The following is a 72,089-nucleotide window of genomic DNA, read 5'->3' as shown; positions in this document are numbered from 1 at the left end:
CCCAGGCTCCCACACGCAGAGGGAAATCTGAGCGGTGCTTATCCGGCTTGCAGCTTTTGGGAGTCTTTAGCCTGTTGTAAAGGCAGTCTGGACCATTTTCCACCCCTCGGCCAGAGATGAAATCCCACTGCTGAAACTCCGGAGGATCCAAAGCATCCGCAGGTAGTTGCGCAACGGCGGGAAGGAGCGACCGGACACCATTTCGAAGGGGTTTTTTTTGTACTGCTATGAACCGCATTATTATAGGCGTATTCTGCAAACGGAATTAGCTCGCGCCAATTGTCTTGGTGGTAGTTGGTGTAACAACGTAAATACTGCTCTAGGGTTCTGTTCGTTCTCTCTGTCTCAACGTCACTTTCAACGTGGTAGGGCGGCAACCGCCGGGCCCCCCCAACAACCCTAGAAAAGCTTTCCAGAACTTTGAAATGAATTGGGGGCCGCGGTCGGAGACCACCTTAACGGGGGCGGAGTGTAGGCGGTAAACATGCTGAATGAACAGACGCGCTAACTTAGGAGGCGGAGGGGATGGAAGCGCATGGGATGAAATGGGCTTGTTTAGAAAATAAGTCCACCACCACCCACAAGACCGTGTTGCCATGACTTTCTGGTAAATCTGTAATAATATCCATGGAGATGACTTCCCAGGGGCGGGAGGTCACCGGGCGAGGTATCAACAGACCATGGGGTTTTCCCTGAACGTTCTTTGCTTCAGGACAAACAGAGCAACCTTTAATATCACGTCTCAATGTCCTTGCATCGCGCGCCACCAGAACTGGACGGCGGGCCAAATGCAGAGTTTTTAGAAAGCCAAAATGTCCAGCCCGAAGCGGGCATCATGACAGGCCTCGAGAACCTGCTTACGGAGGGGAGGCACGTACCAACAATCCCCCCTGGCCAAACGCCATTCTCCAAACGCATGGTGGGAGTCACCTTCCTCCGTCGGAGACTCGGCAGCCGCCTCCTCGAGTTCCCGTGAGGAAAGGAGAGACCAGGCTGGGAATGGGCGGAGGAGGAGGAGCGGATGTCTGAGATCGGGTGACAGCCAGCCCCAATTGGGAGGGAGAACAGTGCGGCCAGCGGAATGTCCCGTAAGGCAGCTCCACCTCCTCGGTAGGCTGGAAAGCGCATCAGCCAGTTTATTGGTTTTCGGGGGAAAAATGGACCGTGAAAGAGAACGAGAAAAGAAATCCCCAACTTGAAGTTGCTTCGCGGACATCTTGAGGGGTGGAGAGGGCGGCCAAGTTCTTGTGATCCCACCAAACTTGAAAGGGGTGTTTAGCCTTCCAGCCAGTGGCGCCAAGTGGAGAGTGCTACTTTGATGGCCGCAGTTTCTTTATCCCCTACAGTCCAGTTAAGTTCAGCACCGGAGAATTTCTTTTGATAAATAAGCACACGGAACCAGCCTACCATCTTTATTTCTCTGCAACAGGGCTGCCCCAAGCGCTTGTCCGAGGCATCCACGTGAACCACAAACGGGAGATCTGGGTCAGGGTGCTTCAGGATAGGTTCGTTAGTAAAAGAAGATTTTAAAGGCTGAAAGGCTGTCTGACATTCTTCAGACCAGGAAAGGGGGGGGGGGCCCCGGGCTTGGCAGTCAGTGGATCTTTACCCTTAGTGAGTAAGAGGTCTGTGAGTGGGAGAGTCAGTTCAGCCAATTGGGGTATAAAGTCACGATAGAAATTAGCAAAACCTAGAAAGATTGGAGTTCTTTTCGGCTGGTAGGCAGAGCCATTGGAGGGACTGCATCAATTTTAGCAGGATCCATTTTTAGGCCCTCGGGCGAGATCCGTAACCCAAATAGTCAATAGAGGTTTGGTGGAAACAGCATTTGGAAAGTTTGGCAAAGAGGGAGTTGTTGAGCAAACGTTTCAATACTTCGAACCAATGCTTCATGCTCCTCCATGGTTTGTGAATAAATTAAAGCGTCATCTAAAGACACCACTACTCCCTTCTACAATAAATCATGGAGAACTTCATTGATAAGGGCCATAAAAGCTCCGGGGGCCCCACTTAACCCGAATGGCATTATTAAGTATTCAAACTGTCCAAACTTTGTGTTAAATGCAGTCAAGTGTTCATAGCCTTCAGCAATTCTGACCCTGTAGTAAGCTTCTCTCAAGTCCAACTTAGTAAAGATGCGTCCCTTGCCCAATGCGTCTAAAAGATCCTTGATTAATGGCAAAGGGTATTGGACAGGGAGACTGCATTTAGTCCTCGGTAATCTGTGCAGAGCCGTGGGACCCATCTTTCTTTTACAAACAATACAGGAGCAGCATCGTGTGTTTGGTAGCGCGCCGTATGAACCCGCTGGCGAGGTTCTTGTCTAAGAAGGCACGAAGTTCCTTCTCCTCATTGGGACTCATGCGGTAGATTCTCCCTTTGGGCAGTTGCGCCCCTGGCTGTATTACAATTTTGCAGTCAGTGTCTCTATGGGGTGGCAACTGATCGCATTCTTGCTCCTGAAATACTCTGGCTAAATCTTGGTAAGCCGGTGGAATGCCGGTAGAATCGGGAGCAATCGCTGATGAAGCCAGGGGTGTGTGTGTGTCAGGAGAAGCCGAGTTTTCCCCCCAATTCATGTGTTCACCGCAAGGAGGGTCAGTGAATTCTAAGATCCTTTCTTTCCAAATGAATTTTGGTTCATGTAACAACAACCATGGCATGCCCAGAACTATGGAGTGTTTGGCCACTGGCGCCAGAATAAAACTAATTTTCTCCCAATGGTCGGCGCAGCGGAGGAGAACCGGTTGCGTTTTGAACTGGGCCGGTCCTTCGCTCCCGAGAGGACTGCCGTCCATTTGGGTGAATGGTATGGGCTTAGCCAGGGGAACTTGGTCTAGACCTAGCTCCTCCGCCACCTGGGGCCGCATTAAGCAATGGGAGCAGCCCGAATCCACAAGGGCTGAGGCTATAATACGAGTATGCTTAGCGGGGTTGGCCAGAAACGCTTGGATTGTAATGGGAGCGCTGCCTTCACTCACCGCGTCTGGAGTCGAACCCATGTCCATGGGGGCTGAAGAAAGGCAAACAGCTGCTTCCCCCTTTCCCAGGCAGCGCTCTGGGTCGCCTTCGACAACTGCCTTAGACGAGCCTGTTGGGGGCAGCCCGGATTTGCGTGGTGGCTTGGCAGATGGGGTGCGCGCGGCCGGAGCGGTTGGCTTCTGCTTTTTCGGGCAGTTGGCGGCCAGATGACCTGGTCCTCCGCAGTAAAGACACAATCCCAGTCGGCGACGGCGCTCGGAGGTGGTCTCGGTAGGGGCGGCTGGGCTTGGCGTGGTGGGCAGTGGTGGTCGTGAGTGGCGGGTTTGGGGCGTGGGCGGCCTCCGGCACGAGCGTACTCCAAACGAGACGCCACCTGGGATCCCAATGTGATCCAATCAGCAATAGTGCGGGGGATCCGAATTAAAAACACTGTTTCACGCAGCTTGCCGTCAACAGCATCCGAGAAGTATTCACATTTCATGCGCTCAGGCCACTCAGGAGGGAGTCAGGCAGCCGCCGCACGAAATTCACGGGCAAATTCTGCAAATGAGCAGTTGCCTTGCTGAATAGATTTGATGGTGCGGATAGCTTCATTTTCAGCACTTGGATCTTGGAAGCGAGCTCTTAAGGCTTGGAGGAATGCGGGCACCGTGCGAGTATCTTCATCTTGCAGGTTCAAAAGAGTCACAAACCAGTCGGCTGCTGCCCCATCCAGGACTGAGCCGATGTCCCGTATTTTTTCGCGCTCAGACCGGTATAAATTGTCATAGTCCTCCATGTGGGCATCGAGTTGCAAGATGAAGTAGGGAAGTTTGGAAGTGGTCCCATCGAAATGGGCAGGTATTGGAGGTCTGTAATATCCCCTCTCCACGGCCCTTGGCGCCACACTCGCCTGCGGTTGCGCCGGTTGCGCAGGTTGAGGCAGTGGTTGCGCAGGGGGGGCCGGAATCGGTGGAGGTGGAGGTACCAACGCTGGTGCCGCTGGCGTTCTGGTGGGATCTGGTCCTTGGAAGGTGGCAGGACCCAGCAGCGTCGCCCCTCTGGCGCCGGCTGTACCAGTGACAGCGTAGACTCCAACTTGGGTTGTCCTGTTCTGCTGCTTCTTCAGTTCCCTCTCCAAGGCAGCCAGCTCTCTCTCCTTGCGTGTCAGCGCATCCTGGTGCGCATGCAAAGCTGCTTTCTCTCGTTCCAATTTGGCCAATTCGTCTCGTTGAACAGCTGCAGTTAGTTCACTTTATGCGTGACGTAAGGCCTGAAGCGGCTTTAGCGTTGACGCTGTAAGTCCAGTTTGGAATGTTCCAGGACTTTATCATGGACTGATAGGTTCTGCACATATTGCCGTTGCAGCGGCGTCTTTGGCACGGTCCACTTCGAGTTGGATTTCTTTGCGCTGCTGTTCCCGGTCTCTTTGCAGGTTGTCACGCGCTGGCTGCAGCTGTTCTCGTTCCTCTTCCCATAGCTGGCGTTCACGGGCCGATGCTTCTTGGGCATCTCGCAGTCGACCCACTTCCTCATCCCAGCTGTCTTTCGGTGGGAGAGGGAATAGATCCGGCTGGGAGTGCAGGCTTTCTCCGGACTCCTCTTCATTTGAACGCAGGACGTCGTGCCCACCGGTGGTTCCACGGGGCATCTCAGGTGCAGCCGCTGGTCCGGGATCTGGGGTCCGATCGGAAGACGGTACGGATACCCCTCCCCATCCCTGGTATAGTCCCAGTTTCACCGGTGGTCTTCGGACGGGCCCCAGTGCTATGCCACGGTGGATCTTTGGGAGCATCACCAAAATACGAGTCCAGGAATCGTTCAATGGACTCCTGTGTTGCCGCATGAAAGGTGGTCAGGCCCGTCTCCTCCGTGACAGGTTGCATCTGAGGTTTGTAATCCATCACAGCGGGTAGATACCCGATCCACAGGCGCTCGAACCATAGACAGCGCCCCAAACGACTCATGTAAGTCCCCATGGTCGTCCTCTCGTTCCTCGTTCCAACGGAGTAAGGGAAGACTCGTGCTGATACGAGGACGGGAAAGAGTCACCAGCGAGACCCGCTCTCCCGCCGGTTCCTCTAAATCCAGAAGGGAGAGCTCGGAGCCCTCTTTGGGGGCTACCGAACCTTCCACAGGAACATTCAACCTCTCCATGCCGAGACACCAGAGGTCCACTGCACTAAGAAAATAGATGAACGATAGATTCCTGCCACAATGTAAGGAATTCCATAGAAGCAGAAATAAAAGGCTTTTTGGGTGTAAAAGACCGTTTATTCAGACATCCTAGAAAGCTCACGTACACGCAGTGGCAGGAATAAGATCTCCCGCCAGAAGCACAGGTTATAACACTGTCCATCCCATCCCCCCTCCCGGATTCCCATGGGAACGGAGGTCTCATCTCCCTCGCAGAGATAAGGTCTCCGCCGGAGAAGTTGGCCCATCGCCCGGGCTGTGGAATGTAGTCAAGGCCAGGCGGCTGACCCGTTCATCAACACCATTGAATCCTTTACAGGATCAAGATTGGTAGCCATAAATCGACTTCTCCTCCATAAATCTGTCCAAGCCACTTTTAAAGCTATCCAGGTTAGTGGCCATCACCACCTCCTGTGGCAGCATATTCCAAACACCAATCACACATTGAGTGAAGAAGTGTTTCCTTTTATTAATCCTAATTCTTCCCCCCAGCATTTTTAGTGTATGCCCCCTGGTTCTAGCATTGTGAGAAAGAGAGAAAAAATTTCTCTCTGTCAACATTTTCTACCCCACGCATAATTTTATAGACTTCAATCATATCCCCCCTCAGACGTCTCCTCTACAAACTAAAGAGTCCCAAATGCTGCAGCCTCTCCTCATAGGGAAGGTGCTCCAGTCCCTCAATCATCCTTGTTGCCCTTCTCTGCACTTTTTCTATCTCTTCAATATCCTTTTTGAGATGTGGCGACCAGAACTGAAGACAGTACTCCAAGTGCGGTCGCACCACTGCTTTATATAAGGGCATGACAATCTTTGCAGTTTTATTCTCAATTCCTTTCCTAATTATCCCCAGCATAGAGTTTGCCTTTTTCACAGCTGCCATGCATTGAGTTGACATTCCCATGGAACTATCAACTAAGACCCCCAAATCCCTTTCCTGGTCTGTGACTGATAGCACTGACCCCTGTAGCATGTATGTGAAGTTTGGATTTTTTGCCCCATGTGCATCACTTTACATTTTGCTACATTGAACTGCATTTGCCATTTCTGAGCCCACTCACCTAATTTATCAAGGTCCGCTTGGAGCTCTTCGCAATCCTTTGCGGTTCTCACCACACTACGTAATTTGGTATCATCTGCAAACTTGGCCACCACGCTACCCACCCCTACTTCCAGGTCATTTATGAATAGGTTAAAGAGCACTGGTCCCAAAACGGATCCTTGGGGGACACCACTCCTTACATCTCTCCATTGTGAGAATTTCCCATTTACACCCACTCTTTGCTTCCTGTTTCTCAACCAGTTTTTAATCCATAGGAGGACTTCCCCTCTTATTCCTTCATTGCTGAGTTTTCTCAACAGTCTCTGGTGAGGAACTTTGTCAAAAGCCTTTTGGAAATCTAAGTAGACAATGTCCACTGGTTCCCCCTTATCCACATGCCTGTTTACACACTCAAAGAACTCTAGTAAGTTTGAAAGACAGGATTTGCCTCTGCAAAAGCCATGCTGACTTTTTCTCAGCAGGTCTTGCTTTTCTACATGTTTTATAATTTTATCTTTAATGATAGATTCTACTAATTTACCAGGAACAGATGTCAAACTGACTGGCCTGTAATTTCCCGGGTCCCCCCTAGATCCTTTCTTAAAGATTGGTGTGACATTGGCCATCTTCCAGTCTTCAGGGATGGAGCCTGATTTCAGGGATAAGTTGCATATTAAAGTGAGAAGATCAGCAATTTCATGCTTGAGCTCTTTAAGAACTCTTGGGTGAATGCAATCTGGGCCAGGGGATTTGGTAGCATTTAGTTTATCAATGGCTGTCAGAACTTCTTCCTTGTCTACCACTATCTTCGCTAGTTCCTCGGATTCTCCTCCTAAGAAGCTTGGTTCAGGTGCAGGAATTTTCCTCACCTTCTCTTGGGTGAAGACAGATGCAAAGAATTCATTCAGCTTCTCTGCAATCTCCCTGTCATATTTTAGCACACCCTTTGTTCCTTTGTCATCTAATGGGCCTACCTCTTCCATTGCTGGCTTCCTGCTTTTGATGTACTTGAAGAACTGTTTGTTGCTGGTCTTGATGTTCGCAGCCATGCGTTCCTCATAATCCTTTTTTGCCTCCCTTACAGATAACTTGCTTCTCTTTTGCCACCATTTGTGTTCCCTCTCATATTCTTCATCAGTCAAACTGGACTTCCATTTTCTAAAATACATCTTTTTTTCTGATAATTTCCTCAACCTCTCTTGTTAACCATGGTGGCTTTCTTTTGGACTGGGTGCTGCCTTTTCTAACCTGCGGAACACATTCCAGCTGAGCTTTTATTACTGTGTTTTTAAATAACCTCCAAGCATCCTGGACATTTTTGACTCTCTTGGTTTTCCCTTTCAGCTTCCTGTGCACTATTCCCCTCATCTTTGAGAAATTTCCCTTTCTGAAGGCGAATGTAACTACATTAGTAGTTGTCACTTGTTCGGATGCAGAGATACTGAATCTGACAGCATTGTGGTCGCTGTTCCCTATCGGCTCAACAACACTGACTTCCTGCATCAGGTCCTGGGTCCCACATAGAATTAGATCTAGGATCACCTCTCCCCTGGTTGGTTCCACAACCATCTGCTCTAAGCCACAGTCATTTAGCATATCCAGGAATGCTCTCTCCTTACTATGACCTGAACATGCATTTTTCCAGTTTATATGGGGATAGTTAAAATCACCCATTACCACTACATTTTTGTTTTTGTTGGCCTCTCTAATTTCTTTTTCCATCTCAGAATCCTCTTGTGCACTTTGGTCAGGGGGACGATAATATATTCCTAATATTAAACTGTCCTTCACACCTGGTATTGATATCCACAGTGATTCTGTTGGGGAACCAGCTCCCCCTGCATTGTCTATTTTATGTGACACTATGCTCTCTCCCTCCATTTTCTTATTACATCAACCTATTATGGTAGATTAATCCAGAGGTACCATTGAAGGTGAGACCTAGAGTTCTCAAATTATAACAAAATTCCAAATTATAGAGAACAGCTCTGCTGGAGGAATTGGCAGCATCAGAGGATGAAAACAGAAGTCCTGGGGGAGCTACAGGGGGTAGATGCTCCTTGTAAAGACTCTAAAGCCAGAGGTCAGTTGGGTATTGAAAAAGCATTGAGATTTCTGCTGGCTGGCAGTCTCTATAGGCCTTCAGGAATGTAGAATGTATAGTATAGCTTGCTGTCATCAGATCTTGGAAGCTAACAGCCCCATCCAAAGGGGGATTGAATCCGCCACTGGAGGTGGAGTGGGACCTCGGCAGATTTGCTCTCCCCAGGGCACTTGCAAATTATGTAAAATAGTTGTTTGGGAGAACATTTTTATAAAGCTAATAGAGAATAGGATTGCAGTGTATGCTATTCCAACATGATCTTACAGCATTGTTTTTATTTTTTTATTCCATTTTCTACATTGCTTTCTACCTTTGTAATACCATTTTAAGCACTTTCATGTATTTGCTCTGTTTCAAATAGCTATAATCCTAGTCTGTTTCAAATAGCTATAATCCTAGTCTGTTTCAAATAGCTATAATCCCAGTCTTATTGCATGGTTTATTAGCAATCTCATGATTGATTGCATTGATTTACACTGTGAAATCTGGTTTGAGTCTCATTGAGAAAGGTGGACTATAAATAAAGTAAATAAAATCAATGAAATGCATAGGAATAGACTATCTTTTTCTTCACTTTGTTCAGAGGCTGGTAAAACATGATTTTTACTCCTTCATTACTTAATATCTCTCTCTCTATTCCAACATAATTTTGCTCAAGTTCTTGCAGGATTTTAAAATCAGAACACTTTAACCTTGCTATTAATTAATTCTGTTTTAGCCAATTGGAATTCACACTTGGAAATTTATGACTGAATTCACACCTTTTTGCCTCAACTCCTTCCTTTTCCTTTTACAAAGAGAATTTACACTTGAAAGACTTGGGACAGATTTCACACCAACACCCCAGAATGCCCCAGAACGCTCCCGCCATGCTCCCTCTGATGCCTGGTCACGCTTCTGCCATGTTTCCACCCGAGGCATCGCGCCCCACCCTGCCCCACCCCGTTAGTGCTACGTGTCTGACCCCTAGTGCTGACTGGAGAGGCAGGACAAATGATGGATGGGATGCCATTCCCTTTTGCCCCACTGTAGGTATGGGCCTGAGATGGAGACTCCACAAGGGCTATGTTGTAGTGTATACAAGGAGCCTCTGGGGGGTAAGTTTCTGCTTTGCCCATCCTTAAATTTTTTAGAGCTCCCATATGTAAGTGGATTGCTGAGATAGATGACCAAGAGGCTGACTAAAGAAGGCCAAGTCAGAGAGAGTCAGAGATCTAAATAAAAAGCTTTCTTAAGTAGAACGGAAGCTGATTTGTCCTGTTGTTCAGGAATCTACAGGCTACTTCCACACAAAGGCTTTCCCAGGTTTCAGTCACCCAACTGATGAGGTGTTGTTTTTTTTCCATGTTTCCACTTGTTGATATCCAAGTGATAATTGGAGCCAACCCTGTTAAGCTATCCTGGTAATCCAAGTCAGGACAAGACCACTGCCTTACTTGGTTCCTCTTCCTGACTCAATACCTGGATCTTTGTAGTCCTAGAGATAAGGGAAATTGGGTTTGCCAGCATCCAGGTGGGGCTTGGAGAGCTCCCAGAATTACAACTGACCTCCAGATGTCATATCCCCTAGAGGAAATAGTTGCTTTGGATTGTGGCATTATATCCCGCTGAGGACCCTCGCCTCCCCAAGCCCTGCCCTCCCCAGGCTGCACACCCAAACTCTCCAGAAATTTCCCATCCTAGGACTGGAACGGAAATAATGGAAATAAGGATAACTTTGTAAAATCAGAATTATTAATGCCAGTTGGCAACTATTTTTCTCGTTTCAGGTTAGAAGTAGTCCAGCCAGACAGATTTCATGCCATTTTTACAAAACATAATTTAAAAATGTGCAGTGTCACAAAAACACTTCAATGATATTTCATCCCCAAGGACAATTTACAACTGAATTTGTGCAGCTGGCTGTTCTTTCAAGTGTAAAAACGTGGCGTATCCAGGGAACTAAGTGTGAAACATCAAGTAGCACCTCAATGCACTAACCTTTGTATGTCACCGAGATGTAAGTTGTTACCATAACTTGTTCTTCTGCTGATCTATACTTCAGCAAAAAAAGAAAGCTACAATGTGTGCACAAAGTTTAACATGGCTTTAGTTTTTGTTAAAACAAGATTAAATTAGAAAAAAGATCTAGTAAGCTAATTTCCATGCATCCTGATCTTGATGGCTCAGACCAGCCTGATCTCATTAGATCTCAGAAGCTCAGCAGGATCAGCCCAGTTTAGTATTTGAACTACCAACAAAGTCCAAGGTTCCTATGCAAAGGAAGACAATGGCAGATCACTTTCAATCCATGGCAGACCACTTGCAATGGCAGACCACAATGCAATCCATGAAGAGCGGGGTCAGAAGGAGTCATGGAGGCAGCAATAGGGTATGATGATGTAAGTATCCAATAAGCCAGCACAAGGGGAAAATATGCTGGCAGTAGGGCAGTGTGTGGCTCTGTGCAGGGGAGTATCTACCAGAGGGATATGGGAGGTCAATTGACCAAGGTGCCATGCAGTAGATCATGTGGGGGGGGGGCACAAAATCGTACCCCCAACGTGATCAAGCTGGGAGCCTGCACATGTCCCTCTGGCAGATACGCTGGGGCCTGGCAACTTGGCAAGCTGCAGACCCACCAGCCTGGGTGCCCTTGGAGCAAGGCAAGCACAGCCTCCACTCCAATGGAGGTGGAGGGGCAGCAGCCCTCAGCTTGCCAAGTTGCCGGAACCTGGCACCAGCGGCTGCCATCCCCCGCCACCTCCATCGTAGTGGAGGCTGTACCTGCCTCACTCCGGGGGGGGGGGTGCGGCAGGCCCGCAGCTTGCCAAGTTGCTGGTACTTGGCCCACCTGACCAGGTGTCTCTGGATCAAGGCAGGTGCAGCCTCCACTCTGATGGAGGTGGGGGGGCGGCAGCAACCAGCGCCAGGTTCCAGCAATTTGAGTAAGTGGGGTGTGGGGGGACACCAAAGCAGGTGTTGCCCCAGTCACCATTTTCCCCCAGTAAGCCTCTGGCTCTATGGCACCCAAATGCAGAAGCTGCCACTGTGCCAGCACTCCTATGTTGCAGAGCCCCTACCAGCACTAGTGGGGTCATTCTGGAGGTATTCCCAAGAATGGTGCCAAATTTATTCAGCTTCCAAGGGGCTTTCAGTCTGGGAATGACACCTACATCTGCCAGTAACTACATCTGCCAGCATCAAAAGAGCAGGCATGGGCCATTGAAAACCAACTGTGACTTTGGGGGTTTGGTTGTCTTGCTGAATTTTCAGATCTTCTCCATGCCTCCCCAACCCTCTGGAGGCAGCTTAGGTAGGCCCTCCCCAGCTATCGTGGAACTGCCCCTCCCCCCAGTAGGTGGGGGGACTTTACAAACACACAATTTCCCCACATGATCTTTTCACCATTTCATCAGTGAGGATTGGTGTTGGATATTGAGTGGCAAAGGTGCATGTGGAATTGAAAACTTGTACATGTTTCCAGGGAAAAGAATAGGGAGAGGGAATGCAATGAGAAAGCAAGTTGAAGGATGTAGAAGGCAGCAGGACAATTGTTTGGCTTCCTGTGTGGTATTTAAACTTGCTGGAGCAGTTTTGCCTCCCTGCAATACATCCTTGAATGCAGAAAACAACATAAGAATATACAGATTTTAGTGGTTTTCCGTGCCGTGTGGCCATAGTCTGGTGGTTTTTGCTCCTAATATTTCCCCTGCACTTATGGCTGGCATCCTTAGAGGTATGTCATGGTAAGATGTGTTTCTCTCCATAGCCAATATGCCAAGTCAGACATCCACAATCTGAAGAAAGAGAAGGAAGAGAACAAACCAAAGAAAGGGAAGGAAAATTGTCCAAAAAAAGTGGCATGAAAGGTAGATATTTAAATGTGAGTCATTCTAAGCCTTCAGTTGTCAAAAGTGGAAAGCTAGTGGTTGTTCAAGTTCTGTGATATAAATACAAGAAAGTCTGGTACAAAACGTAATTAGCAATGATTTTGGAGGGATGATACACTTTAGAAATCTGAGATATTGTAGTGATCAAGATATAAGTTATGCAAATAATCACTTTTGGTTAACCAATACAGCTGGGTTACTTGAAGAGTCTGTCTTCATTTTAATTTTACATTATCAGTTCACAGTATGTTACAACCTTTAAACCAGAGATGTATGTACTGAAAATAGGGCCTGGGGCAAGCACTGAAATTGTGCCTCCCCAAACATCCAACACCCATTTTTAGAAAACTGTACAATGTGTGGGCTACATGGGCTCACATATCGTATTAATCAGAAATGCAGTTTGTATTCACCCAAAACAGAGTAGGCTGCCAGATTCTGTGTCTTCTTTCCTTCCCCTTTCTCTTTCCCAGCCTAGAAGTACAATACCATGAGCCCTCAGCTCATCTGTAATTCTTGAGGAGTTTATTTGCAATTAAGTGGAAAACTCTTAACTTTACTTCTGATGCATCAAAGGTGAGAGAAACCGAAAAAGGGAGAAGGAGGAGGGCGAAGATGGGAAGGTTAGGGCAACTTAACTGAACTCCCCAACCTGCAAAAACCAGGGGACAATTATTTCCCCTGTGGTCCCCTGCTTTCCTCATCCACAGTTTTATCTCCAGACAATCACTTGTGCTCTTGCCCTTCCCTTACCAAGGGAATTCCTCCACACAAGGGAAATAAATAATTTATGCATTGGCTCCAGCACCACTCACTTAAGCTCGCATTTCCTCTCATTGATGAGAGTCTTCCAACAGCCAAGCCCAGCAGTTCTGATCCCCCAGATCATTGCAGCAAGCTGGAAACTGCCAACAAAACATGCCTCACCTATTTCATGAGGACAGGATGGGAGGCAGACCTAAGGTCAGAAGGGCATGCAGGTTTGCTTTGTACCATGTGGTGCAGCAGAGCAGGGCAGAACATCCAGGACTGGCCTTACTTGCCTTCCTCATCCTCCGCCTTCTTCCCTTCCACACTGCACCTCACAAGTTCCCTGAGTGGGAGAGGTTAAGCAAGCAGCTCACATCTCTGTTTCAAAGTCTGCATTCACAGTTGTTCTCCATGCAGATGTGCACTGCATGAAACTGAACAGGGCTCCAGTGGCCAGGGGCTGCAGTCTCTTGGAGGCCAACTCTTTGCTGAGTCTGCTCCTATTTTTGCCAACTTACTTGGCTTCTGCCAACCTGAGGACACTTTCACCCTCTTGATGCCTCACTCTCCTCTTCTTCTGTGCCCTCTCCCCAGCAGTGCAGCAGTAGGCAGTAGCAGCAGCACTGCCTTGTGCTGGAATGAAGGCAAAGAAGCTCCCCAGTGCCAACTGAAGAGGAAGTGAGTGGTGTGTGAACACACAACCAAGGGGGGCAAAGGGAGTCCCAGGAGCTGCTTGGCATTTGGGGAAGCAAGCATAGCAGCAGGTAGGCAACCATGCATTTCTGCTCTCCCTCCCCACCAGGTCAGCCACTCCAACTGCTACCTTGGTACACTGCAAGACCTTGGATCAGTGACACACTCTCAGCCCAACCTTTCTCACATGGTTCTCCTGAGGATAAAATGGAGAAGGGGAGAATGGTGCTTTGGGTCCCCACTGTGGAGAAAGGTGAAATAGAAATCATGTAAATAAATAAGTATAGGCGAAAATGTGAGGCAGGTAAAAGATAAATGAATTGGTGGGTGGGAAGGAGACAATGAAACAGGGAAAGGTGAGGATATGGGGGTTGCCAGATGTAGGTAAAGAAGAACTAAAGGGATATCGGGAAAATAAGGTGCGTCCTGCAAGTCCTTCCAGATTTCCCATCATGCAGCTGGTTCTGGCCTGGCAGTTGGCATCGCACATATGAACTGTAGTTTTAGCAGGTAGAAGCTGCCCGGGGGAGGGAAAGTGAAAAGCTAAAGATAGGCTGTTGGGCGTGAAGGAGATATATATGGAGAAAAGGAGAGAGGCTATGGGAGCTTGCAAGGAAGTGAAGGATAAATAATAGGAGAGAGACATGTGATGCAAACCCCCCCCCCCCAGTTATTGCTGACCTCTGCTTATTTATCTCTAATGATGCTGTAGACCCTATTCAGCAAGAGACCCCTGTATGATCACATGACCTAGGTCAAATCCCCACTGACGATTAAACACATGATATTCACGTGAAATATCAAGGTTTGGTGCAAAACTCCTCACTGCTTCGGATCATGGTTCTGCCGCTCCTTGTCCGCCCTATCACAGGTTTTCCTGGACCTGGATGAAATGCCGTGATGAATCCGGATGGAGGGGGAGCAATGGGGAGGATTGGGGGGTTGAATCTCCTGCCATTGAGAGTGACGTGGAGCCTCTCATCCAATCGGGGCTGCGCTCCCGGCCAGCAGTGGAGAGGTGAAGTGAGGCTTCTCCGGGTGGTGGACTGCTCTGGGTGGTGGCAGCCAACTCCTCCCCCCGGCTCACTCACTCTTGCTTGATTCAGTGTCTGCAGGAGCAGCAGCCTCGGCAGCAGGAGGCAGGGGAGGGCGCGAGCAAGGAAGACTGCTGCTGTGCTCCTATAAGGATTTGGGGCAAAACTTGAGGCTCTGCCCCCTCCTGCTGCCTGCACACACTCTGCCCTGCTTTGCCCCGAGTCCTTGGCCAGGTGGCTCTGTCTTTTCTCTGCCAGGCTGGGCAGCAGAAAATTTCAAGCATCCAGAAAATTTCATGCATCTGGTTGGCCTCATTCTCTCGCGCACACGCACACATGTTTTAACAATTAAAACAAAAGTGAAAAAAGGGCTGTGGACAAGAGTCCCAAAAATAGAAGGGCAGAGAGCTTTTAATTGATAAAACGTGTGCGTGTGTGCTTGAGAGAACGAGCCCCCCCCCAGGGATGAGAAAATTGTTTCTATTTCATTCTGCATTCAAACACAGCTAATCAAGCCGTTTTTCCAACCTTTAACCAGCAGTGTCTCTATGGCACAGCTGTTACAGTGTTCAGCTGTTGAGTGAAGGTTGGTGGTTTGAGCCCACCAATGGACAAGAAAGTTGTTTTTATTTTAGTCGGCATTCAAACACAGCTAATCAAGCCGTTTTCCCAACCTTAAACCAGCAATGCCTCTGAGACACAATCGTTAAAGTGTTCAGCTGTTGAGTGAAAGGTTGGTGGTTTGAGCCCACCCAAAGTTGAGAATTTTCTTTTTAAAAAAATTCTGCATTCCCTGGTGTGGCAAGAGCTTTATCATTCCTGTGCAGAGCACACATCTAGCCAGGTTCCCCCACCCCTGCATTCTCAACATAAAAGGGATAAATATGGGGCGGTGTATGTGTTTCCTTTCCCTCCCAGACCGTAGTGTCCTGCCCCGTGGAAGGTAGACAGGCAAACATTGACAGCAGGAGCCTTTGCCCCAGGGGAAGTGGCTGCTGCTCAGGATCCCCCCCCCCTTCTCTTCATCCCGTTGCTTTGAGTTGAAAACATGAGTTAAAATGCAGCTGAGCCAGGAGTGAGGGAAGATGGAGCAACGGGGTGCTCATTTTTTTCACTGAAGTAAAGTAAAAAGTTCCTGCCCCCAAAATGGCATGACAACCAATCAGGAGGGGCCCGTCCTGGCGATCACGTGGTTACATTTCTTGAATGCAAGATAGGCCTAGATGTCTTCACTGGAAACACCATGCGGTGGGGAGGATGAAACCTCAATGAAAAGGTGCAGTTTATTTTCAAACTTGGTTTGATCTATATTGAATTTCTTCATGGGTATTCAGCCCTACAGATGCAATTGTGATGCTTTCTCAAGTACACATTACTGTTTGAGTAAAAATAATATAATAAATTTATCAAAATAAAAGAAACCTCAAGGCATGAAGCAGAAATTATTTGTGCCATGGAAAACGTGTAAATGTTTTCAACAAAACTGTTTGAAATCTTCTTCTGCTCTTGAAAATAATGTTTTCTGTGGTTGCCAGCATCCTGCTTTAGCTTATCAGTGGTACATTGCAAGTGCTTTTTCTCAAGACTATGAAGATTTTCAAATGTAATTTCAATGATACATTAAGGGCCTTTTTTTTTAGCAATTGAGAATAAGATAATGCACCAGTTCAGTGATAAGTTGTAAAAGGAAAAAATAGGAAACATTATCTTTAAAAGCAACTCCATATTGGAAGGAGCTGTGTAGATAGCCTTGAATTAAAAGAGAACATCAATAACATCAAAACTACATGTATTGATCTAAGAAAACAGAAACACGTATTGGTTGTATGTTCCCTTAATCAGATGTACTTCCCTCATTCTTGATAATAGGTTGTTCAATAAAAGCACATAGGAGTTCAAATGTGACTTTATGAATCTCTCTTGTGATATACCTTGAGTAATATTCCATAAAATGGTTCTTTCCTTTCTTCCTTGGTATGCACTCCCAGCATGCTAGTTATTTTTTTTCTTTTGGGGAAAACTGTCCCATGCTGAGTATCCTTCAGCATACCTGCAAATTCACTGATTTTATTGGGTTGCACATCTACGTGCCTTGGTTTTTTAAAAATTCTCTTTAAAATATGCATTTTTCTCACAATGTATTTTACTGGTGAAGTTCTAATGTCAAACTACTTGAACAAAATGGTAAAAGACTGTAAGTTGTGTCGCAAAGGATGTCAGGTTGGTTAGAAAACTGGTGGTAAACTAGTATAGCCCATTTAGAACATGTTGATGGTACTACAGAGTATGACTGCCACAGACAACATGACATCAAAGAGTCCACTGATGGACAACTGATTCATGGTAGACCAAAGAAAATGCTGGCTAATTAAATGAGTAATTAATCCTAGCATTTACAACTAGTGGATGTAGTGATGGTACCTAGCATTTTATTATAAACTAGCGGGCCTGGCCACGCGTTGCTGTGGCAATTGTCCTTCTCATCACAGTCCGCAACCCACACAGAGTTCCCCTCTGCTGCTGGTTCTTTCCTTCGCTCAAGTCAGGGCTGGCGAGGGAAGTCCCGAATGGTTCCCCACAAGCTTGGGGCTTAAGGACCGCTTAAGCACTGCAAGGTCTTCCGTAGTCTCTTTCACGCATGCGTGGGCAGCCTCCGTTTCCTGCATTTGGATTGGCTGAATCTTGCCCCATTCCCCCCACTCACTTTCACTATTTTAGTTTTAAATGAGTCTGAACACAAAACAGGCCCTGAGATTCAGCACCCTTCCCCCCCATTTAAAATCCTTGCATGTGCGAAATAATCCCTCCCATTCACGGCACCTGCACACGCTGCTTTTCTGCCCAAGGTTTCTCCTTCCTTTCTACAACCAAGGTTTCTCCCTCCATTTTTTTCACTGCAAGGGGGGAAAGGCAGTGGAGGGATTCAAATAATTTAACAACTGGTTCCGGTGATGGGATTCAAATAAGTTATCAACTGATTGTTTACAAGCACCATTTTAATAACTGGTTCTGCTGAAGTGGTGCAAACCAGCTGAATCCAACCACTGGGGGAAGGACACAGCTTCTCAGCATCTGTCCATTGGTGGGGCGGGCCAGAGCAGCAAGGCGGGAAAACTGACCCCAATTCTGCAACAGATGAGTTTTGCACGCCGGTGGAAGTCTCCAGAGCAACAAAGGGGAATTTCAAAAGAACCTCAACCTTTGCTGTTCAGGAAATTCACAGAGCAACGCCACTGCCATAGGGCGGTTTGAGGGCAGAAACATGGCAGCCACACTGCAGCACTGAGAACAGTGAAAACACCTGGTTGCATTGGGACATTCCCCTTGCCAACAGAGGGGGAATTTTGGTGTGCAAAATCAGCCTTAGAGGCCATAATACTCCTGGCTTTATGTACCTTGAATGTAAGCCAACATAGGTTCTAATTTCTTTCAATATTTTGGTAAGCTCAACCCCACCCTCTAAGGAGTATATCAAACAAGAAGGGACCCACAAGACATATCAACCCTCCCTTATCTTCACTTCCTCCCCCCTCATCCCTATCTCTCTTATCTCATTCTTCTTCCCTCTACCTTTCCTCTCTTGCTGACACAGACAATATCTCTGTGTCTCACAAACACAGCCTCTTTCTCTTCCTCTCTCTTTCTTTTATTTCCTCCCTGGCAGCACAGTCTCTTAGTCTCTCTCACTCTGTATCATGTCCCACTGCAGCCTGCTGTTGGGATGCTGCTGCTGCACAACATTGCATACCAGGGTTGCTAGGCAACCCCTATAATGGAGGATGAAATCGCCTGACATTATGTCTCATGAGCTCTTTTCAATATTTTATTTATTTATTTATTTATTTATTTATTTATTAGATTTTTATACCGCCCCATCCCCGAAGGGCTCTGGGCGGTTTACAACATATAAAATACAATATAAAATAAGTAACCATTTAAGGCAGCGATAAAAATTATCAATCCTATTCTAGTTATATATATAGTTTTATATCCCCAACCACATTTCTTTGTCATATTCAGAATTTTCTGAAAACCTGGGATTTTTCCCAGGTTTGTAGAAAGATCTCTTTTCTCTCTCCATGATTGCAATCTGTTGATTTAAGTATCCACAAGGTATAGAAGGATCACTTCATTTCCCCTCCCCCACAGCATGTCCTGTTTCTGTCCTCCTGGCAGTCCCCATATCTTCCCCCTTTTCCTTGCTTCCTTCCTTCAGCAATTAATTTACTTCGTTTATATCCCACATTTTCCCCCAATGGGGACTCAAAGCAGTTCATATTCTCTCCATTATATCCTCACAATATTAGACTGAAATAGAGTGACTGGCTCAAAGTCACTCAGCCTTCTGCCTCAGCAGAGTGTGAATTTGAACCTGCATCTCCCAGATACTAGACCTTTTCCGCACAAGTTGTTTAAAACATATCTATCTGCCAACATATCTATCTGCCATATCTATCTGCCAACTTTTTTTTCTTTGAATTCCATACTTTCTTCACCTCTATTTGGTTCTGGAAATATTTCCCCTTAATTTTTCCTCCATTGTTTTCCAAAGCACTTTTACATCAATTTTCCCCCTGATCTGTTTCTAAGGCAACTTCCCATGAGATCATGTTAAAACATTTTTCCTTCCTCACCCCACCAAACACCTGGCCCATATCCATGCCCCCATATAGTTGCCCAACATTCCTGTGAAGAAAAGCCTAACAGTGGGCCTTTCCCCATTTACCTTAAGCCCCACGCTACTCGAGGAGAGTAGCGCAGGGTCCCTTGGCACTCCCCACTGAGAGGGGCGGCGACAGCGCAGAAGCTGCTGCTGTCGCGCCTCTCAGCGCACAGCATCCCAGGTGCTCTTCTTAACGGCATCTTTTGATGGCCCCGCGCTGTCGTGGGGACAGCCGGGCGCGCGCCTGGGATGCTGCGCGCTGAGAGCAGTGCGCGGCATAGAGGGGAACAATGAGAGTGGGGAAAGGCCCAGTAGCTGATTCTAACGATCCTTTGAAATCATTTGCACCTGATGACTGCATGCTGGGATAAATTTTCAGAGTGAACATTCTATCTGTAGTAGTTAAAACAGTTGAACTAAGACCTCACAACATATGGGCTGACTAGAAGCTCTCTCTATGCTCTCTCTATTATTTATGTCAGTAAAGATTATTTACTGTTCTGCTTGAACTTGGAATCTGAAACCAACTGTAACTACATATAAAAGAGTTACTTCGTTTAGTTTGTAAGGTAACAAACTTGGCCTTCAGATAAATTTATTTGCTGTTGTTTGCTTCTTAAGAAACGAAGCTAATGCTACCATCACTAACCATTTTAAGGCTATTAAGTTATGGTCAGCCTTGATTTAATGGTATTGATTATATATCAGTTGACTATATGTTGTCTTTGCATATGCTGTTTAAATTGTTGAGGAATGTGTACCTCTCAAATAAATTCAAGAATTTTTTTTATATTGGCTCTGAGTGCTTCGTGTAAACTAAATCAGAATCCATGCAGTGGCAGAGAATTCCTCTTGCTCTACAATTCCCTTCAGTCATTTTCTCCTCCCCTCAACTTTCGTCTTTAATTTTTTTTCTCTTTTTCATATAATACTAGCAATATAATATTGGTGCACCAACATAAGCCAGGCTGATTGTATCAGCTTTGTCAACTTCATTTTGAATTAGGGATATAATGTGAAGGTGAAGATGCATTGTGGAAGTGACAAGGAAAGTTGCTTTTGCACAAGGAAATTGACAAGAGACTGCTGCCATAAGGATTGTGTGGTACTGCAGCTCTAATGTGATTATTTGAGGGGTGGGTGGGCTATGTCTTTTTTCAGGTAATGACACCTGCTTCAGTCATTTTTTGGAGGGACTTCCACTTTGTGCAAACACTCTCTTTTTTCTCTTTGTCATATCAAACTAGCAATGTAGCATAGTGGATTGAATCAGCTTTGTAAGTTTCACATACAACTTTCAACCTTAAAGTTCAGGCAGAAATATGAACAACCATGGTCAATCAGCTTTGTCAGTTTCATACAGATCTACCAATGTAGCATTAGGGCAGAGAATGATTTTGAAGCTGGCAGCGATTGAAAAGAATAATCACTAAATGTAATCATGGGCTGATTCCGCATGGGCCAAAAACAGCGGTGTGAAAACAGTGTGAAAACAGTATAAACCCTTTTACACCGTTTTAAACCCCTTTACCTTGCTGAGCAAAAATCAACATGGTTTCTCCAAAGGTAGGATCCTGTCTCACTAACCTTTTAGAGCTTTTTGAAAGTGTCAGTAAGCATGTAGATAAGAATGAGCCTGCAGACATTGTGTATTTGGATTTTCAAAAGTCTTTTGATGGTCCCTCACCACAAACTGCTAAGCAAACGTCATAGTCATGGGATAAGAGGACTGAGAGCTGGCTAAAAAATAGTAAGCAGAGCAGTGGCGAAGCTACCAGGGAATGGAGGGGGTGCACTGCAATATGGTTTTGGGTCACGTGGGGGGCGGAAAATTCCCCCCAGACCCCTCCTTCTTCCCCCTGCGCCCCCCCCCCCCCCCGCGGCGCCCCTGCCCACACACTTACGTTACAAACCGAGCAGGCTGGAGAACAGGCTTCAAAGGCCCTGGTGGGAACTACATTTCCCAGGGTCTCCTGGGAAATGTAGTTCCACTAGGGCCTTTGAAGCCTGGAAGGGAACAGGCCTGTTCTCCAGCCTGCTCAGTTTCTAAAGTAAGTGGGGGGTGCCACACCGGGAGGGGGGAAGCCAGCGTGTGTACCAGGTGCACTCTGGCCCAGCTACGGCTCTGAAGCAGAGAATAGGAATAAATGGTCAGTTCTCACAATGGAGAGATGTGAGCAGTGGGGTCCCTCAGGGATCTATGTTGGGACCAGTGCTTTTCAACTTATTCAATGACTTGCAGTTTCATATGAACAGTGAGGTGACCAAGTTTGCAGATTACCTCAATTATTTAGGGTGTAAAACAAAAATGGATTGTGAAGAATTCCAAAAGAATATGTCCAAACTGGAAGAGTGGGCATTAACATGGCAAATGAAATTCAATGATTCACATTGCAAAGTGATGCATATTGGGGGAAAAAACTTTGTAACTTCACATATTGACTGATGACATCTGCACTGGCAGCAACAGACCAAGAAAGGGATCTTGAGAATGGTAGTGAATAGATGGATGAAGATGTCAACCAAGTGTACAGCTGCTGTAAAAAAGACAAATTCCATGCTGGCCATAATTAGACAAGGAATAGAGAATAAAACTGCTGCTATAATACTGCCATTGTACAAATCAACAGTGAGACCACACTTAGAATACTGCATATAGTTCTGGTCACTGCACCTAAAAAGGATATTGCAAAGCTTGAGAAGGTGTCGAAAACAGCAATCAAAATGCTCTGGGGCTGTTTAGTTTAGAAAAGGTGGATAAGGGGAAACATGATAGAGGTCTATAATGCATGTTTTGGAGAGAGTAAACAAGGAGAGGTTTCTCCCCTCTCTAATAATACTAGAATGTGTGGTCATCTGCTGAAGCTGAAAAGTGAGAGATTCAAAGGAGACAAAAGGAAGTATTTCTTACAACAGAGTTAAATTGTGGCACTCCCTGCCCCAGATGTGGTGATGGCTGCCAACTTGGAAGTCTTTAAGGGGAGAATGGAAGTATTCATAGAGGATAGGGCTATCCACGGCTATTAGTTAAAACTAGTTAAAATTACTAGTTAAAATTAGCTACTAGTTAAAATTAGTTAAAATGGCTACTAGAGAAAATGCATATCTATTTTCTCCAGTATCAGAGTAGCAGGCTTATTTTATTAGGAACACAGGCAAGATAATGCTGCTGCAGTTATCTTGTTTGTTGGCTTCCTAGAGGCACCTGGTTAGCGAATTTGATCGCATCACATGACAAAAGTATGTAAGTCTGATCATAGTTTAAATCTCTACAAAAAATCATAGTTTAAATCTCTACAAAACAGAGGTGCTATTGACAAGAGGAAGGATTGACCCAGAAATTGAAGTACACAGTCATCCAAAATCAAATAACCTGTGGGTGACTCATAGAAAGATGTCGTAGTTTTATTATCGATTGCCAGATGGTATAACAATTGAAGGCTGTGGCAACCTATTAGAGTCAGATCAATTATTTACCCATTTCCTTGTCCCCTATCCCTTATTCTGTATTTGATGCTACCCCAACAAACTCTGCGTTTTATAGTAAAATTTTAATACTGTATGTTATTATTATACTTAGGTTCTGTTGATAAGTCTTCAGTCTGGCCTGTAAAGAAGTATATAGGAATGGCACTTTTGATGAGTTCATTTGGACTACACTATTGATAAGACTCTGAATGTTTGATGTATTTATCTGTCTTTTATGGACAATTGTTTTATTGTAACTTGGAATGCCAATAAAGGCTTGTCTACTTAACTGAAATTGAAGTAACTTCTGTTCTGGAGAGAGGTGCACACCCTTCCCCAAATAAAGGAGCAAGTTCATATCTTGGGGGTGCTGCTGAACCTGGGCCTCTAGTTGGAAAAGAAGATGGTGGCAGTGGCCAACAACATCTTTCACCAGCTTCAGCTAGTGATCCAGCTGTTGCCTTTATTGAGCCAGGAAAGATTTTTGTACAATGATGTATGACCTGCTAATATCTGTATTAGACTACTGCAGTTGCATGGGGCTGCCCTTGAAGAGTGTCCACATGCTAAAATTTGTACTGAATACTACAACCAGAATTCTGGCTGAAGCGGAACCACATCATTCCATTATTGTTCACCTGCACTGTCTCCCAATTTGCTTCTGGGTCCAATTCAAAGGGCTGGTATTAGCCTTTAAAGCCCCAGATGGCTTGGGCGCTACATACCTTAAGAACCACTTACTGCCACATAAATCTACTTGACCACTGTAGTCATTTTTGGACGCCTGTCTGGGGTGTCCCCACCATTTGAGGCATCCCGTGGCAACCCTGAGAAAGAACCTTATTGGCTGTTGCACCAAGATTATGGAATTCCCTCTCCAAATAAATTTTGTCTTTTCACTTGAACAAGTCTTCCACCAACCTTTCTTTTTTGTTTGACATTCTGTCACTCCTTTACATTGACCCTTCCACGTATTTATGTATTTAATGGTTTATGTGCTCTGGTTTCATTTTTATATGTGTGCTTTTATGTTTTTTGTTTGTTTTTGTTGTTTGTTATCTTGGGGACCCTAAACTGGTATATCAAAACTGTCTTAAATAAATAGTTCTTCCAGATTAAATGATACAACAGAACCACTCTTCTTTAGTCCATACTATCCCCTCATTTTACCATTGTTCCTCTGAATAGGTAAACTCAACCCTTCCCATTCCAATTTAAGGAGGATGTCCTTTCTTTAATAAATCAGCATGAAAACGAAGGAGAGTTAGGATTTATACCCCACCTCTTTCTCTCCTGTAAGGAGACTCAAAGGGACTTACAAATTCCTTCCCCTTCCTCTCCCCACAACAGGCACCTTGTCAGGTAGGTGGGGGTGACCGAGTTTGGAGAGAACTGTGCCTGGACCAAGGTCACTCAGCAGGAATGTAGGAGTGGGAAAACAAACCTGGTTCACCCAAGAAGAGTCTGCCACTCATGTGGAAGAGTGGAGAATCAAACTCAGTTCTCCACCTGCTCTCAACTACTACACCATGCTGGCTGTAAATAGTGTGTGGATGTGGGGCGGGAGAGAAAGCAGCTTGCAAAAAGCCATTCATTGAGGCCTTTCAGAAATTCAGGTCAAAACCTGCCATCGGACGTTCAGCAGTTCGATTGCACATGCTTGCTCGTGGTAAGTCAAGATGCTCTCGTCCCCAGCAGCAAAGTGGAGGAGGGAGGGAGGGAGCAGAGAGAGAGGGAGAAATACGAAGGCAGGATTCCCACAGGGCTGGCTATTTTCATTGGGGGGTTAGCTGAGCAACAGGGCAGGCAGACACCCGAGCATCGGAGCGTAGGAGTTTCCAGCGAACAGTCCAGGCGACGCGGACAAGCGAGCCAGCTCTTCTCCCGCAAAAAAAAAACAAAAAAAAACCAATCGGCGGTTTCGCTGAGCCCTCAGTTGCGGGCCCCGCAGGAAGGTGCCGAGGCTGAGACCAACTAAAAGCGCAGCTCGTTTACCCGTCTGCGGAAACTTATTTGTGGCTGGAGCGAGGCGGCTGCCTCCCTCGAAGCGCGCAATACGAATTGGAAGGAGCTGCTTCGGCCCGCCAGACGGAGCCGCCGGGCGCTATCTTGCGGCTGGCGCCCGCGCAAACCGCCCAAGTGTGGCCGGCTGCCTCCCTCCTCGCCAGAAAGCTGCACTGTCAACAAGTGGTTCCCTCCGTCTTCTTGCTCCGGCGCTTGCGGTCCACCAAGCCTCGTATCCGGTCCTTTTCTCGCAGCGAGGCAAACTTTCTCCTCTCTCGGACTGGCCTTAGTCCTTGGCGGGTGAGTGCAACTTGCAACGGGGAGCGGGATCCCTGTGCCCGTCGGGGGAAACTTGCAGTCACGCCTTTGAGGAAACATCCTGGAGAGCTTTGGGGGAACGCGATGAGACTGACTGACGGGGGTGGATGAAAGGTGCGGAGAACAGCCTTGGAAAAGCTCTCCCCCAGCCCGCCCCGTGCCCCAAAGGCAGGAGGGAGGGCCTGCCTATCCAGCCAGGAGCAGCGGGTGTCAGGGTGAGGCCAGGAGGCTGCGGGAGAAGCGAGGCCGGCCTGCGCAGCCACCTCCCTTTCTGCAGCGCCCGCCCCTCTTTTTGGTCTGGGGTGGTCCTGGAAAAGTGGTGGCTGACTGTGTGGCGGCGGGGGGGGGGGGGGGGGGGCATGGTTCTTCCAGGACTCACCTGCTGGCCTAAATGGCCAGTCTACCTCTGCTGAGTTGAGTTTGGGAGAACCAAACTGGAATTCCTGAATTGCTGCAGAAACGCGCGGGCTGGGTTGGTCAGAGCTGAGGATTCAGTCGAGCCCTCCAACAATAACCCCGGGTCCCCGGCCACTGAAACAGCTTTGTTCAGCAGGACTTGTGAGGGCAGAGAACCATGTCTCTTAACTGTAAGTCGAATATGTTCTGGCACAGAAAATACGCAGCTCTAGATTTGACAAGCAGAGAGGTCCCTGTTCAAGGATGCAGACTCATGGAATGTTGCTACCTTATCGTCACATCCAGGTATTGGCAAGATCCAAGCTTAAAAATATTTATTATATTCCATTGTTACTGTTATTTATTATATCCTATTTTCTCCCTAGTTGGGACCCCAAGCAATTTTGCATAATCCTTCTCCCTTCCTACATCTTATCCTCACCACAACCTTTTGTGAAATAATTTAGGCTGACGGAATGTGATTGTCACCCAGCAGTCATCCATGGCACAGTAGGAATTCAAATCTGCTTGTCTTGGGTGGTAGAATGACATTCTTACCACTACACCATTCTGGCAGGCTAGCTCTTTCAAGCTGTACCATGAACTCTCTGACCATGTTCGGGGACATTACACGTTTGTGGATTAACTCATTGAGATGTAAGATCATGTGCTTAGAATATTTCATACCTAGATTCATTTTTCATTTTGGGCTGCTGCATACAAAACACTGTGGTGGTTAAGAATTTTACTCCCATAATTCGTCACAAAATTATCAATTTGCCACAGAATTGCTGAGAAACGTGCAAAACTTACCCTTGTTCGCTTGGGCAGAATATGCTGATTGATACAAGCCAAGCATTGGTTATATGGCAGGAAGTTTAGGTTCCAGAAAGTTGTTCACCAGCCCTGATTCACGTCGGTCATAAGATGTCAGCTGTGCAAATATTTCTGTAATTGGGGCTATGAACTGCAATTTAGCTTGACGTTCTAAAATCCTTTTCAGTAAGCTGTTGCTCAGTCCATTTTGTTTGAAATGTAATGATGAATTGCAGTCTGTGCCCATAATATATACAAATAGCATGCTCTTCACAGACACACTAGAATGAGGGCTAATGTGAAACTGGACACATGCCCCAGTTTTGTGAGAAATAGCTTTGAGAAAGAGGATGGTCATGAGCAATTTTTTTCCTTTCTAGTCTCTGAAACCAAGCTTAAGAAATACATCAGGTGTAGAAAAGTTATTTCTGCATAATATATAACTTGACATATACTCAAAATGCTTTGATTTATTACTAATTTACAATTGTTGAAAAGTTGAAGTTCTAAATCTAAACCTGAACCTTCTGTCAGTCTAAAACCAACTTGCTCAAAAATAACAGGAAGAAGAGAAAATGATTCTGAATTGCTTGATGTGTTTATTTCATGCAAACTTTTAAACTTTGCAGTGATAATTCAAAACAGAGGAAATCATGATGATTACTTGTGAATGATCATAATTACTCGGTGCATTTCCAAATCACGCAAAAGCTAATTATGTTTGTTGAGAAAATAATCAGCAACAGAATTGTGTCACTGGCTGTTTTCCCCAAGGAAATGACAGAAACTTGGGTATTGACTCTGCAGGGGGAGAGCAGTTATGGATATAGATGAAGCTGAGACCTATAAACAGAGGGAAGGAAAAGAATGAAGCACCTTATCTTTTTTGGACCATTGTTTTTGCCCTGTGAATTTCACCACCCCTTCTACTACTTTGCCTCAGAGAAAGTAGTAGCTGGGAATTTCCCAGAGTTATAGCAGCTGCAGAATGTTTTGCAGTCTGAAGAAAAGAAGACTTTTGGGGTTTGCAAGTATAATGACTTCTCAACTCTCACAAGTCCAACCATATAATGATATAATGACCATATATATAATGAGTGTCCAGGGACACTCCAACAGATATATATACTCCACTTGCTTTCCCAACATCAGATCCTCTGAAGATGCCAGCCACAGATGCAGGCGAAACGTCAGGAGAGAATGCTGCTAGAACACGGTCATACAGCCCGGAAACCACACAGCACCCAAAATCATACTGTATTGGAAATAAAGTTCAGGTTTAGCCCTGACTGTAATAGGGACTCAATTTTAGCCCTTTACTTTCCTCATAAAATTAAATTACAACCGTTCACTTGTATGAATGTGCTTAGAGACACCACTGGAGTGGATAGGATACTGTATTAGCCCAATAAATGATGCAGCCATTGAGAATCAATAATGTGCTTATTTCCATCCCAAACCTTTATATAGCTTCATCTCAGATTCTATTTCTTGGTCTATCTATATTGTACGCAAATACTAGGGACTAACTTTTATAGATAAAGATAATTCATGTTTATGAGACATACCATTCTCTGGCCCCTTCCACACACGCAAAATAATGCGTTTTCAAACCACTCTCACAACTGTTTGCAAGTGGATTTTGCTATTCTGCACAGTTTCAAAGAGCACTGAAAGCAGTTTGAAAGTTCATTATTCTGCATGTGCGGAATGAGCCTCAGTTTAGAGGGGTAGAATTGCAAGATAATGACATGACTATCAGTCAGACTGTAACAGAGATGGGATGTCAGCTCAGATATTTTGGGTTTTACCAGAACGCTATTGTGCAACACTCCTGAGCTTTCTTCAATAATTTAATTCACAGAATATATATTTGTTCCAGATTCAGCCTGGAAGATAGCTAAAATATGAAGAAGGCGGGCTAAATGTGAAAATAGCTAAAATATGAAGGCAGGCTAAACTTCCAAGGCTTTATTCAAGTGAGATCCAAATCACCCTCCAAAACAAACATAAACATATTTTCTTGTTCAACTCTGGCCATTTATTCTCTTGGTAGCCACTTAGTCCTGCTGTGAATACCCTCAGCAATAAATGTGTGTGGGTGGTTTCATCTGCAGAGTGTTTACCTCTTAGACAATGAATAATTATGCACTAAAAGAACCATATCCTAACAAACTGATGTTTATGTTCTGTGCGCAAGCTGACAGCTCTGTAGCAATTGTTAACACTTTTTTTGGTAAATGTTCTCTGTATTTCAACATTTTACAGAAAAAAAATAAACCACAATACCAGTTGAAATCAGTTTTCATTCATGCAGAAGCTATATTGGTACTGGAAAATCCAATGACTACATTCAAACCAATTAGTAATTAATTTTTGATTGGTTTTAGGCAGGACAGGGATACTATCACAGTTGCACAGGACTGGATTTGAGTTTGGTATGTTAAAAACATGAAGCATTTCTGATGTATCTTGTGTAGGTTATAGTTGAAATGTGATAGAGCTTTCTTGTACAAAACATGGTACTAAATGTTAAGGAAAGGTTACTTTGGCTGTTTACAGAAGAGTATACTCTTGTAATCTAGATGATATATACCTGAGGTGCCCATATGTGTTGAGCTGGTGGATGCTTTTGGAACTATGAGATAGTGAGTGCCACCACAAAATGGATACAATGTGAGGGAGGACCAGTCACAAAATGGTTGTCATGTAGGGCAATCAAAATGTTAGGATGCTTGACTAAGAATGGAATGATCCATGATGGGAGTGACATTTCCAAATAGGTGATAGTGTTGAGTGAGAAAAAGAAAATAGATGGGAAATTAAAAATAACATTATTATCTACCAAGGCCACCCAATGGTTTCCCGATAGAAGCAGACTTTTTTCTTCCTTATATATAGGTAATTTTTTAATTAGCTGTTAAATCTTTCAGTATTATAACTATGCAAAATTTGGGAATCCCAAGCCCACCAAATAAGATACTTGGTGATCAATACAGCTAGAACTAAGCTGTCAATGGGAACTGCTGCAGTTATGCTAGTCCTATGCTAGATTAAATATATGCAAAGGATTCCACCCATGTGTTTTTATCCTCATAGCATATTTTGCAAGCAGTATACTTCTCAAAGAAACAGGTATTATTACATGGAATAGAAGCATGGTGTCAGGATAACATGGACAGAAACCTTTTTCTCATATTCAAACTGGTATGGAGCATTTTTGGAAGCAGACTAGCAGCTGCTCAGTTCTACTCTTTTTTTAAACAGATTGGGCAAAATCTACATTATAGATAGCACTGGAGAATGAAAACCATATTGGAGTGTTGTGATCATTCAAAAGTGCTTCCTTTAAAGGAACATCTTTGTTTTCTAAATCTTAATTATTTGTCTAGTTAGATGTGGGTACAGAAACTGATTCTGATGTTATTGGGAGAAAAAACCTCAGAGCTATTACATGTCACTCCCCCTCCACCACTGCTCTCATTTTTTTGCAATTTTTAAATTGCTGGCCACTGTTATCAAATAGTGAAACAGTTCACTGCTCTTTGGTAATATGCCTAATGTTATTGTCTTGGTGTCTATAACAAAGTTAATTTTAAAAATTATCTGTATTTTTGCAGGATTTTTTTCTATAATTTTGTAACTTTCCTGTACAGCCATCACATATGGTACAAAGAGCCATCCATTTCTTTACATTTCCAGCATTTCTCTTTATAATTCTTACGCATCTTCTCGATGTCCTTTGGCCAATGTAACACTGCTAAAACATCTTATTCCAATTTTCTCTTACTTTTTGGTAAGTTTTCTTTTGCTGCATGATCACCTTTTCAAATTCTGTAAGGCCCCTTATTATATCTTCCTGACTTAATTTCCTGTCTTAATCTTGAAGCTAGTTGAAAATGTAATAGCCATTGTAGTTTTTAACCTTTGTCTTTTTTTTTTCCTGGACTTAATTTCTCCTTTGGTATCTATCAGCATTTTTCATCACATTCCTGTCATGTAGGCAACACAAGTAGAGATACTGGAGGACTGATTCTTTTTCATGTAGCTTCCCAAATTTTAAACCGTCCATCCCTGGTTACACGGCTATCATTTAAAATTATATTTCGTTTCTTCATTGATTTGTCTGTTTATAAATAGTTGTGTAATCTTTCTTTCAGATCTGCTGTTTCTAATTTTATTACTCTCTGGTCTGGGTTTCTGTTCCAATCCACAATCCAAAGATTTTGCAGATTTTTGCATCGCATATAGTTGTGTTAGTAATGGGAGATAAATAAAAAATTTCTTTAAATTGGAATGCCTGTCCTTAGCCAGCTCTTCAACAGAAGGCATATGGGTACGGAAAAAAGGCTGTCCCCAATCTGTAGGAAGAGACACATCTGAAAGGCAAAAAAAAAATTAATATATATACAGGTCACTATAAAACAGTGGTGGCAAACCTATGGCATGGGTACCAGAGGAGGCACTCAGAGTCCTCTCTGTGGGCACACGCAAACAGAGTCACTCCCCGCCCCCCCCCCCCCACACACATCTAAGATGGCCTGGGCCACTGGGCTCGATTATTAGCATTAAACCTAAGACCTAGTTTTTTGGGAAGCAGTGTAGGTAACCCTGTTAAGCGCTGTTAAACCCCACTGATTTTCATGCAAAGAACTAAAGCACGATCCTTTACCTGGGAGTAAGCTTGGTTGCTGGCAATGGGGCTTGCTTCTGAGTAAATCCTCCTAGGGTCATGATTTACACCCGATTCTGGAAGGAGGATTGCAGGAGTTGCTTCAGAGTACAGAAGCCACCGACCTCACCACCTCCAGGAGACCAACCATTTTTTTCCTAAACTTCTAAACTAAAACCTCAGTATTCCTGGATTTCAAATTGCCGTGTTGGCACTTTGCAATAAATAAGTGGGTTTTGGGTTGAAATTTGGGCACTCGGTCTCAAAAAGGTTTGCCATCACTGCTATAGAATGTCTCTCCAGTTGTGTTCTCTTTTCTTCTGTTTTGGTGAACGTTGTGAAAGTGGACTGGAATAGACAGGTGTGGGGTACCATCAGAACATTATGTAGCTATCGGAAAAACATGGTAATTCATTATTCCACTTGTTATGTGTATTTCCCAATACAACAACAATAAAAACCACAGCAGCAACTTTTAAAAAATACATATTTATATTGGCTGGCACTTCAATCTCAAGCCTGAAAAATGCCAAGTGAATTTCAAAATAAATCAGAACTAAAAATGTTATTTTTTTCTTTGCACACCCAGAAAGAAGCATCTGCAACGTGCGTCTTATGAAATGCTGGAAGCCTTGCGTGCTTCTATTTTCAATTTGTATTGTCTGCATAAGATAGTTAACCATCTCAACCTTTGGCAGAGCCTGGGGATAAATAAATAAGTTTTCTTTTTTACAGATGTTGGCAAAACATGGTAATTCAATGATGTGTGAAACAGAATTTAACAACACAAGATGTAGGTGCTGAAATGAAAAACCAGAAGACAACCTGCCACAAAATCTTCTGGGTAATTATGCATTTAAGTACATCTTTCAAGTAACATTTCTCCACAAAAATGAATTAAGGAATTTCTTCAGCCATGCTGATGTCGAAATTTAGACATGTTAGGAACTGGTACTCTGTCTTGACTGGATCCTGCCCTGGCTGCTTGAGCTGAGGACAGACTCATCCATGTGAGGAAAGCCAGGAAAGGAAGGTCACAAGAACTCAGGCAGACCACTCTGTCACAATCAAGAACAAGGCACAGAGCCAGGCAGCAGTGGACAGGGGTGTGATCAGAAGGCAAGACAAAGCTCAGACTTGGGGAAGGCCAGCATTGGAGAGAATATGAGGCAGCCCTAAGCTGCAGTTTGAAGAAACAGGACAAAGAATCAGGTAGCAGGGGGAAGAAAAAGGACAGGCTTCCCTTTTATAATTTCCCAGGTAGAACTGGTGGAGGGGGACTGGAGGCAGGCTAGATGGGGGTCAGCCCAGGGGCTCCTATAAAAGGAAGGCGCCACAGCTGGCCAGGGAGGAAGCAATAGATTGAGTTCAGACCAGTAAGAGAACCCCTCCACACATACACACACATCAGTGTGCATCGATGCCAAAACCTGCTCTCTGTTCCAATTCTGACACCAGTGGGCCAGTTGTCCTCTTTGGTGGTTGGATGTGGAAGGCAGAGAGACTGTCTCAAGATCAATTTCCCAAAACAATAAATGTTTTCTTGTGACAGATAGAAAGGTTTTATAGTGCACGCCTTACAAGTGGTGTGTAAGGTGAATGTATATCCTGGGGAAGCAGGATTGTTCACACTGTTCCGCAAGTACATTCAGCATGATTTCTAAAATGTAGATACAAGCCACGTGCATGTAGGTTCTATACACTCAATTGAGGTCACTATGCTCCTGCTCTCCTTCCTTACATGCGCTCAATCAGTAACTTGTATCCTAAGATGATTCACCAGATAAAACAACCATACCTGGTGAGCTTAGACAAATCATCCTATGGGGTAGGGAAAGGGGGACAGAAGGGAGGAGGGAACAACATGATTAACTGACATTCTTGCGATACTGACATCACATATAATTTCATATCAAACCATGAACTACTTGCAACTTTAAAGTGAGGAATATTCTCCCCACCGCAAAGCTACTGTGTATATATTATTAATAGCCATGCCCAGCTTGTTCATATCAGCTCACTGAGATGTATTGATACATCCAGATGTAAACTCTTAGTGTGGCTGAGAAACTCACATGAAGTTGTAATAAAAATATGTGAAGTTATCCTAAGATATCAGGACATCTTTGGCAAAACACAGCCTTTATTATTGCAAATAATATCTGTATCATTTCTGTTATTCAAAATGCAAAGATGCGAGTACAATTTATATTCTATCCATATTGTCTGTGAAGTCCTCCACATAGATACACCCACTATATAGTACTTTTGTGTGAAGCAGACCTCATTTGATGAATTGTTAAAGGCTTTCACATCTCGAATCAACTGGCTGTTGTGGGTTTTCCAGGCTGTGTGGTTGTGGGGTGTGTGGTAGTTTTTGCTCCTAACGTCTCACCCACATCTATGGCTGGTATCTTCAAAGGTATGTCACAGTGAGTTGGAGAATGGCTCTATATCGCCGCAACATACTTTTGAAGAGGCCAGCCACAGATGCAAGCGAAACGTTAGGAGCAAAAACTACCACACCACAGCCACAAAGCCCAGAAAACCCACAACAGCCAGAATTTATTTATTTAAAACATTTATTATATGCTTTTTACCATGCAGAACTCAAACCAGCTTACAATACAAATAAAATAATTATAGAACACACATAACAGATCACGATTTAAAAATTCCAGTTAGGGCTGCCAATAAATGAAAACTAAATTAGTCAAATGCAGTTCTAAATAAAATGGTCTACAATTGCCTCATGAAGATCAAAAGTGTAGGTGCCAGGTACACCTCCCTGGGGAGTTTGTTTCATAACTGTGGGGTTGCCACTAAAAAGGCCATCTCTACGTGAGCTTCTTTGATTGGTGGGACAGTCAGGATGGCATCTCTCTGTGAACTTAATTGCCAAGCGGGAATGTATGAGAGAAGATGGTCCTTCAGATACTTCAATCCCAAGCCACATCGGGATTTAAAGGACAAAGCCAGCCCCTTGAATTGGCCTTAGTGGTGGATCAGAAGCCAGTGTGTAATTGCTGCAGCATTGGGTTCATGAGCTTCCGGAATCTGGCCCTGACCAGCAGACTAGTTGCAGCATTTTGCACTATCTGCAGCTTCTGAACACTCTTCAAGAGTAGCTCCTGTTGATCACATTACAATAGCCCTATCTAGATATAAATAAGGCATCGATCACTGTGGCTAGATACCAATGAAACAATAATAGTCATAGCTGATGCATTACCTCAAGGTGAACAAAAGCAGTCCAAGCCACTGCAGCCACCGTGTTTTCTAAAGTGACTGCTGTGTCAAGCAGTACTCCCGTTATGTGAACCAGGCTTTTCAGGGGTAGAACAGCACTTGAATCCATGTGCAGTGGTAAATGACAGTACTACAGTCAGAGCTCTGCTCATGACCTGAGTTTGATTCTGACAGAAGTCAGGCTCAGGTAGCCAACTCAAGGTTGATTCAGCCTTCTATCCTTCTGAAGTTGGTAAATGAGTAACCAGCTTGTTGGGGATAAAGTGTAGATGACAAAGGAAAGCAATGGCAAACAACCCCGTCAATAAGCTGCTTAGCAAACATTGTGAAGTGACATTACCGCATGTGTCAATAATGACCAGATGCTTGCACAGGGAACTACTTTTACCTTTGTCACCCCATTCATACAGGAGACATCTCAAGTCCCCTGTCTGGTATTCTACTAACCCAGAGAACCTCAGTCTTGTCAGGGTTAAGTTTCAGTTTGTTCACCTTCATCCAACCCATTATTGACTGGTTCAGAATATCAAGCACTAGTTCAGAACATTAACAGCATCCTCACAATGAGGTGGAAAAGAAAGTTAGATCTCAACATTTTGCTGATTGTGAGCCAGATTGGGGGGACAGGAGTGTGCTGGTGGATTAGCCCTCCCTGGAGCACTTTCCCTGGCAGAGGGTTGACTCTGCTGGGGTGTGGCCACCGCCACCCCTGCCCAATACTGGGATGTGGCATGGACGCAGTTCCAGTGCCCCGTCTCTGCCACCAGCATAGTGAGGGAATGGTTGGGGAGGATAAAGTGTAGGTGACTAAGGAAGGCAATGGCAAACAACCCCATAAATAGGCTGCTCAGTAAACGTCATGAAGTGACAACACCCCATGGGGCAGTACCACTTACCAATGCACCATGGGTGCAAGGGTTATACTACCCCTGAAAAGCTTGGTTCACATAGTGGCAGTACTGCTTGACACAGCAGTCATTTTAGAAAACACAGTGGCTGCAGTGGCTTAGATTGCTTTTGTCCAGCTTGAAGCTCCCTTCCGGTCATTCTCAGTGTTACACTAGCAAACTGGGCCTCTGACTTACACTATCCTTTTGGCCAGCATATGTTTATTGAGCCCCATAGAGGCTTCTTGGTGGTGAGGAGGGTTCTTTACTTTTTGAGCCTACCCACACCGCTGGACAACCTCTTCGGCGCTGCAGCCAGGCACCCGGCTCTTGGATGGGGCTGAAAATCTCTCCTATCCAATGTTCCCTGTAAGCCATATGGCCACACAGTCACCATATTGATACTGTGCAGATAAGAGGCTGCCTGGTGGGGGGAACTCACCTAGGTGGCTTAGTTCCATTCAGTGTTTGTTTTGCACAGTGATAGGAAACAATTAGAGGGACTGTTGCTCATATCCATATCAACTTGGACTCTACATCAGCAGTGAAAGTTTCAGATGTTGCCTGGGTGCTGATTTGTCCAGGTGTGGGATATCTTTCAGTTTATTCAATATGAGAATGTTGATAGGATCCTTGAAGGTTTCAGGTTGATAGCCTGCTTGTATGTCCGTTACCTTTCCTGGCTGCTTAAATCTGCCAAGGGGTCTAGCTGACTGGGTCTAAGAGGTAGTTAAATGCCTTCTTGAGAGGGGGTTGTCATCCCTGTATAGCTAGGTGTGTCCACTCCCTATATCTAGGAGATTTCAGTTACTGTTAACCAGTCTCAAATGTTCTATCCTTTAGCAAGTTGATAGAATGTGTGGTGACTGGGCAACCTCAAGCATCTCTGGATGAAGCACTGTGATGGACAGGTTAGGTTCCACTTCTCCCTAAGAGTGACTTATGAGAGCTGATGGAATTAGCACCAGGAACAAAAGAAGTGCACATCTAATGATTCTTCTGGACCTCTCAGTGATTTTTGATACTATTGACCATAGTACCCCTCTGGGTAGTTCCCATAGAACAGCTACTGTCATTTTTATTGATTGATTGATTTGATTTATATCCCGCTCCACCCCCGAAGGCACTGGTGAGATTCAAATAATTTAACAACCAGTTCTGTGGTGGAAATTTAAATAATTTAACAACTGATTGTTTACAAGCATCATTTTAACAACCGGTTCTGCCGAAGTGGTGCGAACCTGATGAATCCCACCACTGCCCGAAGGGCTCTGTCTGATGTTTAGCTCAGTCTGATGTTTCTCATTAAAGGCCCCATGTGTGAAAAAAAAACAGTCATGGGATAAGATGACAGGTTATTTAGTGGGGGGAGTCAATAGGGCATCAAATAATGGACAGGTTTCAGAGTAAGATATTCAATTAATAAGTCTCATAGGGTCTTGTATTGGAATTGTTGCTTTTTGACATTAATGAATGACATATAAGGTCTGGAGATCATAGCAAATGGTTCAGGGTAGTGAAAACCTAAACAGACTGAAGAAGAGTTCTATGAAGATCATCTACAGATAGAAATAGAAAGCAGGACTAGATAAAGACCTTGGTCTGATCTAGTACAACAGTCCTTACATTTGGAGATCAATTAACACAATGACAAATTCTAAGACATCATTCTAGTTTCAGTTTAATTATTTTGAATAAAGTTATAGTACTTCATATATACTGGCTATACTATCAGCTTTTTCTATGGTGAGAAAAGGATGTGGGGACTGCTTTTAAGTGCCAAGAATGCTGTGCTGTAAATTGTGGGACACAAATGGACCAAAGGCATAAAGAAGCTGGTAGGATGCAATGCATTATTTTAATTGTGAGCTCTATTATTAACAAAATGACTATTAACCTGCATTTAAGCATAGATTCCTAGCAGTATTAGACCACATCTATCTTTTTTCCCCAATTTCTTCACTAAGGAAATAGCTACTTTTCAGTGTTTCTATTGGAGATTTTGCAGTTGATGCATTTTGATGTGTCAAGATAAGGCTAAGCACATTTTCCATGGGAGGATTGAGGAGGTTTCCACTTAAATAGCTTTATAAAAATGGAAAACCTATTTTAAATTGGCCATCGAAGCTCAAATATGATGTAAACCTAAGTTGTGGAAATGTCTTAGCTGTTCTTGGCTGTGATCATATAGTGGTTAAAATGTCTTAGCTGTTTTGGTCTTCACTCATTGAAATTCATTACTCGTACAATTCCCAAACAAGACACTCTCAAGAAGCTCTCACTACATGTAAAGTAGGATTGAAACCAGCTCTGACTGAGAAAGACAGCAGGCGTATAAACTAGATATTGTAAATCCCTTATAGAGTTTAATTGTGGCAATGAGGAAAGGGAAAACAAACAAAAAATTGCTGTCCAAAAAACCTGGTTGTTGGTAAAGCGGGAAAAGCTTGTTAGCAAATAAGAGTATGTTGCTCCCATTAAATCTTCATGCATTCAAGTATGGTTTTGATGCTTTGGTAGTATTAATATGTGATGGATAACTGCATAACTCCCGCTCCACTTGTATAGAGGTAGTTCGGTTCTTCTGGTGTTGCTCGATCTCACTGCAGCATTCGATATAGTAGACCACAACCTTTTGGTCCACCGCCTCACCAATATCGGAGTTCGGGGGTCGGCCTTATGTTGGCTGACATTGTTCCTCTGAGAATGGGGGCTACAGGTGGCATTGTGGGGAGAGAACTCTGGGCATCACCACATTGTATGTGGGGTGCCGCAGGGGGCGATCCTCTTCCTGATGCTTTGTAATATCTACATGCTCTCCCTAGCAAGTTTGGTTCGGAGTTTTGGGCTGTGGTGTCATCAATATGCTGATGACACCCAGCTCATGTTCACGATGGAGGGCAGTCTATCTGTGGCCCTGGAGCTCTCCAGCGCTGTTTGGAGGCCATGGCTGGCTTGTTAAGAGCGAGTCAGCTGAAGTTAAATCCTACAAAGATGGAGGTGCTGTGACTGGGCCAGGGGAGTGACCGGTGGACTTTTGCCTCCCTACACTGCATGGCATTGTGCTAGGCCTCATCAATCAGAAACTTGGGGGTAACCTTGCACTCGGCTTTGATGCTCGAAGCCCAGGTTACCCAGACTGCTCGAACAGTATTTCACCATCTACAGCAGGCACGGCAACTGGCCCCATATCTCTCCCGTTCTGACCTAGCCATGGTCATCAATGCAACAGTCACCTCCAGGCTTGATTATTGTAACTTGCTTTATGCTGGCCTGCCTTCGAATGTGATCTGGAAACTTAAACTCGTTCAGCATGCAGCAGCCATACTTCTTACTGGGATGTCGAGCTGGGACTGGATGACACCGGTCCTGTACCACCATTGGCTTCCCATCGAGTTCCGGGTCATGTTTAAAGTATTGGTTTTAACCTTTAAGGCCATTAGTGGTCTTGGACCTACATACCTGAGAGACTGTGTCTCCCCACATGGCCCTCGCTGGGTCCCTACAATAATCAGAGGAGAACCTATTGGAGGTCCCCTGCCCGAAATACATCCGGCTGGCCTCTATTAGGGCCAGGGCTTTTACAGCCCAAAGGGTCCAAAAGGAGACCAGGGCCCTGTGGAATCTACAAGCTTTCTGCAGGGCCTGTAAAATGGACCTGTTCCGCCTAGCATTCGACCAGCCGGGTTGATTGAAACCCCATACGATACTGGCCTCCAGTGGGCTCGGTTGGGGGTGGGGGGGATTATCGCCATCTGTCACAGTTAAAGTTCCTTTAGTATTTATTGTTGATGTTTTAAATGGTTTTAATCTGACAAATGTTTTAATGCTTTTTTATTAATTAATTCATTCACTGCTGCTCTCATTCATTCATTCATTCATTCATTCATTCATTCATTCATTCATTCATTCATTCATTCATTCATTCGATTTTTAAACTGCTCTCCCTCGAAGGGCTCAGGACCAGGTGCTCAGGAGCAGCAGCAGCAGAAGGCCATTGCTTTCACATCCTGCACGTGAGCTCCCAAAGGCACCTGGTGGACCACTGTGAGTAGCAGAGTGCTGGACTAGACGGACTCTGGTCTGATCTAGCAGGCTAGTTCTTATGTTCTTATGAGAGCAGCAGTGGCGTAGTGGCTAAGAGCATGTGCACTCTGATCTGGAGGAACCAGGTTTGATTCCCAGCTCTGCCACCTGAGCTGTGGAGGCTTATCTGGGTAATTCAGATTAGCCTATGCACTCCCACACACGCCAGCTGGGTGACCTTGGGCTAGTCACAGCTTTCCGGAGCTCTCTCAGCCCCACTTACCTCACAGAGTGTTTGTTGTGAGGGAGCAAGGGCAAGGAGATTGTAAGCCCCTTTGAGTCTCCTATAGGAGAGAAAGGGGGGATATAAATCCAAACTACTACTACTCCTACTCCTTCTCCTCCTCTTAAAAAAAACAGCCCTGATAATTCTACAGTTAGCAGTCGAGAGTGACTGTTAGGGAAACTGACAGTTGAAAACTGACTGGTGAAGCAGACAGTTGAGGCTGGCAGCCAGAGTGACAGAAAGAGTTGTGTAAAATCAAAAAGGACCCTGTATGTAAGGGGAGTGATTTGAGGGGCCTTACCTAGGGGAAATAATTTCTATGAGATTGATCCTTAACCAGTTTTTAAGATAGAAAACTGGAAAAAATTGTGTCTTTTGCTCCTGTCTCCACCTGCTTTGGAAATATTGTTTGGAGAAGTTTAAGTTTGTTCAGCTAAGCAGTAACTGCCAAGTAAACGCTATCTCTGTATATATCAAAAGTATCAACATTTGTCTGTGAAATATATCAGATACATCTTCCTTACAAAATAATTATTGTTTATAAATATTTTAAATTTCCTCATTCCTGTTATTGGCCATGTAAGCGCTTGCATTCTGTCTCTCAACCAGCTTACCTTTCCTTTGCTGCAGACTTTCCCTTATGTGTTTTTTGTCCTTTGCGGGGCAAACAGAGAAGCTGCACGGTTTCCAAGTTCTGGCAAAAGCAACCTTTCCTGTTGCTTCGCTTTTCCCTGCAAAGCAAAATAGCTAAACTGGAAGCATAATTCTTTATCCGGGTTTTGTTGCCCCTTCCTGCCTTCCCGAGCTCACCCAACAGCAGTTTTCCCCACTCTTCTGGCCACCATTTCCAAACGACCAGAAGGGCTTTGGGTTTGTGTATGTGGGTGTTTTAAACTCTGGTGGTCTAATGCTGGAGCAAGGTGGGGGGAGGGAGAATCTACAGGAAAACCACAAGGCACATAGGATTCAAACTTTTTCCTTGTTGAACTGGTAATAGTACTTTAGATAAGAAAAAAGAACTATTTAAAAATAAAATAGTATAGGCAAAAGGGATTCTGCTAGGGTGGTTCATTTATTATATATGTATGTATAGAATAGAAGTCTTCTCTATTATCTGTGAGATTTAGTTGGACTGAGCTCTTGGTTTCAATATCTAGTTATTGTGGCTAATATTGATTGTTGTAAGTGGTGCCCTCCTTGCAAATAAACCCTCTTGTTATGGACCAGCTTTTCTCTGCTGAATGGACCTGAGAACTGTGTGAGTACTCTAGCCCAGTCTCTTGTGTAAACAGAAAACTGCGGAATAACCCCATTACAAAGCAAACAGCCTCTAGGCAAGCAGTAAGTCCTCAAAAGCCTATTGCTTAACTTGCCAATTTTATTTTATGAAACTTTCCTGCAAACCTGCTTTTACCATTTCTCCAAGAGACACAAAATAGTTTTGGATTCTTGTTTCCTTAAGCCTCTCTTGTTCCATATTTTATTTATATAAAGAAAGAGTTTTTAGCAGATCAAAATTATGGGACAGGGAATCAATAAAAGACAAATTTTAAACCTCAAGAGAAATAGTGGTGCTTGGTGGGAAAAAGATAATTGAATACAAAACAAGATTTGTCATATAATCATTCAGAGGAAAACAGTAATCAGTTCTTCTTATTCAATACTGTCCTGGTGAGCATATCTGTCAATAAAGATGATATTGTTAAATGGTTTAAAAATAGATCAAATTTCTATCTTGTTGTAGAAGCAGAGAATCATTTGAAAGGAAATTATGAATGACTTGGAAAAGACATTGGAACCTATCATGAAAGCAAGCCTGGGAGAGCCAATGCTTGTTCCATTAACACCTGGGTTCTTTTCTCCAATAACTCCAACCAGCTGAGGTCTCAACGATTTTTATTGAAAAACAGAAATAAAAGAAATAAAACATGATTGCGGTTAAGGGATTGCTTAGGTGGTCATATCCCTTTTGGTTCTTTGTCCCCGTTCCGGGAACCCATGGCCCAGAGATGCTTCTCTGTCCACGTCTCAAGATGGAATTCCAAAACCTTTGTTTTCCCCTTCCCAGGAAAACTCTGTTCAGGCCATGAGGTAACTTAGGCCTTTGAAGTTTCATCCTAGCACCTCTGCATAGTTTCCTGTCCTCCCTCCAGGAGATCAAAAGGCAAAGATGCTTTTCACAGTCATATGTGACTTTGCTAGTTTTACAGTACTATTCCATCACAGAACCCATTTGGGAATCCCATGCAATGCCCGCATAAGCTTATCTGTCTCCTAAATCTAAATAAATGAAATGTCCTGTAGATATAGATATAACTACAAATGGCTTGGATAACTAATATTCTGGCTGCAATAATGATATCTAAACCCTATCTAAATTGCTACACAATATTGTTACTTAAATTGGATTGTAGTGGTTGAGACTGTAGGAGTAAATCACTGTATTATTGATTACCTACTACTGGATCAAATGAGTTAAATACAAATTACACAAAATACATTTAATGTCATAATAACTAATTAATTATTTAGAATAACTGCTTAGGAAATTGTAGACAAATATAATTAGATGCTGAAATTTATTATTCTGAATGATGGAATGAGCAACATAGACAAATGCTGACAGGGGCTCAACATGCCAATCCCAATATTTTTCTCCATTTCAATTCCCATTCATTATTTTTTAATATTTAAATGATAATTAATTAAACTGAAAAGAACAGACAAATTGCACCAGTTGATCACATGGTTCTTGGAAGTTTTGTCATGGCTTTATCTTAAAGAATCTGATTGTAAATGTTTACAAAATCAACACTGAAGTAATATAATGTGGGCATGGACCTGCTAAGATAAATTATTTATTTATACCTTTTCATTATCTCTTCTGGTAGTGAACTTTGTGAAACTAATCTGTTGGATCCCTTTTGTTTGTGTTTGTATCTATAGCTCTATTCCTGTCTAGATCCCACTCAATAGGATCCTCGGGGAATGTTATTTCTTGTACAATTCTAGTAGGGTCATCAGAATCCATGGAAGTACACATCCCATGGATCTTTGAATTTTGGTGCTGTTGTGAACATGTTCAGCAGTATTCCAGGCACAAGGAAACATGGAAAATGCTTTTTCCATAGATCCTGCTAGGATATCATTCTCCATGGAGCTTCATCTCCTGTGGGTCCTTGCACTTGGGATTTTGGTGTTGTTTAATTAATGCCCTTTGATGAAATCTCCTTATCATAGCCAACTTGTATGTATAGATGAGAATGGAAGATGGTAGCAGGAACAAGAATAGTTGACCTGGGGCTAAGTGCATTGTAAACCAGGCCTGAATATTGTTGAGGATCTGTATTTAGTTATGGGTTTCCTTACTAGGAAGTTCATTTTCAAATCTTCCAATTCTGAATTTAATGTTATCACTAGTTGACATTTACATACGCCTGTTCCTGTTTGTGGGTTTTGCTCCTAGCTACATCAACAATTGGTAAATAGAAGAGTTAATTTTTAGAATAACTTTCCATTGATATTTATGAATCCTAACACTTTACATAAACAAAACCACACCAATTTCTATTTCAAACACCACAATGTTTATCTCAAACCACTGTTTTAAAGCCCTCTTGGGGTAGGGCGGTATACAAATCTCAGAAATAAATAAATAAATAAATGTTTGTTAGATCACATAGAAAAACTCACAACAGGAGCTGACAGAGTGGATTCTCCCAGCCAGTAGGTTTTCCAATTCTGACGTGGAAAGTCCTCAAGGTTTGGGGTGGAGCCCGGGGAGGACAGAGTTTAAGGAGGGGAGGGACTTCAGTGGAGTATAATGCCAGAGTATAATGCCATAGAGTCCCCTCTCCAAAACAGCCATTTTCTGCAGAGGAAATCTCTGAAGTTTGGAGATCAGGTGATGTGCAGGGACCACCTGAAGAATGGCAACCCTGCCAGCCATCTATGGATTGTTTCAAACAAATTGTCTTTCCTTACCCTCAGATAGAGAGGAGCAGGGGTTGAGTGCTACCTTCTCATCTCTAGCTCTGCTGCCTTCTAAGCCGGAAGCCAGAGCTGACTTCTCTTCACTGACCTGCCCCCTTAAAACTGTTAAAGGCCCTAGTCAGGCCTGTGGCAGGTCCAGTGGCCTCCCTGTATCCAGAAGAGCTATGATGCTATGGCCAAGTCAGTGAGGGACTAATAGTGCCTTCTGAGCAATTTCTGTCCTGTCCCTCCCCTACTCCCACTGTGGATTATCAGACAGCTGACTGTCTTAAGGGCCAGCTGTCAGTGCCTGTCTGACGTGTAAAGGACCATTGGTCAGCTGGCTGGTGTGATGATCTTTGAAAGGTGCATCTGTGACTTCACTGTACTTTTATTTTTATCCAGCTCAACCCAGTGAACATTCTAAGAACAAACAGGGTTTCTGGATCTTTACCAAGTAAGCGTTTTTAGTTTTCTCTTGTCAACTTCTCATGTAGGTAACAATACATTTTGAGAGCTTGTTTTTGACATTTAACATTGTTTATAATTCATACTATAATTCAGGATAATTACAAATTAAAAGTAGTGATTTAGAACAAAATTTGCCAATCAAATATAAATTTCAAATCTGATTGAACCACAGTTAAAATAAAGCTCTTTTTTCCCCTAAGAGTTAAATTACCAGGTGTGATTTTAATACAGCTTATTTTTACATTTAAATCGGCAATTTTTTTCTTTCAGGAACACATAGAAACTAGTTTGTATATGATATATCTGTTCCTGCTGAAATCAGGTTTTCAGACTGGTACTTGTATCTCCATTTTTCTTCCTCTCTTTTTCCTTTCCTTTCTGATCGAATAGACTTTTTAAGTAGTTGGTATGTTAGAGTTTACCAGGCCTGATAATCAGATTGACCTATTAAGTCCTTATTGGGAAAGTTTAAAGCAATCTAAAAGCATCAACTATTTCAGACACTTCTAAATTGCATCTTTTTTTCATTTATGGAAAGAACATTGAGTGTGAATCACAGAAATGTATTTTGACTGACTCCTCTAGAGTCACACTCAATGTTCTTTCCATAAAGACAATAACAGTTCTTTCCATAAATACAAAAACAGTGAACCAGCAATTACTTTTCTTGCCCATTTAAGCAGACTCATACTACAGAAACATTTCTGATCTTTTTCTTGAAGGATTTTTCTGTAGATATTTTACTCAACCATAATTATCACATCATTGTGTCTTTTGTATTCATTTCTGAGATTTCAGTGTAAATATTATTTTAAGCAGTCCACATCTTTCTACCATGTATTACTAAGCATATAGTTTACTGAATGTAGCAGCATTATTATTCAACACTTGATAATAGATTAATAGTTTTGTCTTGCAACCTGGCTTAGTTGCAAACATTTTTGTACAAACATATCTACTTGTTGACCTTTCACGAGAGCATTTATTAATGAGTTTTCTGTTTTTCCTGTGGCAAGATCTTTAATGACAGTGTTTTAAAGCAAAATATCTAAGCATCATATGAAAACACGATAAATCTTCAGCATACTTTTTTGAAGGCAATTGTTTTATTTATTTATTTATTTCATTTTTAGACTGCCCTCTTCCAAAGGGCTCAGGACAGTGTACATCAATATTAAATATAAATAATAACAACAAAACAACCTAATACAATTTTAAATTCACAAAATTTAAATAGCAGTTTAAAATTCACAGATGGCAACTTATTCCAACCCCATTCCTGCCCACGGGAGACCTACGTGGTTTGAGGGTTATAACTGGAAAACTGCTTGTGTTTGTGTTACAATGTGAAGACTCGGGTTATAACACCTATGTTGTCAGTGTTGTTTACCATTCCTGTGATTGATAAGGTTTTGACTGATTGAATTTATGCCGTGCATGTTTGACAACAGAACTGTCTCATTCAGTCTCTGATAAAACAAGTTTAGAGTTGATGCATTGTAGCAAAGTAAACAGGACTCCACATGGCATACTTGTAATTGTACTATTTGAAGTGTCGTAACATACAACCTCAAGTAAATGTTAAAGAGTGGGCTGACCATCTTAGTATGTGGTTAACATAATATGAACTTTACATTTCCCCTCTGATTTCTACATCTTATACTCTGAGAAAAGTTTTGTAACCTGAACACGTTTGAGTTACAATATAAATTTCACAATCAGTTCAGGTTTCTCTTCCTCAGCAACTCTTCCAGTTCCCATGTCATTCTTTGCTGAATTCAGGAGCAAAAGTAAGCAAACAAGATACCAGCTGAGGCTATAGGGCTTACTATTTGATATGTGTCGTCATATATTCAAAAAGACATAACATTTATACTTCATTAGCCATTTGTATTCTTTAAATAGCAAGTAGAAATCTTGCAGTTCAGCTTGGGAACCAATATTTTTGGATCCAGCGCATTCAAATTGACTTTAACTATGTAATGTCTGTTATATATATATATATATATATTTTCTAGAAATATAACTAGCCTAATGCAATTACGGTGTGATCCCAAGCACCTTTCTATACCCATTGGCTTCTGGGTGCAACTGTGTTTAGGATTGGACAGATTATGCTGTGTATTTGTGCAGAGGGATGATCTACAATGAAGGAACCATTCTTATTTTTACGCCTACATTTTCCTAGCATCACATTGATTGGTAAACATGCAGGGGTACCTACCATCATAGCTGCAACTGCTGTGGTTTCTTCTAAGTGTGAATCAACCGCTGCCACCACTTAATCTGTACAATACTGCTGGTGTAATATTCACTCTTTCACATTCTACTCTTTATCTGTAGTCATCCAAACAAAAAGCTCTGAATGAAAACATCATAGTGAATCAATATTCTCACCTGCTAGTCAGCCCCAGCAGTTATAGTTTGGTGTTAATTCACAAACCAACTTTCACACCAACTGTTTTTCCTGCTGATCTGGCAGGAATGAGTCATTTCATTTCCACTAACAGTTAAAAGCAATATAGGGTGTAATTTTATGGTGCTTGATTTTGTTATGTGGAAGTTTTCTTGGTTAACTTTCAGAATTAGTTGTAAAATAAAAGTGATGGCTAAAGATTATTAAATTATGATAAAGGCACTGGACTATGTCTAAAATCCATGATAGGCCACTGGAATGGTTCTTTGTACACCATTTATGTATTGACTAAAAGGAGGTCTCTTGACTACTTTACCTTTCTAATACAAATAATTGGTGACCAATGGCAAATACTGCTAGAGATATTTTTTTTCTCTTGTTAATAAGAAAAGTTTTTAAAAGTTTTAAAATGCTTTTAATTTATGCTTTAAACGGGTTAAACCAGTTTTGTTTTATAGCATTTTTCTCATCTACCAGAAGAGAGTTTTGAAAGATCTATTAATGTATTTTGTATTCATGAATACTAGAGCTGGGGGGTGGCTACTGTCTCCACACCAATCTCCAAAATTCTAGTTAGTTGAGAAAATCGACTCCTTCTACAAGCTCCCCAGTAGAGAACACTATCCATTAAAATGCAGTGGATAAGTTCATTTGGCTGGAAAATAGTTTTAGGTCCAACCTGGACATGGATTAACAAAATCACAATTCAATGGATTTTTTTTAAAAAGCAGTATAGCATCTTTTGTAATGATTGTGTTCTTTTGTATCTCCCCACCCCTATAAGCACCTGTGCCCATAGAAAACTATAATGAAATCATTACCCATCTACGCAGTTTTGCTCTTTTGACGCCTCAGCATTTCTAACACTTGGGCAGTACAAGCCTGTGTAGACTATTCACTCTAATTCTATGGATATCAGTGTGGAATAAAACTTTTACATAGTTTAGAGCTGCATGAAAAGATAAAACCGCTAATATCTATATAGGTTTGTACGTTTTGTTTTTGCCAGATTGTAGCAAATAATTTGTTGGGCAGCCCAATCCATGGGGGTTCCCTCTCTGGAGGCCGCACAGGCTTATGCCAGTGGAAATTCCGTCCATGGGGCACTGGCATAGGAACAAATTCCATCCATGGGGCACTGGCGTAGGAACAAATTTGCTGGCTCCCGGCCATTGTGGCTCCCTGTGATGACCAGCCATGGCTGGCCTCGTGTGGGCACTCCCAGGCCATCCGCAGTCGCAGCGGCATGGTAAGGACATTCCAGGGGCATTCGGGAGGATAGCAATAGCAAGAAAGACCCATAAATTTAGAAATGTTGCTTGCATTTACAACTCTTCAGTGTTGTTGGTTCTGCTGTTCTTAGGCTGCTTTGTTCCTACAATCGGCATTTATAAGTGTACTTAGGAGACTGAGAATTTCTCTTTGCACATTTGTCTTGTCTTTTTTCTCCTTCTCCACAAATGAGAGAATATAGAAAGGCTCCAAGTAATTCTTAAATTAAAATGAAATTCTGGGGAAGAAACATATTTAACTAAAAACGTTTCCTTTGAATTACCCAACAGTCAAGGATCAAAATATAAAGCTGCTGTTTCAAGTGCATTGCTGTGATTTGTTATGAGAAAAGGCAAACATCTCAGGATGGAACACTCAGAATGTTACACGTCCAAATATTGTCATTGCTTAAAGTATTGCCTTGGAGCTAGTTTTAGTCCACTGAGAACTTTTTGGAAGAAACAAAGAACTATCTTGGCCTTCCTATCAAGTGGACAAATGGTTCTCCTCCCTACGTCTCCATAAAGGTAGTTCATTTCCTCTTAGCACACAATCTGAGGGGTTTTTCTGCTTTATTTCCCGTCAAATAATTTTTTCCCTGAGATCAAGGCCTCCTGGGGTTTTAGTCAGGGAATCATACATTTTTCTGTCATGCTCTACCAAAGTATTCTTTTTCTACAGGTACCTACAAGCAACTGCTGTACTTTCCAAGTCCCTTTTCCACAGGTAGCAGGACATGAAAAATGCTGCAGCTACATGGGTGCATCCTCCCCAGCCAGCCAGGTCCTCACCCTTTTTATTTCCTACCCCTCAGTCTGGGGTCTACCCCCAGCCCTTCCCCCTGGCATTTTCCTCAGAGCCTTTAAGGGCCTTTACCCAGCACAATCATCCTTCCCCTTCCGTCCTGGTCAGGCTGGACCCTTTCTCCTCCCTGTTACTGCTTCAGGAGGGTGGAGGCCTCAGAAGAGCTTCTGGGCCTTCGCCAGGCCCCTTCCTGAAGGCCAAGATTATTGGTGTGGCATCAGGTTGGGCTTGGGCATAGCCCTTCCCATGTCTCCAGGTTGGCAGGGTTGGGCAGCCTGCCATGCAGTCTTGCAACATCCACCAGCTGCCGCAAGGTCCTGGTGTATTTGTTGGGCCTAGCCAGCCTCTCCAAGTTCTCCTGCCACTGCATGACCTTTGCAGCGCTGGTGGTCGCTGACCCTGGATGGGGCTTCTTCCTCCTTTGAGCCTCTGTGAACTGAGTAAGTCTTCCTCCTGAGGCTCTTCCCGGGCCATCTGGGTCTTCTCCCAGCCTAAGCAGGAGACCAGGGTCATGGCCCCTGGACAATTCAAGCATAGATGTATATAGACATGTTTGTGTGTATCTGTTTGAAACAGAAACATAGGATACAAGTATTCATATGAAGTATAATAAAAATACATGCATAAAATTTGGCAATATGCTGACTAAGGTTAGCAACACTGGGTAGGGAAATTCCTGGAGATTTGGGATCAGCCTGGGAGGAGCTCAGCAGGGTTGTAATGGTATAAAGTCCACTCTCCAAAGTTGCAGGGAACTGATTTCTCTAGTCTACTCTGACTCACACAGAGATACACAAACACTTTAACAGTTACTTCCGTTGCTCTGTGCTTAATCATTTCTTCCTGTCATTGATGAATAGTTCCTTAATCAGTTTCTTCTCCTTGAGGGGCTGGGGCTGGGATTTAATTGCTGGGTTTTTTCTTTGGCTGCAAAGTGAGTGCTCATTAATTTTTTATTGTTCATGATCACAATTTCATAATTGAGCAATTATAATAATCAAAAATAACAAAATTAATGAACAACAACTGCCTAGCAAAGGAGCAAAATTAAGAAAAGTATTTACCAAGAGATAAAGAAGACAATTTAAGATATGTCAATCTTCACATCAATAGCTGCACTGGAGCAGCATTTTAAATGAAAAACAAAATAATCACAAATCAGGTCTAGAAAAGATGAGAAAGTAACACAGAAAAGACATGACAAATGTAATGTGTGTAAGCTTCTCTGGCTCAGCTGCAGAATGTATTAATTTTTTATTGACTGATGCTGTTCCTTTTGTTACTCTTAAGGTGGTTACTTTTATTTTTATAACAATAGATATAAGAAAGAAATTCATATTGGCTAATTCTGTAAGAATTTTAGCTAATCTGTAGTGTTAGTTATATTTCTCTTTATATATGTATATATGTTGATGCATATTTTAGGGGTTGTTTGTCCGATGGCTCCAACTGAATTATCTATCATATTGTTTGGATTCTCAGTCAAACTTAAGTAGAAACAATCTTGCTAATCTTGCCTTTAGACATGTATATACATTTTCTTTTGTGTTTGGATACCTCTAAGATGAAACCGAATTGGTACAGAGGAAATGGGAAAGAGTGTTATGTCCAAGGATATCTCCACTGACTCCCATTAGATATCATCCAAAAATATTCTGCTGCACAATACTATGGGCTTTTATGCATGTGTGCTCCCCTACACATTGAATGTACATTCCCTTTGGGTTTGATTCTCAGTGGCAAAGGCAAAGGCCACTGAGGACTAACAATGCGGAGGACTAACAATGCCAGTGAGGGAACAATTTCTAAAATAAATGCCACTTTGAACTTCTTGAAAGTAGGGCAGGAGAAACTGGAAGATAAGATTTTATTTCAGCAATGTTGTAATGGGGATGGATTTTTATGTTGGAGTTTTTCCCCAATGCATGCAATTCACTAGAGAACAATGCATTGGAAAACTACATCAATGCATACAATTTTATTTTGTGGTCAGTGTATCTATCTTGTCTGTAATGACACAATTCATTTACTTTCTATTAAAAAAAACATTTCCAGCATTTGAATAACATTCCTTTTTTAAAAAAAATAACCAAAGTCAAAGTTTTCAGTTAAACAGTTCTTGAGTCTTATATACTTTACGGTTTTTGTGTAGCATATTTTCTGTCTCTTTCTGTTTTTACAGTTGGGTAATCGTAGTCTTTTTTGTGTAATGATTGTAGTTTTTGCATTCATAACTCTGTCAGCCCTGCTGTCTGGTTTAGTATCAACTCGCCACATGCTTTCAAAATGCAGCAATATGAATAAAGAAACCATGGAGGAATTACAGTTCTCCACATTAAATTTTCTCTAGTTTACCATTGCATTTTTATTCTGTCTGCTCCAATTTTTTTTGTCTTTTCAGTTGTTAAACCTCCCATTCCCCACACATTTGCAACAACTACTTTAGAGCTAATTTTCTATTTAATGTGGTACTAACCTAGATATGGGGATTAGCATGGGAGGCTGATTTTTGTAAAATCTGAGCTTGAGAAGCATTGATATAGTGATTGAATTGACTCGATTGCCTTTGCTAGTGGAGAGCAAGTCTGAGACTAGATAAACAAGTGGCTGTGGCAGTGGCCCAGGCTAGCCTGGTTTGTTAGATCCCAGAAGCTAAGCAGGGTCATCCCTAGGTAGTATTTGAATGGGAGATCACCAAGGAATAGCACGGTCACTATGCAGAGCAAGGTAAAGGCAAACCACCTTTTAGTGTCTTGCCTTGAAAACCATACAAGGTTGCCAGAAATCAGCTGTGACTTGTCAACACTTTACACACACACACAGGGAGACAGGACATTTACACAAATTGGATCATCTGCATTAAGAACCTAAGGGATATTAGGATTATTTTCAATTATATGGAAAGTCAGAGACTGGAAATGTCTTGGTAATGTGGTAGAGATCTGGAGACAGTGCCTGACTGCTGTGGTTAATGGCTAAAGGTGAACAAGGTGAAGATAATACTGGTTGGGAAGGCTGAGGCCTTGAAGGACATGGGCAGCCCAATTTTGAAGGTTGCTTTTGTGGTGGTGGCCAGACATCTGTGTAACACCAGTAGTCTTGATAGGAGCCCTACAGGCATTCCAGGGGAGACAACACAAGGTGTGGGCTACATAGTGAATATTTGGGAGTCCCTAGCAACCCCAGCAATATCCACCAATCAGGATGCCCACCTGTCCCTTGGCTTGAGTCTGATTGGAGTCAAAAGTGCTGACCCCAGGTAGCTGTACTTCAGCCAGGCAACAACAAATTCTGGATCACTTGACATTTTATTGAACAGCAGCAGGGAAATAGTAATCCAGAACCCAGTACAGCCATCCAAACAGCACTTATTCATCCACTGTGTGGATTGCACCTCAAATGTATCGATTGCATCTGCTTTCACTGCTTTCACATGACATGGGGCATACAGCTGGATGCAACTGCCTTGGGTTACTCTCATAGACAGCATTGACTATAATGGTGAAGGTAGTCTCCTGTGCAGGTACTGGGTCATTACTCACCCCATGGGGTGATGTCACATCATGATGTTTACTAGGCAGGCTTTGTTTACAAGGTGGTTTGCCCTTGCCTTCCCCAGTCATCTACACTTCTGGATGCAGGCCACAAAAAAGAGGCTGGACTAACTAGGGCCTCTGTTTGATCTGGCAAGGCTGTTCTTCTCTTCACCTACAGCTGGGATCATTCCCCTCCCCCCCAGTTACTGTGAGGAACCATCTCAAGGGGATGAACAGTCTGCATCAAATCCTGTCAATCGTCTCTTGAGTCTTGTTGTATCAAGGAACATAAAAACAGGGCAGATGTGTCATACCCAGACTCAGAGTTAACATAAAAGCCCTTCCTTGGCATATCATCCTTAACCCTTATGGAGAAAATCCTTGGATAGGAAGGACTGGAGTTTACACAGTCCCTTGCGCTGCAAAATCCTAGGCAGCAGCTACTTCATGTTTCCACTAGAAACTCTCTCCTCCTTTAAAGAAAATACTCAAAATGTGTCAGAGGCCGTTTCCGCATGGCAGCGGAAACGGCTGGGTCGGCGCTTCTTGTGCCGACCCGAAGACTCTGGGACCGTCCGCACGGACGGTCCCGGGAAGAGGCGGGCAGCCGGCGCCACGGAGCGCCGGCGCCCGCACGACCCGGCTTGTCCCTGGGCCTCCGGCGTGTCGCCGAGGCCTGGGGACACGCCCCCCTGGCCCTGCGCGCCTGCTCGAGTGGCGCAGGGCAGGGGGGCGTGTCCCCAGGCCTCAGCGACGCGCCGGAGGCCCAGGGACAAGGTGAGTGCCGGGTCGGGGAGGCGCTGTGAAGCCGCTGCCGTTCGCTCGGCAGCGGCTTCACGGCGGCGTATTCCGAAAAGAACGCTTCTTAGCGTTCTCGGAATACGCTGGCTGCGGGCCAGTCGGGCGGTGCGGCGGCGCTGCAGCCGCGCCGCCCGTGCGAATGGCAGCCTGGAGACGGCGTTTTTACCGTCTCCAGGCCGTCATTTTCCGCCCGTGCGGAAACGGCCAGAGAAATTCAGCAAATCAGTAGAAAACCATAAATTTGTTGTATATAGTTGCTTCTCAGGCGTAAATAATACTGCAGTATAATTAGTATACTTTGTTTTAATGAAAAAAAAAAGTCCACAAGTGACAGAATGCTTTTGCTGGGTAAACCTGGAACTGGGATACCGATACCCATGTTCATCATTTGGGGCAGGCGAGATTTTCCCACAATCCACTATGAAATGCCATTCAGTGTCAAAAATGTCCATGACACCCAGTTTCTGACATTCTTGATTGGCAAGACAAACAGCTACAATGGGTCTCAAAGACAAACAGCTACAATTGCTGCGAAGCAAAGCTTCGCAGCAATGGAACACCCCCATCCATCCACCATTCATCCATCATCCATCCACGCCAGTGATCCACGCTGGAAGCAAAGCTTCGCAGCAATGGAACACCCCCATCCATCCACCATTCATCCATCATCCATCCACGCCAGTGATCCACGCTGGAAGCAAAGCTTCGCAGCAATGGAACACCCCCATCCATCCACCGTTCATTCATCATCCATCCACGCCAGTGATCCACGCTGGAAGCAAAGCTTCGCAGCAATAGAACATGCTCATCCATCCATAATTCATCCATCGTCCATCCACGCCAGTGATCCATGCTGGAAGCAGAGCTTCACAGCAATGGAACACCCCCATCCATCCACAATTCATCCATCATTCGTACATGCCAGTGATCCACGCTGGAAGCAAAGCTTCGCAGCAATGAAACACCCACATCCATCGACAATTCATCCATCGTCCATCCACGCCAGTGATCCATGCTGGAAGCAAAGCTTCACAGCAGTGGAACACCCACATCCATCCACAGTTCATCCATCGTCCATACATGCTAGTGATCCACGCTGGAAGCAAAGCTTTGCAGCAATGAAACACCCACATCCTTCCATCGTCCATCCATCGTCCATCCATCCATCCCGCCATCTGTCCGTCCGTTCGTCCATCCATCCATCCAGGCTTCAGGTCGTGAGTTACCAGCTGCCTACATTACCAGTCTGCCCGCATCTGCAGCAGAACTTGCCTTCCTGATCTTCTCCCATCCACAGGGTCACCCTCTTCTTCTGTGCTTCCACTCACCTCCTCTGCTGTCCACTTTGACCCATGTGCTTGCTGCCTGGTGGAGAAACAGAGGGAGATTCAGGACTTAAGAGCCTTTCTGAGAACTCAGGGGCAGTTCGACTCAGGGGCAGTTCGACTTCAGCCCATCGGGTTCTCCTCCCAAGGACCCTTGGCTGCTCTCTGGAAGGAAGAGCACACAACAAACCCTGTAGGCAATACACCAAAATACATTAATTATTCATTAATCAGTTACTAGTGATCTTCACACTTCCTCCACAGCGTCCTTGGGTCTCTTGTCCAGAATTTCATCTTCAGTCCTCACAGCACAGTTTAAGTCTTACAGCTCAATCGGGATTTAAGCCCATATACCCCACATCCTGTTCTGACCAATTGGCTACCACTTCATACTGACCATTCCAGACTGGAGAGATCATACCCAAGGACCATTTGTGTCTGCCTCCTCTTCCCACCTCCTCCTGTTGCTGGTCTGAGTGCCCCTGAGCTTGCCATCCTCTGAAGTTAGCAGTGTTCCCATGGTAACAAGGCCTCCTTTGTCAAGCTGGGACTGTGATGTCACAAGAACCCAGAGGTCACTGCTGCTAAAGGTCATGGAAATCTACCCCATCCCATCATCCATCTGGTCTCACCACAGGAAAAAGATATGGGTACCAGACCATGGCCACACACCCCAAGAAACCCACAACAGCCTGAACTACAGGATTCTTTTAATCGGAAGATGCTAGAGGTGGAACCCGGGACCTTCTGCATGCAAAGGGAATGCTCTACCTGTGAGCACCTGGGGATGGCCTCAATTGGCTTTGTAATTAATAGGCACTCAACCATCAACTTCAGTATTAGAAGGAGGAGTGACTTTGATATTAGTGTTTCAACACTTCTTTACTGGGACATGTCACCAGGTTCTGTGAGAGTGGGCTACACCCTTGGCTTGTTTGCCACAAATACTGCAAACATTCTTCTTGTTTCATACCATGGGATCCATTTCCCCCTCTGACACACATAATACTCGAATAAATATTGTTGGTCTTCAAGGTGCCACTGGATTTCTGCTGCAACCGATTGACAAGAAATTATGCAAATTTAAATATACTAAATGCAAGGTCCATTTTTATCACTAAGTGGCAGGATGCAAACATACATTTCCAGTCTATGCCATCTTACAAACATAGATCCTGCAATCCCCAATCTCCCGGTATATTTTCCACTCTCCTGGTACATTTATAGTAGCTATGTTATAATGAAAGAGATAGATCCATGGCGTCAGGTCCACACTTCTTGAGCCATTTATCCATGGCTACATGGACTTGTTTGCCTCCTCCAGGCTAAGCACCTTCAGACATAGTTCAGCATCTCCACTGGCAGGCAGCACCTCTCTCAACTCCAAGCACTTCTCAAATTCTGTCTTCTTCTCCAGCACCAGCTTCTTCATCAGTTCCTAAGCCATGATGAAGCCTTGGTTCTTTCATAGCAAGGAAGCAGCAGAAGCTGCTCTCGTGGTCCATCAGATACTTTGGTGACACTAGTGTGGTAGGCCTTGGAAATCATGGCGACCAACTGGACCGTGCTGGAAGCATTAAAGACATGTCTGTAGATAAGGTCAGCAGCAAAGACTTTGGATGAGTAGCTGGAGATTTTCTGGTTGCCATCAGCCATATCAACAAAAACTTTCACACTCAGATCAGGCAGGATTTGATTAAGCTGGAGATCATTTGGAAAAACCTCACCATTTCCCACTGCTTTTTGACCTTTTTCAGGGCTTCCAGTCCCTTGATGAGCATTTTCCTGCTGTATCAAAATCCACTTCAAAATCTGGGAACCTCTCTGATAACTTTAGATAAGGTTACCAGTTCCTGGTTGGGAAGAACCTGGAGTTTCTACACTTCCCCTGTCTTGATTGCCTCCCTGCTATCATATGGACAAATTCAATGGAAAAAGTACCCAAGAAGCAGTGAGTGTGCTGCCTGCTCTGTTCCCACAGTATCCTCCTCTGGGGAGATGGATTCCATGGCTTCTTTATACGGTTGGAGGGCTCTTCCCCCTGTTCCTTCATCTGGGGGTGGTTCTATTCTGCCATTTCTGCTATGAAAAATACATATCCAGCACTATCACAGGGGTGAGCAAGAAGCCACTCCCAGCCCATCTGATCCATAGAGCTTTCCAAGGCCTGCAAGATCCCTTCAATCTGTGAAGATTGAAAGGCAGTTAACCAAGTGTGGATTACATCCCATAATTCTACAAATTTTATGCTTCAACAGTAGTTGGAAGAATTGTCATCATGTTGCACAGGGGTTTTGTGTGTGTTCTTTTCAAGAGTTTTGACAGGTCCAATGTTTTCAGTTATTTATAAAAATAAAGACTGTTCTGCCTGAGATTTTGTAGGGTTAGTCACAACATATGTTGACAAACCAGGATGAGATGGTTCCATGACATATTCACATACCGGACTGGTGCAGTTTTTATACATGCATTATTTACATACTTATGCTTCTCTTTTCTCTTCAGAGGGGTGTACAGCATCATTCTCCCCATAGTGTAGGAGAGTCAGCATGCTGTAGCAGTTGAGCATGGTGGACTCTAATCTGGAGAACGGGTTTTATTCCCCACTCCTCCACATGAGTGGCAGATTCTTATCTGGTGAACTGGATTTGTTTCCCCTCTCCTCCACATGAGATGCTGGGCCACCTCCCCTTCCTCCTCTCCCTTGCATGCCACCCCTCCCTCCCCTCCCTCACTTCCCTCCCCTTGCATGCTCAGAGTGCATGTTTTTATTAGCTTCTTCATTGCCACCACTAGGATGCATTGGTTTGTGCTTGTTACAGGTGGCAATGGAAGTGTAAGTAATGCTACAAGATGGATTAAAATTAGAGGAAGTTTCATTGTTATTATCACCACTTTGAAACAGGCATTATAAAATCAGCTACCTTGTTGTTGGCTTTAAATGCAAATAAGTCCTCAATCTTAGATTGTTTACCCCATTTGTTTTTAAAGCCATTTCTTGACACAATATGATTATGCAATGATTAATTTTAGCATTTAAGTTCACAGTAGTTCACCCCACCCCCAGCAAGCTGGGTACTCATTTTACTGACTTCGGTAGGATAGAAGGCTACCTGAAACCGACTTCAGTCAGAATTGAACTCAGGTCATGAGCAGAGCTTTGACTGCAGCTTACCATTCTGCACCATGGGGCTCCTAAGCAATGGCTGTAGAAGCCTGCATTATTGAGGTGGTACCTGGTATGCATGTGAGGGGGGAGAGGGAGGTGGTTTCAGACTCCTGGGCTGATCCTGCTGGATGCTTACCTGTCAGTGCATGGGTACCTCCTTGGTATGCATCTGCAAAGACAGTGTACTGGTAAGCAAAATAATCCACATTCCCCAAGGCTTTGAAATGTGGAAACCAGCAGGTGTCGAGCGAGCAGATTAGTTTGCTTGGAAAATGAAACTACGAAGCAAGCAAGTCAGGTAGCAGGCCCAGACAGGGGACCTCACCTTCCGGTCAATAGACATGCCAGAGCAGGACCAGATCATGACCAGATCAAGGATCCGCTCCCCCAGACCATGCTATGTTCTTATATTTGATGAGATTCAGCTGAACCTTGCTAACTCTGTTAGGAGCTATTCTGGACCTAGCTGAAGTGATGGAGTAGCAAGTTAATGCAGCAGCAAAAATTGCTTTCTACCATCTCTGTTCAGACCACAAGATTGATCTGGCTGATCTGCCAACATAGATCCATCTCACAGTGACCTCAAGAGTAGATTCTTATAATGCACTCTTATAATGCACTCTACATGGGTCTGCCCTTGAAGTCAACTTGGAAACTCCAGTTGATACAGAAATCCACAGCTTGGTTACTATCAGAAACTAGGTAGGTGGACACAGTGTACAAACATACTCCACTGGCTATCTTCTACTGCTGTGCTGCACACAGTAACTTCACACAACTGGGCAAAGCCTTTTGAAGGTGCAGTCACGCAAATGAGTAAGATTAATAGCTACCTATACCCATGAATTATTATTTTTTGCTGCAGTTTCCTCCTTATTAAATGAGCTACCTAAGGAAGTCAGGAAAGTCAATATAAAACATTTCACTCAGAAAAGGAACTACTGTATCAATGTCTTTATTATATAAAGGAGCAAGTCATATTTATCCACAATGTTTTTGAAAGTATGACTGTTAACCTCCAAGACTTAGAAGAGGCATTGCTGAGTTATCACAACTTTTGTTGCCTTTTTAAGTCTTTTCCTCAAGAATTCAAGGCATGAATGACAAAGACCTCTTCATCCCTGATGGATGCGGATGAAGTGGTTGTCTTAGCAACAGTGAGCACTTGAAAGCTGCAAAACTCACATCTGTTAGTTTGGTTCCATTCAAGAGTCTGATTGAGGTGTAGAAACCAAATAACAATTAAGGAAACCAAATAACTATTCACCAGATAGCCATTTCAAATACTTCTGGGTTAAACCGGGAAAATTTTGTCATAATTTTATGTAGCTTAGGTTTCTGGAAATGTAATTTCAAGTGCTAATATTCTACCTAGTATTATGAATATACATGAAAAAGGAACCACCAAAGCTTTCTCAACATAAAAAATAATTCCCTGAAGAGAACCACATTTTACTTCATTCAGCATTCTGGATCATTGCTAATAATTGGCAAAAAGAAAAGAAACATACAAAACCCCAAATCATTAAATCAAACAAAAATAATTTATCATATTAATGGGATGGCATTATTCTATTATATTAAAAGCAGGGAGGAGGGGAGAGAGAGAGAGTAGGCTTGTGACCTTGGATATATCCACTCCTAATATATACTAAAAATACTGAATTGATTGCTGGGGGCAGATCTGGATCACTATTAGAGATTTTCAGCCATATCAGTATCCAGGTCTCAAATATTTTCAGGGTAAACAGGGCTGGCATCTTTATGATCCCAATCCTGTCTCCCTGCAATAGGTAGCCAGCCACTTCTGCTGCCCCCTCCCCCCCCCCCCCCGTCATTTGCTGTAAAGTAAGAAAAAAAGTGCTAACACAAAAAGTACATTAAAAGGCTCCTGATTTCATCTGCACCAAATATAAACATACTTAAAAATGTACTACTTAGTCTCTAATTACTGTTATAAAATTCTTAATTATTCTTACTAATTATTCAGAATTTTCTGTGTTGTATCTATTTTCTTGTTCTCTTCCTCAGATCCACAACTCATCAAGTCATTTTTTTCTGTCTTATGCAAAAAGTTTATCAGGGTCTCCAATTATCAATTAATTTAGATAAGTTTTTTTCCTCTAATCAAAGAAGCAAGTTTACTCATTTTCACCAATTCAAATGACTTCACAAGCCATTCTTCCATTGTTGGTATAGGTACAGTTTTCCATTTTTGCACATATAACATTCTTGCTGCTGATATTAAATATGAGGTTTATTTTTCAAGCTGTCTGTCCATAAGTCCCAAAAGAAAAGCCCCTGGTTTCATTTGTATGTTAATCTTTAAAATTTTTGGAATAGTTTAATGTATCCATTGCCAATTTTTTAAAACTTTATTACAAGTCCACCATAAATAATAAAGGGCCCCTTCATGTTGTTCACATTTCCAACACATATTCAAAATGTTTTTTTTTTCATTTTTTGCCATTTTTTCCAGTGACAAATATACCACAAAATCTCCAGGGATTTCAGAGTCCAGAACTGGCAATCCTAGCTGTCATACCCCCACAAAGCCTTTGGTTATTTCTGGGGGGGGAGGGGGGGCGCAGATCACTAGCTATCCTTTTCAGATTATAAACATTACTTGAGTTAGCCAGACAAAGTTCCTCTCACATTACATTTGTGTAAATTTTTTAGAATAAGCTGCAGACTAGATTGCTCCTTTGAGAGGACTAAACATGTAAGTTTAATTCAGTACTGTGTCACCCCTAGGCCTCCACAATTGATTTTTAACAGCAGATTTCTGGCCTATTAGACTTTTTTCTCCATTGCTGTCACCAATTTTGCTTTTAAAATCTACATTCAAACTATATCACAACAAACCTCTGCCTGTTTTAACAGGTATGAACCAGGCTTATTTGCCATATTCTGTCCTATCTTCCTCCTCTCACATGATTTTAAGGCAGTGATGTAAGTATAGATTTTTTATGGGGGGGTTGGGGGTGGGGCCACGCCCAAGAAGAAGAAGAAGAAAAAGAAGGAGGAGGAGGAGGAGTTTGGATTTATATCCCCCCTTTCTCTCCTGCAGGAGACTCAAAGGGGCTTACAATCTCCTTGCCCTTCCCCCCTCACAACAAACACCCTGTGAGGTGGGTGGGGCTGAGAGAGCTCCGAGAAGCTTTGACTAACCCAAGGTCACCCAGCTGGCATGTGTGGGAGTGTACAGGCTAATCTGAATTCCCCAGATAAGCCTCCACAGCTCAGGTGGCAGAGCTGGGAATCAAACCCGGTTCCTCCAGATTAGATACACGAGCTCTTAACCACCTACACCACTGCTGGGGGCTACACTTTGAGGGTCCATAACTTTGGACACCCTGAACCAAACTTCACCAAACCTGGCAGGTATCATCAGGAGAGTTTCTTACTGATACTACCCAGGTTTTGTGTAGTTTGGTCCAGGGGGTCCAAAGCTATGGACTCCCACAGGGGTGCTCCCATCCTCTATTGTTTCCAATGGGAGCTAATAGAAGATGGGTGCTACACCTTTGAGGGTCCATAACTTTGGACACCCTAAACCAAATTTCACCAAACCTGGGAGGTATCATCAGGAGAGTCTCTTACTGATACCACCCAGGTTTTGTGAAGTTTGGTTTAGGGGGTCCAAAGCTAGGGACTCCCAAAAGGGGTGCCCCCATCCCCCATTGTTTCCAATGGGAAGTAATAGGAGATGGGGCTACACCTTTGAGGATCCATAACTTTAAACTCCCTGAACCAAACTTCACTAAACCTGGGTGGTATCATTAGGAGAGTCTCCTAAAGATACCCTAAAAGTTTGGTGCTGCTAGCTTAACAATTGCACCCCTGACAGCAGGCACTCCCCCTTCGGCATGGATTTAAAGGGAGAATCTGAGGTCCTCCGTTTAGAAGAAGAAGAAGAGTTTGGATTTATATCCCCCCTTTCTCTCCTGTAGGAGACTCAAAGGCACTTACAATCTCTTTGACCTTCCCTCCTCACAACAAACACCCTGTGAGGTGGGTGGGGCCAAGAGAGCTCCAAAAAGCTGTGACTAGCCCAAGGTCACCCAGCTGGCATGTGTGGGAGTGCACAGGCTAATCTGACTATTATTATTGTTGTTGTTGTTGTTGTTATTGTTGTTGTTATTGTTATTAATTTGATTTAATATACCGCCCTATCCCCAAAGGGCTCAGGGCGGTGTACAATATAAAACATCATTTATAAAATCATAAATATAATTTAAAACAACAGTTATGTCCTAAAATAGTGTCCCACAAAACCCTTACGTAACCCTCCCAAGAAAAAATAGTGGGTCCCAATGATGTTAGGGACCCATGTGGAGCAGAGGGAAGGGGGCTGGGGCACCCTCAGCGGCTGGTCTCTCCAAAGGCCCAGTGGAACAACTCAGACTTACAGGCCCTGTGGAATTCCCCAAGGTCCCGCAGGGCCCAGACAGCTGGAGGGAGAGTGAACCACCAGGCCTGCGCCAGAGCCGTAAAGGCCCTGGCCCGAGTGGAGGCCAGCCATGTCATTGTGGGGCCAGGGACCTCCAGTAAATTGGCCTCTGCTGAACGCAGAGGTCGAACCGGGACATATGGGGTCCCAGGCCGCGTAAGGCCTTAAGGGTCAACACCCACACCTTGAAGATGATTCGGAATTCAACTGGAAGCCAATGCAGGTGGCGCAACACGTTGAATATGTTCTCGGAAGGCGCCCCCTGTGAGCAAGTGAGCCGCTGCATGCTGGACCAGTTTCAATTTCCGGATCAAACGCAAGGGAAGGCCCGCGTAGAGCGAGTTACAATAGTCTAGCCTGGAGGTCACCGTTGCATTTTCTCCCATATGCCACTGTACAAGAACATATCACTAAACTAACCTACACCTAAACTAAATTAAACTAACTATACCTAACGCTAGCTGAATAACTTTGCAATAATACAATAAACACTACCAAAAATAATAACATCAGAAATGGCAGGGAAACCCAATAAAACCTCACTAGCTACATTCACCACCACCACCACCACCCCATTAAAGAAACAATATCTAAAGCTGAACAGTCCATATAAATGTAAAGAACCCTCAACTTCAGGAAGTGGGATGCCAGGTCTTAAGTAGTTATTCTGTCCACAGTGGGGTGCCGGGCCCATGAATAGTTGTTCTGTCTGCTCACCAACACATATTCCATCTAAGGGCCATCACCACCACCATGTTCTCCCTGGGACACACTGAATCTTGATTGCCAAGTAAGAAACTCTCACGCGCACTATGGGGGCCCCTGCCACTGCTCTCCACTGCCTCCAGGGGCCTCTGATGTTAAGCAAGAGCACCCTGCCCAGCCCTCTCATCGCTGGTGGGACACATGCTACATCCTACATGCTTAAGCTATGATTAAGCTATGCTTAAGCTACTTAGGGCCACAGCTTCTCTCTGGTGTATGTGTAGAGCCCATTTTAGATTTGACAGAGCAAGTATAAGAGAAGGTGTACTCTTTCACACCCTTATATGCCACCACCCAACCCCAGGACAGCATGCAGGGCATTGTTGCAGCCAACAGGGCTGGCACAGAAGGAGGTGCACTTGGGCAACCTCTACCCTGATCTGGGATGGGTTGTAGCTCTTCTGAAATCTGACAGAACAGAGCACAGGAAGAGGATGTTTGGAGTGGCAAAGTATGTTGTTCTGAAGTACAGTTGAATACCACTTTGTGCGTGGAAACAAACACTAGTGTTTCATTGCATCAGTGGCCTATTACATGAAAAAAACACTGAGTCATTGACCACATGATTTCTGGATGCTGTTCTAAACTTCTATTGTGGATGTTCTTTGTGTTATTTATTCAGTACACTTTATCAACACATCTATTAGTATTGAATACATTTTCTGAAGCTGAATGTGGGATTGAAACATATTTTTTTTTCTCTTTCAGATGTGCTAAGAAAATTGGAAAGAAGCCCACTTGACCATTTAGTGAACAAGTAATGAAATGATAGTACTTCATTATTTTGTCTTGTATCTTTAGGCAAAAGATGTGTGTGATCAACAGAACAATAAACAAGAATTTCACAGAGGCTTATTCTGTTCCTCTAGGAATGATCTTGGGAGGCATCTCATTGACTACAGTTGTCATGAATATGTTGGTCTTATATGCCATGAAAATGGAAAAGAAACTTCACACAGTCGGCAATCTGTACATTGTCAGCTTGTCCTGTGCAGATCTCATTGTTGGTGCAGCTGTCATGCCACTGAACATTTTATATCTTTTGAAGAATGAGTGGCTGTTAGGTAGACAAGCCTGCCTGTTTTGGCTATCAATGGATTACGTCGCCAGCACAGCCTCCATTTTTAGCCTGCTCATACTCTGCATAGATCGTTACCGTTCTGTTCAGCAGCCATTAGAATATCTCAAGTATCGGACAAAAACTAGAGCATCTATCATGATTTCTGGAGCTTGGCTGCTCTCTTCTACCTGGATAGTCCCAATTTTGGGCTGGCGTAACTTTACCCATGACAACAGCTCAGATGATGGGGATAAAGTATGTGAAACAGATTTTTGCAGAGTCACTTGGTTTAAGGTCTTGACAGCTATAGCTAACTTTTACATCCCCTCATTGATGATGCTGTTTTTCTATGCAAAAATATACACAGCTGTCCGGAGGCATTGTCAGCACAGAAAACTCATTAATGGGTCATTTAGATCTGCCTCAGATAAAACAATCCCACCCAATTGCAAGCTGCGAGAAATACAAGAAATGTCTTATCTAAGTGAAAGTAAACATTTAGGATTTTCCTGTTGTGAACATGACAATCAGAATGACAAAATGGAAGCCAGATCTCGATCAGGCAACTTTATTGAAGAATCACAAGTATTTCATAGAGGAAGTACCCATGCAGGAGGGAAGCACAGCTGCTTTCCTCTAGCTTTTTCACAGAACGACATTGGGGTAAGTAGTATTGATAGGAAGTATGCTTGTGTCCATGGAAGCATTCATAACATGGAGAAGGCTTGCCCCCAGGAATATGAAATGAGCAAAACATCATATGAGCAAATTTTTGCAGAGAGACCTGCTTGTAGAAGAGATTCAGAGGCCACTCTGGAGCAAAATTTTGATGAGAAGAGGCATTTCCATCAGTATAAAAACAGCAAAGGTAGCACAAGTCTTCATTCTTTGAAAAAGACATGGAGGAAGCTGCGTGCTCATTCTCTGAACCATAACCACAGGCTGCGTGTGAACAGAGAAAGAAAGGCAGCTAAACAGCTGGGCTGTATAATGGCAGCCTTTATGCTGTGCTGGATTCCATACTTTGTATTCTTTATGATCATGGCATATTGTGAAGAATATTACAATTATCACATTCATATGTTTACAATCTGGCTCGGCTATGTGAATTCTACATTAAATCCATTTATATACCCACTTTGTAATGAAAACTTCAAGAAAACCTTCAAGAAGATTTTTCATTTTGAAAGCTAACCTCTCTTGGTGATAGTTGTATTCGAGGCGGGGAGAGTGCAAAAAACTAGAAAGAAAAAAGACTTTTCTGTATCACAAGAAAACATTGCAAATGAGGCAGAAGGTTTTAAAAGATCATTAATGAAAACAGAAATAGATGCAAAAGTGGGGAACATTGTTTGTCCTAGATAAAAAAGTGTTTTTAAACTGTGACTTACATTTAAAAGAAGAATTGATGCTCCCTAGGACTCTTGCAACCTAATCCAGAGTGCGGGTAGCTGAAAGGAGCTGTGGAAGTGGTGCAGCCCTACATTGGTGAAAATGCCCTTCCTGGGGCACTTGCCCTGGTGGAGGGGCAAATCTGTTGGTGGGTGACCACTGTGGCATCCTGAGATGCCCTGACATGGTGCTGAGCACAGTGTCAGCACCCCAGCGCTTCTGGTGACCTCATAGATGTGGAGGCATTCTGGAGGTGTGGCCAGGGTCTCCCATCCTGGCAGTGCCTTCGGGTATGCAGTGGCCTGGGCCATGGGCTTAGGCCACTTTTTTAGGTGGCATAAACCCATTGAGCCCAATGGAGGGCTTTTCGGCTACAGGGAAGTTTTGCTTCATATTTTGCCTTCCTGCACTGCCTAAGAGCCTTCTGACAAGGGCTCTGGATTGGGCTACCCAAAAGTTGTCTTGTTTTATCTTGTTGTCTTTGGATTTGGCTGCCCAAAACTAAGGCTTCAGCCTCAGGTTTGTTACTATTTTGTTAATATTTTACAAGGGGTTTTTTGGTTTAATTTTTGAGTTCCGTTATTTGGAACAAAATGGAATGGAGAAAATGAAATATGCTGTTACTTAATCTTGCTTTTGATGTCAAAAAGTATACTTCCACATGCTGTTCAGTGCTCAGCTTGGCTATAGGCCTGGTTCAGTTTATGTGTTCTGCTTGAATGAAATCTACGTTTAGATAACATGTCACAGTCAGTTTCCTTGAGTGCAATTCAGAAAGAGAGATGCTTTCTCACCCTTTAAAGGGCAGAATCCTCTCTAACTCATGCTTTATTTCTGTGGCTTGTACCCTTCTTGGTCATAAAAAAGTAAGTGGTAATCAGAAGAGTGTGAAACATTCATCTCCTGAAATTGTTCTGTTTAATGTAGCTAATATATCATGCTAAATCTGTGGAAAATATACCTACTTGTTGCATTTCCACTGCTATTTTTAGGGCCAGTTCACAAAACTGCATGTTGCTTGAAAGCGTAACATGTAAAGCTGCTAAAATATCTTGTGTCAGTTTATATTACATTGAATTACTGTACATATTTTTACAGGTAATACAGGTTCATGAAACAGAAAACATTAATGATACATCTCGTTCCATGTATTGATTTCATTATTGAACACTTTCTATTTGCAATACTTTAAATGGGATTGCAGAAATTTCCCATCTAGAAGCTATTTATATTCAGACTACAATTAATATATTTAATACTAATTGAATATGATCTGCTTCCTCTTACCATCAAACAACTTATATTCTGTTTAACATAAAGATGATAGTAGAGTGTATATTTTTCCGCCACAAAACAAAGCATGCTGGACCTTCTTTATTGTAGAATGCTCCACCTAGGTTCTAGTAAGTACCTACTGAGCCCTGCTTTCCCTATTCAAGTTGAAGGTTTGAAAGTAAAAATACATTTTGGCATAAATGCTCTTGCATTAAGTATCATGCTCAGAATGCACAAAATAATGCTTTTGACAAAGGCAGTGTGTAAAAATGAACCATAATTCTCATATTCGTTTGGGACTATATTCTAATGGAAGCATATAATTTTCTTAATCGATGCACCTCAACTGACCGAACTAACATCTTTATGTGAAACAGAGTATAGCATTTATATCCTTGGGTTGAGCTGTATACTATAGCCAGCTGCGTAATATATTCAAATGTACATCAATTACACATTATTGCTCAAAGACTTTCCTCTTGAATTTTGTAATTCTTTGAAATGAACATCAACAATGATTAATCTGTACTTTGTAACTCCCATTATCATTAGCTTGGTAAACATAATTTATTTTTACAATTTAATTTTAATGCCATCTACATATCAATTTATAAAGTTTTTCTGACATATTTCGGTTTATCTTTTCCTCATCCTGATTCTCTTTCCCTTTTGTTGTGGTCATTATAAGTCACAGGCTAGTTCCATATACTTCCAGGTGATCTGGGTTTGTGGTTTTCAATCACTAGCTTTCCATGCCACATAACTTTTGAAACTGTGGCCCCTTCTGCACACGGAGAATAATGCGTTTTCAAACCACTTTCACAACTGTTTGCAAGTGGGTTTTGGTATTCCGCACAGCTTCAAAGAGCATTGAAAGCAGTTTGAAAGTGCATTATTCTGCATGTGTGGAATGAGCCTGAGATACTTTTGGAAAGTAATTTGTGATTTATTGGAGTTTGCTGAAAGTGTGTGCTACTGAACAAGGGGAAAAATGTTTCCCTAAGCCACTAGATACTTCTTATTATAACCTTTAATTACAACATTTCCAGTCCTGAATGATTTTCTAGTAAGTTATTTTGCCATGCTGCCATAACCAGAGTTGTACCTTTCTAAGTTTGTTGAAGTTAATGGGTTTAGAATGGTGTTATTTTGCTTAGAATGGCACTGAAAACCACTTTTCCTATTTATTTCTGTTACATATAGAATGTTGTTCACAGTTCTAAAACTTCAACAATTTTAGTGAGCTTTCTGTCATGTATTGTTCTTTATAAACTATTTCTAGTGGTAAGAGGCCTCACTGTTATTTTTCTTACATTATGTGCAAGTGGTGCTTTCTTTGCAAGGCTTGATAAAATGGAAGATCATTTTTTGTCCATTTAGGTGCTTACATTATAATGACATTATTTAAAAAGCCACAGTTTGGAAAACCTATGACTCATCCTTTGTGTGAAATTACCAAGTTCTGATTACCATTAAAATTAGAAAGAAATATTTTTGTGTCAATGGAGATACCTTATGACATTTCAGTGTGTGTACTTAGCAATGTTTTCCCCCCAAATACTTCCAATAGGGGTCTTCAGCATTTCCACAACAGGCCTTTGTAAAGGATGATTTGTATTAAAATATATTATTATATCCTATTCTTTCTCCCTTTCCTGCCCCTTCTCTGCAAAATGTTTTATGAAATTTTTGTTTTTATTTGAAGGAAAAATATACAACTTATTTAAACTCCACATATTATACAGCACAACTGTAAAAAAGGCACATGGCCACATCAAACAATGGAATCTGGTAGGTACATAGTATAATCTGATAATGAGTGTATCAATTTACAGTGTGACACAGAAAAGTTCAGAGATTTGCTATCAGGTGGTTTCAGCCTTTGAATACTGTGTCTGTTTTCATGGAAAAGAAATGTACTTTTCAGTGTTATTTCTTTTGCTCTTCATTTTGGTGCCACTCAAGACAAAGATACGAAACAGGGAGGGAAAACTGAAAACAGGTGCAGGTAAAAGTGCTGTCTGGTGGGTGGGAAGGAAGCAAGCAAGCAAGCAAGTAGGGTGATAGGCTGTGGGGACTGCCAGAGAATTGAAAAAGGAAATAATGGGGAAGGGAATAAAGGAAAAAATACTATGACTCCCACAAACTTGAACCACAAGGAAAAGTGGGATATAAATATAATGTGCTTGGCCACATTATATTTTCCACAGGGAAAAAAAATCTCCATCCAAATATTTGAACACTCCATCTAACAAAATTGTTCAAATACTGTAGCTTTTTCCATTCTAAACAGCCCCATGTGATTCTAGGCCTAATGTGTGGACAGTTGTTAGAAACCTCTTATGGCCCACAATATTTACAAACAGTTTACAAAATGTTTAACAATAGGTGTTATGGACCAATGATTTAAAAAGTTTCATTCGTTTTAGACACTGAAGTCAGAGCTCTCGGACAAAAGCAAGTGCAGTTAAAAAACAGCAACAACCCAATGCTAAGGGTTGTATGTATTTGAGTTTCCCCCCGAGTTTACTCGATTTGAAGACCAACTAGCTAAAGCAGAATATTTTGTTTATACTGTATCATTGAATTATATACACAATTGAATATACAGAGAAATAATATTTAGACATTGAGCCATAGCCCTGTGTGTAACGCGTTGCCTTGTTTCATTGATATTTAATTTCATGCCATGAAAACCTGCAACTGCCCATTACATCTCTTATCATTAGGAAACCCTTCTCCGCCTAGTTGGTAACCTTAGGAATCTTGCACAATTGGGCCTAAGAGATACAATTATATATATGGTAGTTTGATCCTAGAAGGTGATAATTGAGGTAAGAGATGTAAAAGGTTCCCAACAGTATGGATAACCATGGCCTCCCTGCGATCCATAGCCATAACAATGAAACTGAGATCCAGGAACCATAGAAACAGGTAAGGAGGGCTTTTTAAGCAAAGCCACTTCAAACTATATTTCAAGCCACTACCAGAAACATGGTGATGACGGTGTGATGCCACCAGTGGGTAAACTGCCAGACAGCGGCAACCAGAAGCTTTCACTGCCTCAGAGGCAGAGATAGAAATCTATGCTTCACATAGCAGTCAGGCATTCTGCATAAAAGACTGAACAGCTTATTTGTAATTGTTTCCCTGATTCGAATCTATGGTGTAAGCAAGGATCCACAGTGTGTGTGTCGGTCATGGGTAGGATTTGCGTAATAGAAAACATTCTGGAAATGTTTTCAGTGACTTGTGCAGAAAAAGCCATTGTTTTTCCTCTTTTGATTCAGAAAACATTTCCAAGAGCTGGTTATCATTTTTTATGCCTCTGTGCCATTGCCCAACTTCTCCCTCTGCACCATTTTTTTTGCATCCCTCGTCTCACTTCTTTCCCTCTTGCCTCTATTTTTGCCGGGGTGTGTATGCTGTTTTGGTTGAATAACAAAGGATCAATTAAGCAGAGTTGCAGAGAATGAAAGAAATTAATTGGTGAAGCATTGTTTCAACAAATAAGCAAGTTTTTTTTTTAAAAAAATCTTCCCAGTGCCCATGGAACTTTTTGGAGGAGGTGAGTACAGAGAAGCATAATGGCAGGGGGGATTGAAAACATTCAGGAAACATTTTAGGTAACTTGTGTGGAAATGGCCGAACAAAACAAGGAAGGGAATATAGTTAATCCTGTAATGTTCCTTCTTTGAGATGGGACTGGAGAAAGCCTTCAAAACTGGCTTTCAGTCAAAGCATCTCATTAAATACTTGACACTTAGAATGGGCTTATGATTTACTTTTTAAAATGCCCTTTTAATTCCTTCCAATGAGGAATTTTGAGATAGGTTCTGATTTCACAACAAAGGTCAATTCCCCACGGACAATTGCGTGGTACTCACGTGAAAAAACGTTTCAGGCATGCCTCCTCACTGCTTGAGCGACAAAGGGGGTTTCTTCCTGGTTCCGTTACTCGTCTCCCCCCTTATTCCACATTTTCTCTGTACCTGCTTGGAAGATCAACTTTCACAGAATAAATTGGCAGTGGGGAGGTTGAAAACCAGATTAAAAACTGCAGTTTATTTTTAAACTTGGTTTAAACTATATTAAATTTCCAGTGGGGAATCGACCTTAATCTTACTGTTTACCCACTCCTATATGGCAGTTTAACCTCCACCCAACCCTGCCCTCCAGTCTTCTAATTGGCCAGTTCACTGTTGACTGGTGATTTGTTGGTAGGAGCTTCCTGAAGGCCAGACATGACTTTGACTGTCACAACCTTACCCTTCATCTTTAAACATAATTAAGTACATATTTCCAGTTGTGTTGGTAAACCATAAAAGATTCAAGAGGAAAAAAATAGGAGACACATGTAAAGAGACAATTGGCTTTTGACACAAAATTGAGAGAAAAATAGTGAATGTAGAGAAAAACAACAACTGAATACTGCCATGGAAAACCTGAGAATTATGAAAACAGTTTAGAGGGTCTGGAACAAAAATAGGACACAAAATCTGTGGGATACTGAAGTACTTGGATGCAAAGAAATATAAGATTTAAAAGCAAAAAGGTACGGGAGCCTTGAGATTTAATTAAAGAGCATGCAACAGATATCTAAAGACATAAATTGAATAATAATATGTTATAATTTTATTAGATTTATACCCCACCCATTCCCGTTGGTTTTTAAAATTCAGAAATGTCCCAGAAAAAAAATTGTGGGTTACCAAATGGTGGCCTTCTGGGGGGAAATTATAAATTTATGAGTTAGGGAGGCACTCACAAGAAGGAATTAGGCTGATATAAAGAAATAATTGAAGGATACCTCATTGGCATATTTACTCTGAGATGTCCTTGCCAGACAGGAGGAATACGTCTCCTTAATGAACAGATTAAAAGTTTCAAAGATCTTCTAATATAGATGGAAGAACCACTTCAATTGGGGAAAGGATTTCTAGTCTATAAGGAAACTTCAAACTGTGCTGAACTGCCATTTACTCCTTTTATGGGGAGCCTTAGGGCTAACCTGATCTCATCAGATTTCAGAAGTTAAGTAGGATGATTCCTGGCTGGTATTTGGATGGAAGACCTCCAAGGAATAGCTGGGTCATTTCATAGAGACATGCAATGGCAAACCACCTGTGAATGTCTCTTGCCTTGAAAACCCTATGGGATGACCAAATATGAGCCGTGACTTGCCAGCAAAAAAAAATAAAATTGGATTTCAGTAAAATCTACTGAGGAGGCACATTTGCACCTCACATTTCCTCTTTGCTCAAGACAGCTTGTAGGTAATTAATACTCCTAATTTTCCATTGAATTGATGTTGGTGGGAGGGTTTATTGAGTGGTTGGCTGGGGAAAGATCAGAGCAGAGATCTTGCTTCCAAAGATTGGCTACGTATTAGTTAAGATGTTTGTAATAGGCTCTGTGTGGGGTCCCACTGAAGTCAGTTCAAAATTTTCAAATTGAACCAATTAGTAGAAGCCAGTTTATTGTTGGGAGTGGGCAGGGACGTAGGTATAGATTTATTATGGGGGAGTTCGGGGGCGGGGCCACACCCCCACCCACCTCTGGGGGCATGACCACGCCTCCCCAAGCCCCGCCCCGCCTCGGTACTTATAAAAGCAGCTCTCTGAGGCCGGGGACAGCAGACTCCCCTGCCCTGCCCCACCCCCCACCAGCTGGGCTCCCAGCTGGCAGCCAGCAGCCCCTTCTGCCCTTCCCTCTGGGCAGAGGTGAAGCTAGGGAAAATGGAGCCTGGTGCAAAATCTGAGTTTTGCACGCACCCCCCCCCCCCCCCCGGGCAGCGACTGCGATGCTGGAATCCACCCCCAAACAGCATCACTTGCAATGGTATTTAAACTAAAGAGCCCAAATTCTTGTTTTAAATCCACCTTAAATGGAGAATCTGGGTCCCCAGTTAAAACAACATTGAAAGTAATGCTGTTTTGGG

At 43.2% G+C, this 72,089-nt stretch overlaps 1 protein-coding gene across 4 annotated transcripts; it reads left to right on the top strand.

Annotated features, from left to right (window-relative positions):
• The first annotated feature begins 24,527 nt into the window (after nt 1-24,527).
• Nucleotides 24,528-66,922, top strand: HRH1 (histamine receptor H1). Of its 4 annotated transcripts, none has more exons than XM_048487874.1 (3): nt 24,528-25,087; nt 31,725-31,833; nt 63,130-66,922. In XM_048487874.1, the coding sequence occupies exon 3, from the start codon at nt 63,230-63,232 to the stop codon at nt 64,673-64,675; it is 1,446 nt and encodes a 481-aa protein (XP_048343831.1). In that variant the 5' UTR covers nt 24,528-25,087; nt 31,725-31,833; nt 63,130-63,229; the 3' UTR covers nt 64,676-66,922. The 4 variants fall into 4 exon arrangements, with proteins under 4 accessions (XP_048343831.1, XP_048343833.1, XP_048343832.1 ...); XM_048487875.1 differs by lacking the exon at nt 24,528-25,087 and adding an exon at nt 25,707-25,807; XM_048487876.1 differs by lacking the exon at nt 31,725-31,833.
• The last annotated feature ends 5,167 nt before the right edge of the window (nt 66,923-72,089 follow it).

Source organism: Sphaerodactylus townsendi, linkage group LG03, assembly GCF_021028975.2.
Source record: "Sphaerodactylus townsendi isolate TG3544 linkage group LG03, MPM_Stown_v2.3, whole genome shotgun sequence".
NCBI lineage: Eukaryota > Metazoa > Chordata > Lepidosauria > Squamata > Sphaerodactylidae > Sphaerodactylus > Sphaerodactylus townsendi.
The sequence above is the reverse complement of the archived record's forward strand: the minus strand, read 5'-3'. Positions and strand labels throughout refer to the sequence as shown.

Excerpts from the sequence above, each read along its gene's own strand:
- HRH1 (XM_048487876.1), top strand. The coding sequence starts at position 63,230 with ATGTGTGTGATCAACAGAACAATAAACAAGAATTTCACAGAGGCTTAT.